Source organism: Pleurodeles waltl, chromosome 12, assembly GCF_031143425.1.
Source record: "Pleurodeles waltl isolate 20211129_DDA chromosome 12, aPleWal1.hap1.20221129, whole genome shotgun sequence".
NCBI classification, from domain to species: Eukaryota; Metazoa; Chordata; class Amphibia; order Caudata; family Salamandridae; genus Pleurodeles; species Pleurodeles waltl.
In genome coordinates this window covers 633,171,069-633,243,157 of record NC_090451.1, presented here as the reverse complement: position 1 = coordinate 633,243,157, position 72,089 = coordinate 633,171,069, and the positions used below count along the sequence as shown (strand labels likewise).

At 45.2% G+C, this 72,089-nt stretch overlaps 1 protein-coding gene across 1 annotated transcript; it reads left to right on the top strand.

Moving 5' to 3' along the window:
• The first annotated feature begins 31,338 nt into the window (after positions 1 to 31,338).
• LOC138268431 (ribosome-binding protein 1-like) lies at positions 31,339 to 56,923 on the top strand. The gene is made up of 3 exons (XM_069218055.1): positions 31,339 to 31,442; positions 37,723 to 37,881; positions 54,824 to 56,923. Exons 2-3 carry the CDS (start codon positions 37,744 to 37,746, stop codon positions 56,807 to 56,809), a joined length of 2,124 nt encoding a protein of 707 aa, XP_069074156.1. The 5' UTR covers positions 31,339 to 31,442; positions 37,723 to 37,743; the 3' UTR covers positions 56,810 to 56,923.
• The last annotated feature ends 15,166 nt before the right edge of the window (positions 56,924 to 72,089 follow it).

The window sequence follows — 72,089 nt, the reverse complement described above, 5'->3', positions numbered from 1 at the left end:
CTTCTTCTCGGTTCTTCTGTGTTCTTCTGTGTTCTTCTCTGTTCTTCTCTGTTCTTCTCTGTTCTTCTGCTCTTCCGATCTTCTGTGCTTCTGTTCTTCTGTTCTTCTGTTCTTCTGTTCTTCTGTCTTCTGCTCTTCCGGTCTTCTGTTCTTCTGTCTTCTGCTCTCCTGTCTTCGGCTCTTCTACCTCCTCCGTCTTCTTCCCCCGAGCCTGCCCTCCTGCTCCTTCCTCATCCCCCTCCCTCACTCGCCTCCCCCTCTCTCACCCCTAGCTAACCCGTTCGCTATCTACCTCCCTCACTCCTCCTATCTTCCTATCTCTCTAGCTCCCTATCTCACTATCTAACTCCCCCACTCTCCACCTCCTCCTACCTACCTATCTGTCTATCTATCTATTTCCCTATCTATCGACTTCTCTATCTATTTTCTCTATCTATTTCTCTATCTCTCCCCCCCTCCCGCCACCCCCTCTACTACCTATCTCCCTATCCTCTCACTCTACCTCTCTCCCTCACCCACCTCTACAACCCCCCCTCCCCTATCTTCACAACCCTACTCCGATCTCTCTCCCTAATCTCCAAACCTCCTAACACTCACCCTCCTCCACCCTAAACCCCCTCCCCCAGCTCCTCTCACTCTACCTGTCCCCCCCCCCTCCCTCGCGCTTTCCCGCCGCGACCTCCTGCACGCCCCCGCCCCCCAGCTCCCATTCGCCCCCAGCTGACCCCTCCCCCCCCCCCTCCTACCTCTTATGGCGCCCGTCCGCGCCTGGCCCGCGCCCAGCGCCACGACCCCTGGTCCCCAGCTCCCCCAAGCCCCGCTGATCCGCTACGACCCCACCACCCTCCACGCCCTCAACCCAGGGCGCTCCAAAACCTGCTTCCTAGCTCACCCCAAACGCACCCATGGACCCTTCGCCTGCAACTCCTGCAAACGCATCTTCCACCACGCAACTACCACGACCACAAGCCCACGCGCCATCAACCACCTCAAGTGCATCCTGATCAACGCTCGTTCCGTCCACAAGCACGCCGTTGAACTTTGGGACCTCCTGGACTCCACAGCCCCGGACGTCGCCTTCATCACGGAGACATGGATGAACGCCTCCTCTGCTCCAGACATCGCTACCCGCCATCCCCGAAGGCTACAAGATCTCCAGAAAAGACCGCACCAACCAAGTAGGAGGAGGTGTCGCCATCATCTTCAAAGACTCCATCAGCGTCACCACCTCCACCGAAGACCCCCCCCTCGCCGCTGAACACCTGCATTTTCAGATTCGCACCGACCCAAGGACCACCCTCAGAGGATCCCTCGTCTACCGTCCTCCCGGACCTCGCGCCTCTTTCAGCGACGCCATCGCCGACTTCATCTCCCCGCACGCCCTCGCCTCACCGGACTACATCCTCCTAGGCGACCTCAACTTCCATCTGGAACAAAACAACGACCCCAACACCACCACCCTGCTCGACAACCTCGCCAACCTCGGCCTCAAACAACTGGTGAACACCGCCACCCACATCGCCGGACACACGCTCGACCCTATCTTCTCCGCCAGCAAACACGTCTTCTTCAGCCACACCTCTGCCCTACACTGGACCGACCACAGCTGCGTCCACTTCACATTCCGACGCGAGACCTCCCACCTCCGCACTCAACCCATCCCTCATCGACAGTGGAACAAGATCCCTGAAGAGCAACTCTTCTCCGCTCTCGCCGCCAACCAACCCACCCTCACCACCGACCCCAACGACGCAGCTCTCAACCTCACAAACTGGATCTCCAACTGCGCTGACAACCTTGCTCCCCTCAAACGCACGCATCGACAGACCAACACCAAAAAACCTCTCTGGTTCTCTGACACTCTCAAAGAATCTAAGAAAACTTGTCGTGCCCTTGAGAAGGCCTGGCGCAAGGACCACACCGCTGACAACATGACCGCCCTCAAGAACGCTACACGCGAACACCACCACCTGATCCGCACTGCCAAAAGGAACTTTTTCACCGACAGACTAGACAAAAACAGCCACAACAGCAGAGAACTCTTCAGCATCGTCAAAGAGTTCTCCAACCCCAGCGCCAGCGCCAACGCCGTCACGCCCTCACAGGATTTGTGCGAATCCCTCGCCACTTTCTTCCATCGCAAGATCAGCGACCTCCACGACAGCTTCGGACACCAGACCCAACCATACACCACTGAACCCGCTTCCCCGGACATCACCCTCAACAACTGGACCCACATCAACACGGAAGAAACCAAATCCATCATGAACTCTATCCACTCCGGCGCCCCTTCGGACCCCTGCCCGCACTTCATCTTTAACAAAGCCGACGACATCATCGCCCCGCACCTCCAGACCGTCATCAACTCTTCTTTTTCTTCTGCTACCTTCCCCGAATGCTGGAAGCACGCTGAAGTCAACGCCCTACTAAAGAAACCTACGGCTGACCCAAGCGACCTGAAAAACTTCCGCCCCATCTCTCTTCTACCTTTCCCAGCCAAGGTAATAGAAAAGACCGTCAACAAACAGCTGACCACCTTCCTGGAAGACAACAACCTGCTCGACCCTTCACAAACCGGATTCCGAACCAACCACAGCACGGAAACCGCCCTCATCTCAGTCACAGACGACATCAGAACCCTGATGGACAACGGTGAAACAGTCGCCCTCATTCTCCTCGACCTCTCGGCTGCCTTTGACACCGTCTGTCACCGCACCCTAATCACCCGCCTACGCTCCACCGGGATCCAAGGCCAGGCCCTGGACTGGATCGCCTCCTTCCTCGCTAACCGCTCCCAAAGAGTTTACCTCCCTCCGTTTCGCTCAGAACCCACCAAGATCATCTGCGGCGTACCTCAAGGCTCATCGCTCAGCCCGACACTCTTCAATGTCTACATGAGCCCCCTCGCCGACATCGTACGCAAGCACGACATCATCATCACCTCCTACGCCGACGACACCCAACTTGTACTCTCCCTCACCAAGGACCCCGCCAGCGCCAAGACCAACCTACAAGAGGGTATGAAGGACGTCGCAGATTGGATGAGGCTCAGCCGCCTAAAGCTGAACTCTGAAAAAACGGAAGTCCTCATCCTCGGCAACACCCCGTCCGCCTGGGACGACTCCTGGTGGCCCACGGCCCTCGGCACCACACCGACCCCCGCAGACCACGCCCGCAACCTCGGCTTCATCTTGGACCCTCTTCTCACCATGACCAAGCAAGTCAACGCCGTGTCCTCCGCCTGCTTCCTCACTCTCCGCATGCTCCGCAAGATCTTCCGCTGGATCCCCGCCGACACCAGAAAAACCGTGACCCACGCCCTTGTCACGAGTCGCCTGGACTACGGCAACACCCTCTACGCCGGGACCACCGCCAAACTCCAAAACCGCCTGCAACGCATCCAAAACGCCTCGGCCCGCCTCATCCTCGACGTACCCCGCAACAGCCACATCTCCGCACACCTGAGACACCTGCATTGGCTCCCAGTCAGCAAAAGGATCACCTTCCGTCTTCTCACCCACGCACACAAAGCCCTCCACAACAAGGGACCGGAATACCTCAACAGACGCCTCAGCTTCTACGTCCCCACCCGCCCCCTCCGCTCCGCTGGCCTCGCACTTGCTGCCGTCCCTCGCACCCGCCGCTCCACGGCGGGTGGGAGATCTTTCTCCTTCCTGGCGGCCAAGACCTGGAACTCCCTCCCCACCAGCCTCAGGACCACCCAGGACCACTCCGCTTTCCGGAGACTCCTAAAGACTTGGCTGTTCGAGCAGCGATAACCCCCCCTTTCCCTCCTAGCGCCTTGAGACCCGCACGGGTGAGTAGCGCGCTTTATAAATGTTAATGATTTGATTTGATTTGATCGTATATGATATTTGCAATTTCCATTGGTGGTCCACTGGTGCTCATAGAAATACGTCTGCTTGTACAGAGCACATAAATAATAACTTCAGTTTTATATTTTGTACTTTATTCCACACTTCTGTATTTTTAAACCATTACAAAAAACAGGTTTCCATATAACCTAATGAATGGTACTTATACTAAAATCAGAAGGATTAAAGTCGGAGCCAGCCTTGCCAGGGTTCAAATCTGTTAGCTTCTTACATTTGTCAGTGGCAAGCTAAAACTTACTCAGCCATCAAGCCTGCTTTGACACACGTATTAGTTGCAATATTTTTGTGATTCGTTTTCTAGTTTGCTGGTCAGCCAAGAGTTTTAATCAATGAAAAATTGTTTTTCAACATTCAGATTGGGTTGGTGATTGGGGCCTGTTACGGTCTCTTACGTTCCTTGATAGGCCTGAGCCAGGACCCTAAATTTAGGCCTTTGGTACCACTTTGGGATGGATTCTAACATAATTGTTTTGCAAGGTATGGATGCCTAAAAATGGAAAATATGTGGTAGCAAGTCATCACTCTTTGCCTTTTGTCTGATATTATTGGATTAGCAACCATAGCCAAAAAATATAATCATCATAATATGTGGAAAAGTAAATCTAATTCCACCAGATTGGTTAAATTCAATATAATTAAAAAATAATTATGATTATTAATTGTAATAATAAAACAGTCTTTAAAATAATAACAATAAAACGTAATTGTATTCCTTATATATTGATATATATTATATGCATAATTTTCACTTACAATTTCAAATAATAATAGTTGTCAAATCTTACATAGGCAATGCATGTCATGAGTGAACATAAACAAAATGTTATCATTCACATTCGTTGTCATCATTTTCATCTTCTGAATATGTGTCTATTTCTCTGCGTCTGTTTGATTATCACAGGCGGGAAGTCTGCACATGTCAGTGCACTTGGGGTCATTTAGACAGCAGACACAGTGGCAGCTTGCAGTTCCGAATGCAGTTGGAAGACGGTAGATCTAACATAGCTTGAGGTGCTGGCTGCCCCTCCATCCAGTCCACTACTAGTTGCTCTGCTCCCTTATTTTCTTCCAGCTTCCACCCTCTCCTAATTGGACTAGGTGTCTGTGGATCATTCAGAAGACATCTCTTGCTTATAGTGGCTTGATAATTTGCACATTCTGCATGTTTCTTCAGACACTCCCAATGAAATGGAAGTTAATGACTGTCTATCTCACCCTTCTTTGTGCAGAATATGTGATATCTCAAGTCATTCTCGTTATGAACTGAAGATTTTTGTGCAAACAGCAAACACGAGAATTGCTCCAATTTGTCCATCAGTTCTTCAGAAAGATCCCTTTCATCCCTGAGCTGCAAAAATGTTTCCTGTGTATGTCTATGGCAAACAGGAGTTTGAATGCACTTACTTTTCCTTTTACCGCAATTCCACTTACTGTGTCACATCCGGTAAATGTATGGAGACGTATCATAGTTCAACAAACATTTCCACCAAGAGTTGAAGCTATTTTTCCAACGACAAGGACTCACATGTGTATTTTAGTACCACGTTTCTGAACCAATGTAGCCATGATTCTGTCATGGAATCCCAAACACATAATAAACACATTAGTGTCACTTGAGCTTCTCATCACTGCCTCATAACCCTTACTAATAGCGCATGCAGCAACAAATAACCATCTGCTTCTTTGTGTGTACTGTTCAGTTTGGGCACTTCGTGGCTCCCTTCAGATGTTATTTTGTAGCATTTATTTTCACAGTGTGTTTTATTTTCAAGTTTTCCAAAATACTATGGTTTCCTCCATTCGTCAACAAGAATTGCAATGAGAGTCATTTTATTCCCTACTTAGCTTAGGAATTTCCTCCACTGTCTGACAGTCTGGGAAGGTGAGATGCTCTGTAACTGGTCCCCAAGTTCTTACCCTCTGATTGTCCTTTTGCTGGTCTTAATAGACGTTTCATTGTATATATCAAGCACAACATCGATTATTTGACCATTATTTCCTTCCCGCAAAGCCATGGACAAGACAGAAGTAGCCGCCTCACCAAAGTTTGATTCCTCTCCTTTTACTCTATGAACAAGAACGATACCATCAATCAGCTTGGTTAGTTTCCAGGTATTTCCTTAGCAGGGGAAACATTTTTCTGCAACTATGTTGCTAAAATAGCTTTGTTGGTCTTTCGCCACAGTCCTTCTGGAGTTGCTAAAGCCCATGATATAGGTCCTATGGGATAAGAGAGAACATCCGCCATTTGAAGGTTCCAATTTTGTGCTGTCACAATGATTCTACCAGATAGAGCTTTGTCTGCTTTCATGATGATTGTTCTGACATTGCTGTTCACCACCTCCTTCTTGGACATGTTAGCGAAGGTTTATAGTTTGTTCATTTTCATTGGGTCATGAAATTTCTTAATATGTACATTATTCTCAAGTCACTCAAGTTTGAAGTCTGTGTAGCACTATTCCCCTATTTTATGCACCTTCATTATGTTGGATACTATGTCTTGAGATTCCTATTTTGCCGTTGACAGACTAATGAGATCATGTGGCCCAACAAATGTATTTATCCAGCTTTGAACCAGACTAACAGCTCTCGTAACAGTATCTTTGTCTTTTTCAATTCGTGACTTATGTAGGTCTGTGCAAGATCTGAACTGTTGTTGCAAACCATTTCCCTTCTCTGATCCAAAAAGGTGCTTCTGTGTTCAGCCGTCATATAATATCTTTTCACAGAATCCCGCCTTGAGGTTGAACTTTGTTGACTGTCACCTATAGCACTTGATCAACTGGAATTTGTCCAAATGGACACACATCTGACAGTTGAACTGAAAAGTATCCGTTGATGAAGTTGTGGTGTATCTCTGGATGTTTCACTACAAGTAATGTCATTTCGGCCTAGTATACAGGAAGATATCTAGCATAGTTCCATTTGTCATATGCAAAACGCCATAGGACTATAGAGATTATGGCTGTAAAATGTTAATGCCAAGTTCCTTCTTAAGCAGCACGCAGCAGAGCCAGCAAGACATTTTCAACAATATCCACATATTACATCCAAAATGCAGAGAGATCCCCATTGTCATGATGAAGATGTTCCAGAAATACATCCCAAAGCTGTTTTATTTCGGCAAATGCAGCATTCTGCAAGAGGTCATCTAATCTCTGTTGGCAAAGGTCTTTTGCAAAGTCATTAACATCCTCGATGAAGGAGTGTACTACTTGAATGTTCACTTTGTAATTCTTCTCTATCCAGGGGATGAATTCCAAACAAGCCTGTCTCAACATAGCTTCGTACACCCACTTGTGTGCTTGAACCGCACAGTTGTCCCTTTACCAGTAAGAGTCTCCTTCAGACTATCAATGTTATCCTCCATGCTAAGTTGGTGAAGCCATGAGGCTGAATGTCGGCTGGAAGAACAATTTTCTCATTGAAGGCAGCAGCAAGTTTCTGAAGACACAAGGCGGTATCATTTCCTTCCAGTTGTCAATATGAAATCCCATGACCAAGTCTGTTTAAAGTGCAAATGATTTCAACATTGCCTGTCAGCTTTTTTACAGTGCATTGGAGCAACAATTGCTTGGAGGATTTCTGCTTGCCATTTGTGACTGCATATATAATGTCCTGACTGAATGCTTGCATAAGTAAGGCAACCCTTTTGTATGGCTTTGTTTTTTCTGGATCTCCAGTCAGAAGTCCTAATGGGAACCGTTTAAGGTAATCAGGCACTGTAAATGTATTTTTATTAACCTCTGATGGATGATATGGCCACGGTGTTGATGTCAAGTTTGTTTTAATCATTGTTCTTTTGTGCGATGATGTGTGATCAATGATTTTGTTTATGTCTGTTTCCTTAACCTATAAAACATAATTATCTTTTCAAACTCTAGTTGTCTCTTACAATGTCCTGTAGCATGACACTATCAGTTTGGGCCAATAATTTTCCTTGGTTGTCTAGGAATATGTGGAGGCTGTCACCGAACTCGGACTCCAATTTTCTTCTAATATGCTTCTTAGTTGATTTGTCTATTCCCTGTATTCCTCTGCATGTCAAGAGGGTTTCAAGCCTTTCAGAGAGAGTCGTCACACATATTACCTCTTTGTTAGGAATAATTACAGTTCTAACATACTGAAGTAGATCATCATATGCTTCATCTCTCACAGTTTAGTAATGAACATTCGTTTGAATGCTAGATGCATGATCTTCTTCTTCGTTGGCGTTAACCCTTATATAGTTCCTATAGCAAGATGCATGATAATGGGCTTGTACAGCCACTATGTCCCTACTACAAACTGCTAAGATCTTTGAATCACAATTAATGATTGCACACTCTTGAAGCCTTCTGTCAACTTTAAGCTCCGTGGCATTGATTAATTTCTCACACATTGATGTCCCCTTGTAGCAATTTATCTTTCCACAAACTATACGTTCTTCAGCATAAACGTTTGACTTTAATGATGCTCTTCTGTTTAAACGTTTACTTGTGCACTCACTCATTCCAGCATCATCACTAACACTTGCTTCAGTTTTTCACTTAATAGTGTGTAAATCTCTCTTCATAGTAAAAAGACTACTGCACTTCCTGGGGTAAAATACTTGGGGAACCGTATTGCTTTCCACATTTCTCGCAATGTTTAACAGTGGAATGCGATTCCTTACTTGAGCTGCCTCTAACAAATTTTTTCATGATGATTAGTCCTGTGGACTTGTCAGCGTAACTCCATGTTGGACGTTTGACCATAAATGAATTATACACTGGGGATCAGAGGGGAAGGGTGTGCTTGTTTCAGTTTTCTTCATGATGCTGCATGGTCATTCACCACCAGCTCTGGAAAAAAAAAAAAAAAAAAAATGTATACATTTTACTTGGTGTAAATAATATAATCATACATACTATTATTATTATTATCAATTTATTTAACATTTTCTGTAATTGTAATTTTTAATAATAAAATTCACAATAATATACATTATGAAAAGCTTTCCATTCACATCAAGGTATTTGGGGAGTGGAGTGGTAGCTCACAGAAGGCAAAGAGTTATGACTTGCTATTACATATTTTCCATCTCTAGGCGTCCATATCTTGCCAATAAATCATATTAGAACTTATCTCCCCAAATGGTACTGATAATGTGGTTGGCTCAAGGCCTGTAAGGGAATTCCTGGATTTCTTCCCAATCGGAACACGGAGGACAGTTGTTCATGCTTTAATCACTTCAAGGTTGGACTATTCTAACAGTCTTTACATTGGAGTGTCAGACTATTTAACCCGGAAGCTACAGATTGTTCAAAATGCAGCTGCCGGACTTGTAATGGGTCTGTCAAGGAGAAACTCTGGCCCTCATTACGACCCTGGCGGATGGCGGTATTTTGGAGAAAGGTACTGCCAACAGGCTGTCAGTACCTTTCCCCAAAATATGACATTGGCGGTTTGGCCCAAGCCCAGCCGCCAATGTACCACTCCGTCCGCCAGGGCTGGACTTCAGTCTCCAGCCAGGCGGCCGTCACTGTCCCACCCGCAGGATTATGATGCCGCCTACCGGCATGGTTTTCAGGGCAATCTTACCACCACGAAAACCATGGCAGAAGGCACTATCAGTGCCAGGGAATTCCTTCCCTGACACTGATAAGGTTCTCCCCGCCCCCCTCTCAGAGTCCTCCCCCTTCCCCTTCCCCTCTCCCTCCCAACCCCCCAACATACACGCACATTCACGCACCAAAATACACACGCATACACACACTCATACCCACATACACCCACGCATGCATTCATTCACACACACATCAACACACACTGACATACATTCTAGCACACACGCATTCACACCACACAACATACATGCAGACTCACACCCATTCATGCACACACGTATTCCACATGCCACACACCCGCATGCACGCACCCAATCACATACACACACACCCCCACACTATACACCCCACCCCCTCCCCTGTCAGAGCACCCGACTTACCGGCTTGCAGGGGGTCCTCCGGCACGAGACGGGACACGGCGCTGCTGGCAGCAGCAGCATCCGCCAGCAGAACACCGCCAGGCCGTATCATGGATCATAATACGGTCTGCGGCGGTCTACTGACGTGGCGCTGCTGCTGGCAACAGTGCCACCTTACCGCCGTCCGCCCCCATGACCGTAGCCGGAATTCCGCCAGCCTTCTGTCAGAATTCCGGCAACTGTCATAATATGGCAGACGGTAGGTAGCCGCAGTGACAGTGTTTTGGCGGCTGTCGCCGCGGCGGTAGGCAGTCATTACCACCAATGTCTTAATGAGGGCCTCTGTCTCTGCTGTGCTGTATAAACTGCACTGACGGCCTATCAAAAAGGATTTTGCTCAATGCTCTAATCTTACTGCATTGTGGCCTCTATAGCCGAGGTCCTTCTTACTTGATAAAATGAATAGCTCAATATACCCCTTTCAGAGCTTTGAGGTCTGCATTGTCTCTACTTGTTCAGATTCCAAAATCCCATTTGGTCAGACCTGGTGGTTGCCACTTCTCTGTTCTGGCAGGCAGGGTTTAGAATAAACTCCTGCTTTATTTGTGCTTTTTTCACTGTGAGAGACATTTCAGGAGACAATTAAAAACACATCTCTTTGAGCTATACCTATAGAAATCAGCTGGCTGACCTTTCAGAGCAGTGCTGGGACACTCCTTGGAGTAGCTGGGCGCTTTATAAATAGCTTCATACATTCAATGGGAAGGGAATGCGGATCTGCAGGGGAGTAAACAGGGTTCTTAAATTGAAACATGACAGCAGGCTTGCCTGGCTGAGCCACACCTACAGAGATACTCACCTGGTAACTACTGCTGTATTCTCTTTGGAACATTTGATGGGATTCTCTGTAGTCACCTGATCATCACTCAGGTAGTGGCCACTGAATGTGGAGTGCAGGTAATCCTGGACTGACTACTGTCTCATTAGGTTAATGTTTTTCTGTTCTTTCCGGCAACACATAATTAGATAGACAGGAAGGATAGTGCATTCCATAGACCAGAGGTCCCCAACCCTTTGTAAGCAATGAGCAACATTTCTGATGAGCAGAATCTGACCCATAACAAAACTTATGATGATAAGTGACGTTGGTAAAACAACTGAGACATAAAGTCATGCTTTAATGAACATAATATACAAAATCAGTACATATTTAATGGCAAGAGTATTTTGTGGGAAATTTATAGTAGAGCCAAATTGTGCAATTGACAGCCCTACACAGACCACTCACTGGCTGTAATCAAAATCGTTAAGTGGGTGCAGGCTCTTCTCAATGAATTGTTTTAAAGAAAATGCCAAATTGTGAATTTTACAAGTCATTGGGCTAGAAAAACTGTTATAACTGCAACAGTCTTGAGACAATCCAAGTTGCAGGCATCACTGTATTGGAAATAAGCATTCTAACTATTTATGGAATCCCACTGATTTCTGATATAAACTAGAATAAATAGTAGTGATTTAAAGACATGTTTATAGATGTGACTTAAACGACCTTTTCTCAGCATAAAGACTTGAAATCTATTGGTAGTTTTAAGGTCTGGCCTACAAAGGAGTTGTTGGCTCTCCTCATGGACATTTGGAAAAATAGTGACAAATGCTGCATTTCAAAGAACGTTAGTATAAACTTGCTTAGATATATTAACACCCAGTATTTTACATGAAGGCATGAGGTTCTGTCTCAAGGAACTGTAGGGACATTCGGTGCCAAATAGTATATTTAAAACATTTTATTCCCCAGAATCAGTCAAACCTTGTTAGGATTGAGTGATTACTTAACATGGAGGCTGTTGAAGGCTCTTCAGTGAACACCAAGTAAGCAGAGGATTTGATGAATTCTAAATGTTTAACTTAGAAACATTGGTCAAAATGTGGTAAGATAGAAAGACAACGATACAAGGTTTTGAGATTGTTTTTAACATTTTTATAGAGAAATTCACAATTCAGTGATTCAAATTTAGATTTGTTTTGTTTTCTTTCCAGATTCTGTATCAGGGCTGTCAGAGACCACTGCATCTTTGTAATGTGCATGACATTGCTTTTGAACTGTTTAATATAATGTGCTCAACACTTCCACAACTTAACTAGATTCAGCTGACCTGGTGGTCTGAACTTTCATTTGCTAGACATTAAAGTTTTAATTCAGCTTCCGACCCTGCCAAGCAGTCAGGCCCACAGTAGCAAGATTTGCCCTGGGAGAATCAAGTCATGCCATTTAAAAAAATGCTTGTGGTTGCACCCTTTCCAGGACAGAAGTCACAATTACAAGGTCCAAAATGAAAGATAAAAATGGGAGGAAACATAGTATGCATGAAATTTCTCATTGCCTCATATAGCACATTGACTTTTTCATTAAGCCTCAATTAGCACAAGTATATTTATGCTTTGTCCACCTAACACTTCGCAGTTTTCAGTGACATCCTGGTAGCTCACTGCCATTTTACAAAGTGCTACACATATTATTTTGCATCTTTCTTTAATACTATAGCTCATTTTTCAACCTTCTAACAATGTCAACAATATACCTTTCTGCCAAATCTATAATGGTTAGTTAGCTCACTTTAGCCTAAAATAATTAAATTGCAAACCCACTTTATAGGTTTTCATAATATTCTACTGACACTTTTGCAATCTTAAATAGGGCTCCATCAAACACACTTTGTTGTTTTCCAGTAAAGCGTTTAGTATACACACTTCTGGAACTCAAATATGCTTTAGCTATCGCTATGCATTGTTTTCTTTCCAGATTCTGTATCAGGGCTGTCAGAGACCACTGCATCTTTGTAATGTGAATGACATTGACTTTGAACTGTTTAATGTAATGTGCTCAACACTGTCACAACTTAACTAGATTCAGCTGACCTGGTGGTCTGAACTTTCATTTGCTAGACATTAAAGTTTGTATTCAGCCTCCGACCCTGCCAAGCAGTCAGGCCCACAGTAGCAAGATTTGCCCTGGGAGAATCAAGTCATGCCATTTAAAAAAATGCTTGTGGTTGCACCCTTTCAAGGACAGAAGTCACAATTACAAGTTCCAAAAAGAAAGATAAGAATGGGAAGAAACATAGTATGCATGAAATTTCGCATTGCCTCATATAGCACATAGACATTTTCATTAAGTCTCAATTAGCACAAGTATATTTATGCTTTGTCCACCTAACACTTCGCAGTTTTCAGTGATATTCTGGTAGCTCACTGCCATTTTACAAAGTGCTACACATATTATTTTGCATCTTTCTTTAATTCTATAGCTCATTTTTCAACCTTCTAACAATGCCAACAATATACCTTTCTGCCAAATCCATAATGGCTAGTTAGCTCACTTTATCCTAAAATATTTAAATTGCAAACCCACTTTATATGTTTTCATAATATTCTACTGACACTTTTGCAATCTTAAATAGGGCTCCATCAAACACACTTTGTTTTTGGGCCCGGAGTTCACTGGGTTAAGGGACTTTACTTCTGTCAATCTCTTTCTAGTGTGGTTGGAGTCTCATTTGGATCATCAAACCAACTGCTTGGTCTTTTAGCAAAGGAAAAGGCACCAGTATTTTCAGTACAGGGATAGGTTCTGGCCCAACACCAGAAGGCTGCAGCAGAGGTATTTGGCCTCCATCTTATCAATGCACAGATGCTTTATTCGTCAGCAGCCACATCAGGCATCGCGCCCCTGACTCGTGGGAACTTAGTCAGGAAGCTAGCATCTGCCTTTCCAAGAATCAATCAGCCATAAAAGAGGTCCAGCCATAGTACCTGAGGAAAAAGTGTCAATAAAATAGCAGCACTGAGGACAACATATCAGGGAAGGATTCTCATTTTCCCCTGAAAAGAAGAGACATGGTCATTGGTTGCAACAGTGGCAAAAGATAAAAATTTAGATCATTTGCTAAGCAACATAATAGGGCCCAGTGAGCAGAATTTTACTCACAAGCTATCCGTTGAGACCCACCGATGAAATCTCATCACACACACAGATGAAAAGTTTCACATGGGGTGGTCAGAAGGTAATTTACAAGCGGAACGGAAACCCTAACCCCAAAGGGCACAAAAAGTATGTACCATAAATGATTACTAATTGCCACCAAACAGGAAGTCAACCACAGTAATACAGGGACAGTATACCCTGTGGAGGAAAGGAGAACATTTTCAGTGATTCTCAAACACACAGAGTATATCTTGGACTGTTTGACCACTGGAAGGTTTTCAGGATTTGGAAACCACTAGGAGAAAAACACTGCAAAACATGGTTAGGTTTTAGGGAGTGAGATAAAAGACATAGAATTGAAGAGGCGCTTCTCAGATCTTTGGACATTTGTCTCTAGAGTGACAAAGAGATAGGTTGTGAATGGAGATTTGATGTTGTGCTAAAAATCTAGATGCAAGCCGATATGATGAGGTCATTTGGTTGGATCGGCAGATTCGGTTTTTGGACCCCTTAAATTTATACTTATATGTGTGAGGCCATTGAAGGAACTCTAAGCAGATTATGCTCCTGGCTGTGCCTAGCGTTTATGAGAGGGTGACAAACCTGCCTGGCAGATTCTTAGAAATAAAACTTTGGGCCAGATTTAAAACAGGTCAGAAAAGTGGTCAAACATTTCTCATCCACTTATTGCGACCAGTCTTTGAGTTTGCCATGTGGCGTTCAAACTAATATATGGCATCTCAAAATCTCCAGTGGCAGGGGGTTGCCGAATGACATTTCTAATGAATATTAATTAGACAGATCCCAATTTACAAACTCCTATGACTGGCAACAAACAAAGAGATGATGGCCTGCAAGGTACAACAGCACACATTCCCTATGTTTGCTTTCCCAAACAGGAAACGTTTTATAAAACCAGCTCATGTTCATTAAATGAACTAGTGCGTCTTTAGGACAATGTCAGAGGAAGCAGCCAATGGTAGTTAATGCCTACTGCCCTAAGGTCACACAACACCATTCTCACAGTGGAAGATGTTCGGAAGGGATATATTCTCAATTGCAAATCAGTTACTATCTTTTCTGACATGTTGGTAACTGATCAATTGATCAATGGTTTGTGACCACAATTGCATCTGTAACCCTTTGATAAATGCCACTTCAAATTGCAAGTTGAGAGTTTCCTCCTTTCCAGCCCCTTGCTAATTTGAATTTGATACAAGTTGCTAAACTTATTTTGCAAGAAGAATAGGCTTTTCCAAGTCACAAAATGTGTTTAATACATATCTAAGAGCCATTTTGCAGTTGTCTATCCTCAAAATCCACTGACCAAATCATCACAGACTTCTGCGTGACAACTTGGAGGTGATGCTGATCTCAAGATGATGCCGTACACTTGTATCTAAGTGTTAACCATTAGTGAAAAAAGTAGAGAAGTGGACCCAAAACTGCATTGAAGTTGCGGTGCCTGAAGTAAACCAGACAAGCCATTAAAGGAACACTTTTCACTTGTCCTGAAATTTTCTCAGTCATAAAAAAAACACTGTGGTAGCTTTGTGGCTGAATGGACTAAAGCAATTCAGCTTACGGAGACTGAGCCCGTGTAATGGGACCTCAGGATTGATACCGATTTCAAGTCCTTTAAAGGACCTACCAAGATACCCCCAGTGATGGACTTTAACTTCTAGAACAAATGCGTCGACAGACATGCTTTACACAAATGGCAAAAATTTCCTGTCTTTTGAAATCGTTCGTAGTTCTTTTCCATTCCTCTAGACAATGGTGTACTGGATGACAAAACCTGTAGGCCTCCTTCTAGCTCTCACCATTCAGCTGGTTGCCAAAACACATTAAATCAAGGTGTAAAACAATCGGTTCAGCGTTTATTAATAATAATTTGCAGAACCACATGTCGTGATTGTTCCTGCTGCTTTGTGCACAAGGTATAATTTATCAAAATTATGTTTTTTGTATAGTAATTTTAGGTGCCACCAAGTTACTAAGCGCCAATATAGCTGTGGCACATTTCTATCCATAATGACAACAAACAATGGATCTGTGACAAATGTAGCAAGGCCTACACTTCACTTTATTGAACCATTCTACCAAACCTTCTATGAAATACAGGCCCTCATTATGACATTGGCAGTAAATCCACTTACCGCAATGGCGACTGCCGCCAATATACCGCCGGGGCGGCGGATATCCGCTAACCATATTATGACACACACCAATCCGTCAGTATTCAGCCACACACACAAATCCGCCAGCCCAAAGGTCAGTGATAAACTGTCGGTATCCAAACCCACACCGTTACGCCAACAGAACAATGCCCACAACATTATGACCCACGAATTACCACAGCGGACATTCAATGGCAGTAAACCATTGGCAGTACATACTGCCGCGCTCAAAATACACACACACAAACAAAACAGCCCCACATTGGACAATTCAAACTACGCACACCTGACGCCTATACACACATCACACCTACACACCCACACCACTATAAAACACACACCCACATTACCCACAACGCTTTACCATTACAAACTATCGCCACGTGATAGGCACTGCGACCACAGACAAGACCAGAGATACACACCACCATCACCTACACACCACCCACGTACCTCACAACACACACCCCAACACATTACCCTACACACCCTCACCAACACTACACTCATGGCACCACAACAACACCCCAGGTTCTCTGAGGAGGAGCTAAGGCTTACGGTGGAGGAAATGATCCGGGAAGAGCCAAAGCTATTTGGATCACAGGTGCAGCAGATATGCATTGCTAGGAAGATGGAGCTATGGCGGAGGATCGTGGACAGGGTCAACGCTGTGGGACAGCACCCCAGAACAAGGGATGACATCAGGAAAAGGTGGAACGATCTACGGGGGAAGGTACATTCCATTGCAGCAAGACACCAGCTCGCAGTACAGAGGACTGGCGGTGGACCCCCACCACCTCCCCCACAACTAACAACATGGGAGGAGCAAGTTTTGGCAATCATGCATCCTTAGGGCCTGGCTGGAGTAGGAGGAGGACTGGACTCTGGTAAGTCAGCACTCTATTACTAACAGCACCCTACCTGCATGCCATCCCATACCACCACCCTCACCCTCACTCCCATCACTCCACACACCCCACCATCACAACCCACTCATCCCAATGCCAAGCCCTGCATGCAACACCAATGCATGGACACCACTCACAGAACTGCATGGACACCTATCACTAAAGCATGCACACTAGAGGGAAACAGCTAGCCCACCAAATAACAACTCACACAAGGCAAAGCTGCCAGGGCAATAACAACCATAGAAGGCAACCCACCCATGCACGAGATGTCACACACAGAAACAATAACACCGCATTTACATCCGCACAGGTAACCCAGCTTATGTCACTAGCAAAGAGGTGCCAGCAACATCCAGTCCCCCCACAGAAGAGGCCCACAGTGATGACAGCAGCTCTGGTCGCCTGGATCTGGATGACCAACCTGGCCCATTAGAGACCTCCGGACAGTTGGTTACCCAGGCACAGTCACACACCATCACAGAGCCTCCCCCCTCAGGAAAAAACACCACAGCACCCACCCAGCGGGCCCATACCTCTGTCCCCAGGACACGTCAATCAGCAGTGTGTCTACCACTACAGGGACCCCAGGGCACACCACAAACCCAGGACAATCAGGGACCTGGGGCCAGTGGCAGTGGGCACACGGTTCAGGGGACAGAGGCACAGGACAACAGGGAAGCTGAGAGGACTGCTGTGCGACAGGGGGAGGACTGGCCCAGGAAACCGACCCTCCAAGAGGCACTCACTGCGATCCTGGGAGTATACCAACATTCCCAGGATACACTGGGCCAGATTCTGGACAAGATGCATGAGAACATGCGGCTGCAGGAGGGACAGTACCTGGGGATCAGGGAGGACTTGAAGGCCATTAACACCACCCTGGTCTCCATTGTAGGGGTGCTGGCAGACATGGCCAAGAGTATGTGGCAGGCAGTGCACATCAGCGGGCCTCTGACACTAACCACACTACTGAACAGCCCTCCACTTCTGCTGCCGCTAGTGGACAGTAAGCCCCGCCACAGGACCAACAGGCCACCAGCACCCCTCCCCCTGCAGAAGGAGAACCACCCCACAAACGTTCCCTGCGATCCAGGCAGAAGCCAGAGACTATTGCCAAGACCCCCGCCAGGAAATAAGACTCTCCTGATTGTCACCCTTGTGTCCCACTCTGTTACCCTGTCAACCTTGAACTGCCATTGCTCCCTTCCTATGCCCCTTGGACACTGCACCTGTGATACAAATAGACTGGACTCTAACCTGGACTTTCCTCCATCATCACCACAGCCCATTGCACTACCCACTCCTCTTCAGTGCACTGCAATAAACACACTTTGATAAAATACAAGTATGGTGCATGTCAAATGATTTAAAAATGTATTTGTTTAACAAGGTTCAAACATTGAAATTCAACTGTACAGTAATGTTTACATAGGAAAGACCTGTAGTTGGCTGCACTGAACACACCAGGAACAATAGTGGGGCACCAACATCTGCAAAAAGAGATGCCAAAGGGTACAGTGAGTGGGCACAGAAGTAGAAATTCACAGCCTGCCAGTGACAATGTCACACATCAAACTGTAAATGAAATGTGAAATAACACTGTCTTACCTTTGTCTCATTGGAAGTATTGACAAATTACTGCACTTCTGTTGTCCTCATCCTCTGCCTCCTCATCTTCACTGTCCACAGGGTTCATTGCTGCCACACGGCCATCTCCAGTCTCCTCCTCCTGCAGAAAAGGCACATGGCGGTGCAAGGCAAGCTTGTGCAACATACAGCATGCCACGATGATCTTGCAGACCTTCTTGGGTGAGTAGCACAGGGATCCACCAGTTAGATGAAGGCAATGAAACCTGGCCTTCAAGAGGCCGAAGGTCCTTTCTATTATCCTTCTTGTTTGCCCATGTGCCTCCTTTGTAACGTTCCTCTGGCCTTGTCCTGGGATTTCTCACAGTGGTCAGTAGCCATGAGAGGTTGGGGTAACAAGAGTCACCTGCAAATATCGAGGGGCAACTGTTAGCCATACACTCACCCTTAGGGCCCACAACATACCCATATACCAACATCCAGTGGATGGGAACCAGGGCTCACCTATTAGCCACCCCCTGTGCCTCTGGAGTTGTGCCATCACATTTGGGATGCTGCTATTCCTGAGGATAAAGGCATCATGCACAGACCCAGGATACTTTGCATTGACGTGGGAGATGTACTGGTCCGCCAGGCACACCATCTGGACATTCATGGAGTGAAAACTCTTACGATTTCTGAACACCTGTTCATTTTGCCGGAGGGGAGACAACTGCAATATGTGTTCCATCAATTGCCGCAATGAGGTTGGGGATATGTCCCATTGCATATAAGTCAGCTTTCACTGTGGCCAAATCCTCCACCTGGGGAAAAACGATGTAGCTGCACATTTGTTTAATCAGGGCAGCCAACACTCCGGTCCGCACTATTGAGAACATTGGCTGTGACATTCCTGCTGCCAAGTCCACTGTCACTTGGAAAGAACCAGTTGCCGGGAAATGGATCACATATAGGACTTGCACAAGAGTGGGGATCTCGGTGGGGTGACGGATAGCAGATATTAGGTCAGGCTCCAAATGGGCACACAGCTCCATGATTGTGGCCCTGTCAAGTCTAAGGGTGAGGATAATGTGCCTGTCCTCCATTGTTGCCAAGCCCACCAGGGGTCAGTACACCGGGGTGTCTCCATCTCCTATTCATCCGCAGCATGGGGCAAAAGAGTGAGCAGCTGGTCATTATCTGTACATTGCAACCACTACAGTTCAATGCATATTGTGATTGTTACATTATTTTGGTGGGATATGTCCAAAATGTGAATTTGTGTAGTGTGAGGCAGTTAGGATCCATGGCCTGCCCCCCTCCTAAAATGGCGTCTGCCTGTCCAGTATGGAGGGACAGGTGGAAATAAGGTAATTCCGCTGACCTTGTGCGCTGATGCTGGAGGCGGTCGAGAACCGCCGTGCAACTCCTCATTTGTTATCATTGGGCCCTATGGGATACAGTGGCCAATGGTGATGTACGCCGGTGGTGACGGTACGCACCGCCGCGGACGTGACTACCATTTTCTATCTGTTCACTCACTTACTACCTGACCTTCAACAGGAGAGGACCTACACTGCATGTGCTGCTGTGACCTGTGTCTGGAACCGACCATGGCTCGTGTTACTGGGGAAAGGGCCCCTGCCTTCACCTCAGCGGAGTTGGAGCGACTGGTGGATGGAGTCCTATCCCAGTACCGACTGCTGTATGGGCCTCCAGACCAACAGGTGGGTACACTGTGAGTACGATGCATGGGGCATGAATGCATGGAGTGCTGTGTGTGAAGGCCTCATGTGGGAGGGGGTTGGTGGATGGGCCCTGGGCAGCATGCAGCATGTATGGTGGACCATGTCTGTCGGGATGGGAAGGGGCAAGCTTGGCCCTAAGTGTAACCGTCAGGACGGTCGGACTAATACCTTTCCGTGTGTGTATTTCCTGCAGGTGGGCGCCCATCAAAAGAAGGGTATATGGCGTGCCATCGCCCAGGTCGTGCGGACCCTGGGTGTCTACGGCAGGCGGAGCACCCATTGTCGGAAATGGTGGGAGGACCTGAGACGCTGGGCACAGAAGATGGCGGAGGCCCAGCTGGGGATGGCCTCCCAAAGAGGAATGGGTGTGCGTCGAACCCTGAACTCCCTGAAAGCCCGCATACTGGGAGTGGCCTATCCGGAGCTAGATGGGCACTTGGGGGCATCACAGCAGCAACAAGGGGGTGAGTACAGTGCGCTTCATTACAACTTACGCATGGTGGGGTAGTATCCGGGTGGGGGGTGTGAGCCTTGTGGGTGCCCCTAGGCCAGGCCTGACATTGCAGAGTAGGTCCCCTGATGTGAAAGTCATCAAACCAGGCTAGTAGGTATCCACTACTGGGCAGGGGTCTGTGGGTCTCAGGTATGCTGCAATTGGCATTAGGTGTCCCTATCCATGGCCTGGTGACTAACATTGTGACTGGTAGTGCATTGCCTAGTGCGTAGGGCTGTTCCCTGTGTGTGTGTGTGTGTGTGTCGTGTACGCCAACAGTGGTGTTGGTGCCGCCACGGACCAAGTGTATCCTTTGTCTCTCCCCTCCTTTTTGATTTGTCACCATGTCCTTATGTGCATTAGCATCATCTGGCGGAGGAGCAGAGGCACCGGCGACGGAGGGAGCTGCATCCCACATGACCCAGGAGGCCGAGTCCACCGACGGTGAGGGCACAGTGTCTCATCCTCATGTTTTAACACCCTTCGCATGCTTCGCAAGTCCTTCAGATGGATCCCCGATTGAAACCAGAAGAACCGTCACCCACGCCCTCATCAGCAGCAGATTGCACTACGGTAATGCTCTCTACACGGGACCAACAGCCAAGCTCCAGAGAAGACTTCAGCACATCCAGAATGCCTCAGCACGACTCATCCTCAACCTCCCTCGCCACAAACACATCTCAGCCCACCTCAGAGACCTCCACTGGCTCCCCGTCAACAAAAGGATCATCTTCAAACTCCTGATCCACACTCACAAGGCTCTCCACGACGCCGGACCTGCCTACCTTAACGAGTGTCACAACTTCCTCACCCCAACATGCCAGCTTTGATCTGCCAACCTCACCCTCGCCACCGTCCCCCGTGTCCACTGTACCACAGCCGGCAGCAGATCCTTCTCCCACCTTGTCGCCAAAACCTGGAACTCCCTCCCCATCAACCTACGTCTGACCCAGAACCTCCAGACCTTCGGGAAGCACCTCAAGACCTGGCTCTTCGAGCAGTAGCACCACCCCCCACCCACCCCCCCAGCACCTTGAGACCCTACCAGGTGAGTAGCGCGCTTACAAAATTACTGATCGATTGATTGACCAGTGGGACGGAGGGTGAGGGGAGCACCACGGCGGAGACTGGAGGGGACAGTTCAGACACGGATACCTCCTCCGATGGAAGCTCCCTGGTGGTAGCGGACACCCCTGTGCCCACCCCAACTACAGGTACAGCCGCCATCCCCCGTACCAGCACCGCCCTCCCAGCAGCCCCTCAGCGAGTTTCCTGTGCCCACTCACCCAGCAGGGAGGGCATCTCCTTTGCCCCAGGCCCTGCACCTGTTAGCCCTGCTGCCCTGAGCGAGGAGGCTATTGACCTCCTGCAATCCATCTCTTTTGAGCAGTCAACCATTGTGAATGCCATCCAGGGTCTGGCAGCCCAAATGCAACCGACAAATGCATTCCTGGAGGGCATTCACACTGGCATGGCGGCCCAACATAGATCAGTCCAGGCTCTGGCCTCTTCTCTGATGGCAGCCATTGTCCCTGTTTCAAGCCTCCAACCGCCAACATCCTCTACCCTATCCCATTCCCCTCAACCCCAACCTATCCCAAGCACACAGGCAGACGAGCATGCACCCAGGACAACACAAAAGAGTGGAAATGGCAAACACAAGCACCACACTTCATCCCACAGGCACTCACACAAACACCACCCAGATGCAAACATACCAACATCCACTGCCTCCACTGTGGCCCCCTCTTCTTCGTCCTCCACCTCCCTTCAGTTGCGTCTACACTCACACCTGCATGCACTACATCCTCATCCACTACCCCCATTACCAGCACACCTAACAGCACACGCCCCTCACTGCCAGTCACCACCCCCACTTGTATGCACACATGCCCTGTGTCCTCTCCCACTGTGTCTGTGCCCCCACCTCCCAAAGTACACAAACGCAAGCACTCAAACAACCAACAGCCATCCACCTCACAACAGCATCCAGCCCATGCACCCAAACACAGCAGACTTAAACCTCCCACAACCACTCCCTCTTCCTCCACTCCCAAACCATGTCCCTCTTCCCGCCCCAATGTCGCTAAGAAGCTTTTCCTCGGCAACACTGACCTCTTCCCTAGCCCTCCCCCCCGTCCCTCACGTCAGGCCAGGGTGGTCACAACCTAGGTAAGCAACTCAGCCACTCAGTCCACTGGCACAGAAGTGTTCAGAGCTACACCAGGTGGGAGAGGGTCCCGGGCACCAGCCAGCCACACTGAAAGGGTGCCTGCACCAAGTAATGCAAGGAAGGGCAGGGAGGCACCCCCAGCTACTAAAAGGAAGGGCAAGGAGGCACCCCCAGCTGCTAAAAGGAAGGGCGAGGAGCAACCCCCGGCTGCTGACAGGAAGGGCAAGGAGTAGTCACCAGCTGCTGCCAAAAGGAACAAGGAGCCATCCCCAGCTGCCTGCAGGAAGGGCAAGCGACCTGCACCAGCAGGCAAAAAGGACAAGAGGCCTGGTGTTAGGACTCAGTCGGAGCCCCCACCACCAACCGTCCGAGGAGGCAGGGGAAGGGCTGGAGCCTCCCCCCACCACTGCTAGCACCGCCACCAGCAGCAGCAGCCCCAGTCGTGCGTCCATGAGCTGTTGTGCGGCCTGGCACCAGCAAATCCTGTGGGTCTGACACCCAGCTGAGAGACTGTGACCTTGCAGACCACAAGATCTGTATCACTGGGCACAATGCCCCCTCCAGAACCAGTGGAGAAGCCATCCACTCACCCCATCCTTCTCAGGATGAAGCTCACTGGGCAAAATGCCCCCTTCAGAACCAGTGGAGAAGCCATCCACTCACCCCAACCTTCCCAGGATGAAGCTCACTGGGCACACTGCCCCCTCCAGAACCAGTGGAAGTAGTCATCCACTTGAGAGACTGTGGCCTTGCACTCCCCAGGAACAAGCAGTGGGCAAATCACCCACATGAGAGACTGTGGCCTTGCACTCCCCAGGACCAAGCAGTGGGCAAATCACCCACTTGAGAGACTGTGGCATTGCACTCCCCACGACCAAGCAGTGGGCAAAATTTACCCACTTGAGAGACTGTGGCCTTGCACTCCCCAGGACCAAGCACAGGGCATGTTGCCCCCTCCAGGACCACTGGTGTTGTACCATCTTCCAGCTGAGGTGCTATCCCATTCCCCGTCCCCCTGAGGTGCCTGTCTATTTTCAACCTGATGCCCCTGCAGTGTTCTCTCCATGTTGTTGCAAGAGTAAGGTGGGTCCTTGGACTATGTGATGTGGCCCTGTGGCCCACGGACATTGAGAACTGGGCAGTGTCCCTACATGTGTAAATATGTATATCCTTTTTTATTTGGATGCATGTATTTATACTATTTTATTTTATTACACTCACCTTAATCTATTGGTGTTGTCCTTGCATTATTCCTGAGGGGTACGGGGTACATATGTTATGTTGCTACATCTGCTTGTGTGTGGGGGGGGTGTTGCATGTGTGTGTGTGAGTCACTCTCTTTTTCCTCCCCCCATCCCCTGTGTGCTAGGCGGAAGTACTCACTGTGATCGTCTTCGCCGGCGTTGGCGTTCGTTATGGAGCAGAAGGTAGACGAGCATGGGGAACACATGCAGCTCGGGCTCCATGGCAGCGTGGCTCTTCCCTGAGTTTCCAGAGGTGAGTCGTTTCCCTTCTGTGTTCTGTTTCCACCAGGCTTTTGATGTTGTTGGTACCGCCCCGGAAAAGGTGGCAGATAGGTGTGTCATATTACTGTTGGCGGAACACTGTCTTCCGCCTGGCTGTTGGCGGTTACCGCTGTGGTTCCTGTTGGTTTCGCCCTGGTGGTCGGTGTGTTAAAGTGGCTGTCTGTCTGAGCGGTTTCCGCCGTGGTCATAATTCCATATTTATTACCGCTGGCCTGTTGGCAGTATTACCATCGCTTTATCACCGACCACCAGGGTTGTAATGAGGGCCATAATATTCTAACATACAACCATTTTGTGATTTAGAAGACATCTGTATCCTGGGGGTATTGAGATGATTTGGCCTGGAAGGTAGTTATCATTTTGAGTCTTGTTTACCTTGCACTTTATTGGAGATTAAGAACATCATCTAAACTCAAGAAAGTGTCTGGTTAAGTCAAAGCCTATTTCACACATTTAGGTAGTCCAAAGTACCAACATTTCAAAGTTAGGACAGGGTGGACGGCAAGAAGCAATAGATCCCACAGTGATTCACCTCTCAACTTTGTGAAATGGCTACTCCAAGCTCTTGCACATCACACCCAGATCTTTCTTTCTGTGTTCATGTTTTTTCTACTAAGCTTCTTTCCACGGGTCTGTGCAAACGGTGTCTGTTGAGTTGCGTCTTTAACAGTGCTCCTACCCGAAGCTGCCCCTGGTCTCTTTAGATCATCCAAAACTGATGTCTGCATGAAGTGTATCACTACATGCTGCACTCCCCCCGCTTTCAAAATTAATCAGGGGTGCCTGCGGCTATGGTATCTCTCATATATATCTAAGCTTTAGTCGGAAAGACAGCCCACAGGAGCAGCAGGGCCTTACGATTTGCTGCTGTGTGCAGCCCTGTCGGTTGTCTGCTAATCTAAGATCACAACACGACCCCTCGTGCAGTTTGGTCAGAATGATGGAAAACATGCAGTATAAAAATGTGTTCACCAGATTTCCGCAGACTGACCTCTTTAACAAATTTTGCCACATTTTCCCTGGTGAAATATGCACGTGTAAAAAGATTTCAAAAGTGCACTAACTTTCACAACTTGTGTTTAGTTTAAAATTACTGGGCCACTCACAAAAAGGACAGCTGTATTTTCGGAAACATGGCCTGGACATGCACCAGGAAATCGTCTCCATATCTTCTAATTTTACAAGACTACGAGATGTTTAAAGATAATTTTACACAATCTGCTACTCAGCCACACAATCAAGACACTATTGGCTACATGTACGAAGCATTTTTGAGGTTGCAAACAACCAGTCACGTGCGATCGAAAAAATGCTTTTCGGCATGTACAAAGCCCAAACTGCGATTTTGTAACTTATCGAATCGCAATTTGCGTTTTGCAATTCAGTATTTCTAAGGGCCGTGTTAAGGGCGTCCCTTCCTAATACCGAATCGGAAAGGTATGTATGAATGTTTTGTGTCTATAATGTGGTTGCAAAACATTCACAATTTACCGCCAATTGAAAGTTGGTGGAAACCCATTTGCAAATGGGAAGGGGTCCCCAGGGGACCCCTTCCCCTTTGAGAATGGTTCGGAAAATATTTTTTAAGACCAGGCAATAGTCCCACGGACCACTGCCTACTCTTAAAAAATTAAACTTTAAAGTTTTTTTTATTTCTTTCTAAAAGCATCCCGTATTCCTTTCAGGAAAACAGGCTGCGTTAAAAAAAATATTGCTTTATTTAAAAGCAATTACAGACATAGTGGAGGATAACGGGATAATGTTGTCATTCTCCCTTAAGAGTATACATTGAGCCAAACCCCAGCATGCTCTGTGTATAAAAACCATCTGAACAGGCAGCCTCTGAAATATTTTCAGCTGATGCAGGGCAGACTGGGTCCCTCCTACCTCTGGGCCCCGGTGCTAGTGCAACGGCTGCCTAAATCATAGGTATGCCCCTGTTTGCCATCTGCACAAGCAGTAGGAGTGACAGTGTTTCCTCTTTGCAGTGCTTAATTTATTATACCGGGGGTCTTCTCCAGGACTCATTTCTTTTGGGAATCATAACTTTTCTTCCCCCCATTATCAGACTTTGAGACATATTAAGAGAGAAAAGGGAAGAAAAGGTAGAAAGAAGCAGGAAGAGAAAGACAGGAAATCAGGCAAAGGGAGAAAGAAGAGATGAAACAGAACAGGGTCAGACTGCCCGTATCAGGCATCGGGTGTTTTCCCTGTAGGCTGGAAGGGTAGGGGTCGGTTTATCAGCAGTGGGGGCCTGTCCTGCAGCACTGCTGCAATATCAGTCCCCAGTAACAAAAGAACAAAAGTGGCAGTGCTTCGTTCCTGACTCCCCCCCTTCCCTTCCCCCAACCAGGGGCTTGTCATACAAAATTGCTAGGACTGATTTGGGTCCCAGTCCGGCCCTGAAATAGAACTTGCATGAGTGGACTAAAGAGACAAGAAATGCAGGTGGTGGAAAAAAGAGATATGAGATGGACTCAAATCTAGGCAGTCTTGATAACCCTAATATTCAGCAGCACTGGCAGTGGGCAGGCTTCTAAAAAAAAGCTTTGGGTTCCTGCAGCTATGTTTTGACACAAAGAAAGCACTGCAATTTTGGTCACTAGAACACGTCAGAGAACCCTGACCACCATTCAGGCATACACCACGGTAGCAGCTGATTCCACTGGCTTGCCCTTTGTCTCTCCATGCATTGCCCTTATAACTGGACCACTGGAATTATGCAACAGGGGCAGGCTAAATTATGTGTCACGGTTCAGAAAATTATGTGGCAAGAAAAGGCAACTTATGCAGCATAATGCAGTACATTTTCTGGTAGTACTATTTCATTATTTTGTCATTTCATTTTACAAATGTAAACACTGTCTGGCTGTCTGGGCATTGGTTGCATCTCATTAGTACCAGTTTGACACCCAACTACAGCAAAAAGCAACAGAAGGGTGATGAGTAAACCTTTGCAAAGGCTTTCCACTGTGCGGCAAGACTTATTGCTGTGTTTTAGTAACTTTTGAACTGTTTGAGTAAGAAACATTGTTTTTAAATCTGCAGATTATGCAACAGATAATGGATTATGTGGCAAATGTGGCAAATCCACAATTTTGGGAAAAACGCCACAGAAGCACAATCACATAATTCCACTGGCTCTTCTTATAATCCAGGTTTCATTAGTCGTAAAACCGTATGCAGGCACAGAAATGATATGGCTTTGAGAGGTTTATTTATTTGTTTATGTTTTCCCTAGCCCTTCAGCATTAAATAGGGTGGTGTTCAGGGGTGGACCCTTTCCTATGGCAGAGGAGCGTCGCCCCACTGACGAAACACAGACGAATATAGGGCTAATAAAAGTATCTTATTAATCCCTTTATTTTTCCGCCTTCGTAGGGAGGGCGAATGATCTGTGCGCTTTTAAGTGTGCATGTCAGTTTGCCCAGCCGTCCGAGGCCGGCCAAACTGACATGGTCACTTAGAAATGCTCCACCCAGCTCTAAAATACAGCTGAGTGGAGACCTAGCACAGTGCCCCACTCCCTCCCCGAGCAGCATTTCTGCCCGCTCAGGCCAATCGCTGCACTTCTTTCATGCTGTGTGGGTCAGTATGAAAGAAGCGCTGTGTTTGGTTGGGGGAGAGAAGACGAGGCAGCTGGAGTGGAGCATCACGGAGGGGCAGGTACATTTCTTTTTTTTATATTTAACTGCCCCCTCAACCACAGCCCCTGCTCCGCGCACTGCCCCCCCCCTCCTTGTAGCAGCTGTGACTGGTGGTGTTAAAGAGCTAAAGGTGGAATGGGTGTGGAGTAGTGTAATTTTGGCTGCACCACTAAATGTTATGAAATTAACATGACAATGTAATCAACATCTTGTATTCTGTGTGCCTTAAACTTATTAATGTTAAGTGAAGCATTCATTTACACGTGAGTTCTAATGTTTATCTTTAACATGAAAATTGTAGTTCTTATTCATATTTATGCTTGTATTTTGAAATGCTGCATTTAATTAAAAAGCACATTATATAGGTACTCAGGAATTCATTGTTCATGGTTTGCATTTTATCTGACATTATGCGTGCAGTTATAATCGAGTATTTCAACGTGCATATTAACTGTGATTTACTAAGTTAGCATGAGCAGGCCTTCATTTTAACATGTGCAATGTATTTTCTGTGCTTTGCATGTGTTTTTTTCCTTATGCATAGTGCACATTCTTGATTTCTTAGCTAATGAAAGGAGTATTGTGTATTAGCTATAGGAAGGCCTGAGAAAGGAGAGCTGGGGACAGACTGGATGATTTAATGAACAGAAGAAGCCTCCTATTAGTTGTCTATCTGAGGAGAAGAAACTCAAGGTTACCCTGGTCATTAGTGTTCTGTATGATGGGAGAATCACTCCATGTTGTGAGGCATTCCATGAGAAGGAGAAATAATTGGGTTTCTGAGGATGTGTTCAGAAGATGAAGATGCTCCTGGAACTTTCCACTTTAAGTTAGTGCTCACTTTGTTATAATTGCAGCAGACTCTTAGACTTGGAGAGATACTACCCTCTCAGACCCCTTTGCCCTTACAGTGCATACCTTCATGCTAACACTGAGGCCCTTATTTTTGAAGAATTCTACAGGAGTCTGACACCTACCTTGCTCTATCCTCAAACCCTTGAGATCCTATCCTAATAAGCTTAGACCTAACTAGATATCTGCAATTCTGTTCTTGCTGAGGAGGGGCAATCCAAATTTCTTTGATGAATATCAATTCCTAGGTCTTAGTTTCTGTATGGCTGTGACTGTAATTTCTATATGCCTTATGATAAGGAGAATAAACTTATTCTGGCGGTTCAGTTTGCCGGTCCTGATTCTGTACATTCATAATCTGATTTTGATATGAACATGTATTGGAGTGATTACTAATTTGTAATGAAGTTACTAAACTTCAATATTGATTCCTGGTCCTCCTTATGTGGCCAAAATGGCTTCACGAAATCTAAATTGTACATTTGTTACCAACTCCCCTGCCTCCCAGGACACTCAAAGATTAATCAGATGGAGATTACCAACCACTTCCCTAAGAGTCCTTTCAGAGGAAAACTTTGCAATGTTACGGGGGGTTTAAGGGCCAATCTCACTTCCGCTACAACTTGCATTTTAGTGAAATAGCATCAATACAGGGGACCAACACAAGTGTGATCTTGAGGGTAACATTCAATGTAGCTAAAATTGTGCATAATTGCAAGTGCCATTCTGTGTAACACAGGGCACAGCACACCAAGGGGTTATCTAACACAGGTTGAGTGGTCGCTCGCATGGTGCTGCACAACTTTGTGCTGTACTTACTGGCTTTTATAACGGTATGTAAATCAGCACAACGCTTTACATTGCTTTGAACCATGAGTGACCTCACAAAACCTTAGTCAGTATTTCCCTAACTGTTTACATGAACTGTAGATGCAATTTCAGATAATTAATACCTTAAAGAAAATAGTACAGATGTTCTGACAGACTCTAGTGCATGCCCTCGGAGATAGTGCTTGGTGCAAATACCTTTTTCCACTATATTATGAAACAGCGTAACTTGTGCATTTGAAAAGCACACATCCACCTAGGGCTTGGGTCTCTTAGCATGGAAACAATAGAAGTTCATTCTTATCCAACTCAATGACACTCACTTATCAAGCTTGAAAGGATCATGGGTAAGTAGACACGCCGGGATTAAAACCTGTGACCATGATGTCAAACACTGATCCCCTGAATGGATGCATTCTTCTGAGCCACCTACAAAGAACTCACAAGTGATTGAAACCTCCCCTCATTAAATGTTTTTACACGTTTCTGTTTCATTCCTTCCATCCTGCTCTAAGTATTTAAAAGAAAGTGTCTGGTGTAATGCCACCCTCCTCCACCACTCTGTAAAATCCCACATCTCACCCAAAAATATTTTTAAAAATGTATCCTGTTGCCTCTCCTCCTCACCATCCACTGACTCTCAATCCACAGCAAAAAGCCCACGCTGCGTTCACACAGGTCAAGGTGCTGCCTGAATTCCTCTGTGTGCCACTTGGCTGCTCTGACCTTCGTAACGCAACGGAGATGTCAGTGGCTATGCCAGAGATCTGCTCTTTTGGAAGTTTCGAGGCACATCAGAGGTGGCAGGTGGTGGACAGTCATCCACCATTCAAAATCTTAGTTTGGGTGTCTGCAAACCATGGTGAGAAATGAGAAAAACAGCGAAGCAAAAGCTTTGTTGTGACATCACAACAACGAAAGCACTTTTGTTTCTTGACTGTTGTGATATAATAACAGTGAATACCCACATTTTGAATTGTGTGTTTCTGGTGATAGTTTAATCCACAACAAGAGGCTACAAAGACAAGAGAGAAAAGAGAAGAGTGATTTGAAGGTCTCCTGGATCATCAGTGTTTTCCAGCCTGTGACTTCTTTAAGTATCAAACATGTTGAACAGCACTTACGCAAAAAGGAGCATGCAGGTAATAGACCAACACTTGTAAGGCATTAATCACAAGGCTACCTACCAAAAGGCAAACAAATAAACAAAGTGCTTTTCAAGGAGCGGAGAAGGTAGTAAGACAGTGGGAAAAGGAAAGCAGGGGTCAGTTAGCACTAGGGTGTATAGGCAGCTAAACAGGCAAGGATATCTGGGAAGCTATAGCATATAGCTTCCTTACTCATGGTGGTGACAGAGCGGTCTCTTTGGTTTTTGTCATGACACTCCGTTTTGTAGGTACGAAGGTCTGGGAAAGCTTTTTGAGACTGCATTGTTGTACGTGGTCCTTGGGGCTGCTCCACTTTTGCACCAGTTAGGTGCGGGTGGTGCCACAGTTTAGCATCGCTTGCTATGACAAACGAGGCGGTGGTGGCCTGCAGAACTGGTCTGGGTTGGGCTACAACACTGCATCATCCAACACAGGGTGTCTCCTACATGCATTCTGGAGCATGGAATTCCTATAAAAAAGCATCCTTTCCCGGCACTACGTCGTTGTTGGGATATACATTTTCTGCCACTCTTCTGGTGCACTGGGTAAGTCTTCACTCTTATTTTTAGCTTTTACTTACTGTTTTGTCATTTATTTCATTGCCTATTTGTATGGCTGTGGGTCGACCCAGGTTTTGATTCAAAACGTTTTATAGTGTGATGTTCTAGGAAGGAGAAAGAAGGGAAAATAGCTGTGACAGAATCAGACTAATATAGGGAGGATGGATTTTAAGTAGTGAAAGAGAAGGAAGCCAAACGCCTATCAGAACAGGAACGTCTTCAATCATGTAAAGGTAACGATAGCACTTTATGTTTTTCAGAATAACGACCGGGAAGCTTTCAGAGGCTGAACTAAAGTTTCTTCATACAATGTGCACAGGACTATCAGGTTCAGCATTACCGTTTTAGGCAATTACAACTTCTCAAATAACACATAACCCCTCCTTCTGGGCTTACAATGAACATATCTGGGTTAAATAGTTTTAAAACAATGATGCAGAAACTCTCAGCTTTAGAATCACAGGCCTCAGGTCATTTTACAGAGAGCACTGGCACCTACAGAATAAGAGAGGGGGTTATTAATAACGTCCCATTGATCCTTTTAGATAAAAAACTTGGATGGCCTTTCCTTTTTGCCTAGCAATGTCAGTACCACTCACTGTCTCATTGGTGCTATATTCGTCCCAATATGCTGATCGAGGTAGTGAATGGTTTGTGGGTAAATACTAAAAAGCGCCTCTAGCAACGTTAGGCTGAGGAGGGATTAGCAGAACTGTGAATTGTTTTTTCATGAAATGTCACGAACATTACATGAAATTATGAGAAATGTTTTGAAATGCACTTATCAGTAACCTATTTGAAAACTTAACTGAAGAACACAGGAAAGTTTACGTCTAGTTGTTCTTGGGAAATGTTAAAGTTTCAGATTTCGGATTTCATTACTTTTCGAAGATTTAGTGGGTGTAAAACAAATGCATACAGTTATGCTCAATTCACTTTCAAACAGACACAGCATCATTTCATTGGGCTGATAAAGGCACGGAGGGTCAGATTCACAAACATTTCCTCAGGAGCAAATGTAGGATATACCAATTAGCATAATAAAAAAAAGTTTGGCATGGTACGATCAGTTCTTTGCATGAGTGGTGTCAAACATCTTTACACTTTACAGTGCTTCCGTTTTTACATGAAATAGGGAAGAGGGTGGCGTTCGTAGCAGCATATGTCCGAGCATTTGAAGAATGACTACAATTTCAGATTGATGATAACATTTGGGCAAACACTTACAGTCATGTGGACATAACTACCACGTTTCTAGATATGTTAAGCACTTTTACAGAGCAGATAAGTCAGTGCATTAGAATGATGAGAATGAATGGGTTGTGGAATTATAAAACCATAGGATCAGCATGGAGAAAATACAATAGGCATTAGCAGGTTTTTTTTAGGGGGGGGGGGGGTTAGTGGGAGGAATTATGTCTTGTGTGGGTTCTTTAAAAGTTCAAGCTTGTCATCTGTGTTTGAATGTCCTAGACAGAGACTTGGGTTTGTCAGATCTTTCAATCTTGATGCCTAACTGGGAGCCGGCAGGCATACTCATGAAAGGAAATTCCTTTCTTCACAATAACATAAGGCAGTGGTACCACATAGTAGCTGAATAAAAGATGGACCAGAATGTAGTTTTTACAGATGAAAAAATGTATTTGATAGGGATGGGGAGACTGTTACAAATATGAATGCATTGTGATCTATTTGCCAAATAGGTTCGAACGAGTCAAAAAACGCATCACCGGAACTCATTTTCCCCTTAAGGACAATGTTATGATCCACAGAGATCCAGACCTCTAGGAGGAGGCGGAAGGAACTGGTTTTGTCAAAGATGCATGGGTTATAATTTTAAGGGCAGGGGATTCAGTGCTGCATTCAAAGTGGAAACCAGATTGCGGAGTTGCTAAAATGGGTTTTACTGGTGTAGTTTTGCAATGCATCTTTCTAGAATTTTAATAAGGAAACAATGTGTGTTGCTAGACCGGTAGTCGTCCAGAACTTTTGGGTTAGGAGTGGACGGACATATGCCATCTTCAGAGAGTCAGGGCAGAGCCTGACTTTAGGCAGGATCTAATAAATTGCATCCGAATGGAAGAGAGGGAACACTGCCAGTGCCTTTCACTATATTAATCTTAATTTGCAGTGGAGTAAACAAGAAAATGTCCGAGCATCTTTGAGATTCAAATCTGCAAGCGAGATGCATTCCGAAATTTTCTTCAGTGTACATGAGGGGTCTTGCTGTATTGCTGACAGTGATGAAATTCTATTGTGTGTGGCACATCCTGCACTGCTGTTTCTTACAGTCTTTCTGTTTGTGTCACGAGGAAACATTAAATTATGTGGTCTGCATGCAGTTTTTCTATGTGGGGAGGAGTTCAAGAAAGCTGAGCCGTACCAGTCTCGTTTGCAGCGAATTCTGCACCATTGCTGTCTACACTCCGCAGGTTGCCAGCACCACTCCGGTGTTGTAGGTTGTTGTCTGAAACTGCTGCTCCTCCTATCCTCACCCACTGCCTTGCAGTTGTTGCTGCCATCTATTGGCCTGGCCTCATTACGTCGCCGAGATTACACTCCTTGTCCTTTGATGTTGACCTACCGAATCTGAAAACAGTTTGGGCATCTGAAACATATCGCGGGTGTGGCGCTCGCGCTGCACGGGAGTTCCCTCCCGGTGTGGCAACACTTGCAACAATTGCCAAGTACTCATTGCGCACTAATGGAGAAAGGAGTGGAGTTTATCTTCAGATTTTTAAAAAATCAGTAGTGGTGGACAAGGTTGCGTACTCTCAAACAGGGTACCTCTGTACATTAACAAGACCCTGCTGCGCGAACGGTTCGCATTTAGTAAATCGGATTTACCATGACGATTTCTACAAGTTTTTCTGAGCTGTGGTTCTAAAATGTGTGATTCCACCAAGGGCCGTAAAAGCCCTAGGAATCATCAAGCCGCTTGTAACGCGGACCACTAGTGGTGTGAGAAGCTGCAATGGCATGCCACTTCAAGGTGTGAATTATTTTTTAGACGTTCTCGATCGTCAGAAATTAAAAGTAAGGTTGCAGTGTTTTGTAACAAAACATCTGCTGGAAAATAAATCATTCAATTAAGGGTTTTGAGCATCCTCCCTTACCCAATCCCATATGAACAAAATTATTTAGCAGAAACTTTTTTTGCAAGGATTTTAATATGCAGATAGAACTTTCAACAGCGACAAACTGTACATCACAGAGGAGCGAAGTCTCTCACCTTTGCAAAATTTTGCAAAGCGTCACCAGGCAAAATATAACCTTTCACACCAGAAAGTATAGACGCATGGTGGAAGCAAACTCATAATCTGGACAATTCAGTAGCTATCTGTTCTTCGTTGCCTTCAAGCTCAAGTACCATAGGAGGCTAAGGCAGGCCAGCAGCAGCACCCTAGATAATGCCAATTCACACCCATGACTTGGGTGTACTCAGATGGAACATGTGAACCATTCAGAGATATAATCAAGCACACAAGGACCAAGGCCCAGTTAGAATACTTGTTCTGAAGAAAAGCTTTCCAGAAGACCAAATGGTTCCTGAAAGCATGCCCCATAAACTAACACTGCTTTCTTGGATTGTTTCACGTCCATCTGTCACAGAATGTCCTCTTGCTAGTGTTTTATTCTCATCCTGTTGGTGATTCATTGGTGTTTTCATTTACTGTATTTCTTTGCAACCTAATAGTTTGATCACAATCAGCTGAATGGCTTATATCCACCATCTCTGAAATCGGTACATTGAGTTTCTCAGATTTGGTTCTCAGTGAGGGAGCCGTATACACCTTTATCAGCGGCTGGTTAGGAATGTAAGCTTTTGAGGTGGTGGCTGCTTTCCAGGACATCCTCAGCTGATCATCATGTTTTCTGTTGTCACTCTCATTTAAAAATTGAACCATTTTGAACAATTCTGAATATAACAATTTCTGTATGGTAATGTTGTGCCAAAACACTTTCAAACTTGCTCTAAACTACATACAAACACAAAAAGCCATTCAATATTGCCACTCATGAGCTGGTAAAATTGTTCTCTTTATAATTGGAATGACATTGTAAGCACCTTCTGAGACATCTGTGCATTTGCCTCTCACTATCCCTGTTTGGCAGGGAGAAGATGGCTGTAGTAGAGTACAGACAACTTTACATTGCCTGGAGCAGCTACTGATCATCGTGGTCCACCAGTGTCCTCCCACAGTACAGATGCTGTCATGGTCCCGGAACCAGTCCGCCTTCAAGACATTGATTCTGCACTCAGCCTCCTTTAAGTGTGCACTAAGTTTGCACTAGGTTCCCACAGGCATAATCTCACCACTTTGCCCACACATGCAGAGTTGCTTGTTTGCAGCAACCACTCAAACACTTAAATGTGACATCAGTCTGAGTCCATCTTCAATTCTGGATTGCACATATATGAGCTCGTCCCCCCACATTACTTCTCCTTGAGTACCTTATTTTTAATGGCTCAATGGGATCCTCTACAATGCATTCAAAGCTATAGATGTCCTGGGAAACAAGGAAAATTGTTGTACTGCCAGAGCTGTGCCTTTTCTATATGCAAAGATGTTTGCGCTAAGAAGAGAAGGGATCTGCATGCGTAGGCTGTCTCTGTTCATTGTCTAAGGAACACTTGCATTGGCACTGCCTCTGCTACTACTATTTTGTGGTAGAAATGCATCAATGGCACTGAATGTGCTGCATCTGTTCTGTATCTAGGTGGAAGCGTGCACTGCTGCTGGTGTGTGTGGGTTTGCACTGTGTGTGGATGCTTGAATTGCTGCTGCAGGAGCACTAAATGCATTGAAGCTTACAATGGTGCTGTCCAGGCTGGGCCTGCACTGTCTGCGTGAAGAGTCTTACATGGCGGTCACTTCTCTTTTGCGTATTCTGAATCCAGACACGTACCCATGAGCAGTTCAGTTAAATCTGTGTCCAATCACTGCAGGACTGTCTGGGACGGGACCCCCTTGAAGCAGCATAAAAGGGGAGGAAAGCAACTTCTTAGCTGCCCAGTGTGAGGACGAGGATTCTGCGGGTCAGCCCTCAATTCATTTTCGAGTACTAACCCTTAATTAACTTGCATGTTTTACTGGCTCGATTTCGCAGTCGTTGTAAGTTTATATTGAATAAAATGATTTCTGCTGCTGGCCAGCATTCATAATTTGAGCAAAAGACATAATCGTTTTTTTTTTCAAATTGACACTGCTACCATGAAAAAAAGGAAAGCGATTGCAATATTCCCAGGATGTTGGCCAGAGTGGGCTAGGACAGCATTATTGCCTCTCTTAATTACCCCTTCTGAATTATTCACCAGTGTAGGACAAGCTGGACAGGCTGTCATTCGAAGTTTCAGATTTGGATTTAGATTCTGAAGCCCTGGTAAATAGGAGAGCTCGATTTGCGCCACGGCAGGTAACTAACATAACTAGTCAGGTTTTTCATGGAGGTGTGCAACATTCATATTTCCTTTTGCATGCATGAAATCGCGAACACTTTACACAAAATTAGGCGGAATGGATGTCCAACAGTTTGTGTTATAATTTGCACATCACGTATCCATTTTTGATGGAAGAATGCATTTTGCGCTAAAAATTATTGCAAAAAACACAAATGCCGCAAACCGGAACCACTCAATTTCTGGTTGTTTGTTTTGTTCCCGTGCCATCGCTAAATATTTTTACCTCAACGTTTTTTAATCATGCGATCGGGGATAATGGCGTAAATTTCGGGAGTTTAGCCTATGAAGCCTAACAGGTAATTAAGGAAATTACATGAGATTATACTAGTGTAACAAACATTTCACTTTTTATTTTATTCTGGTACTTGCAGTCTAACTTCCATTATAAGTGCTGGAGTACAATTACTAGAATGCAAAAATAAAACAACACTGAACAATCTACTCAAACCTGAAGTCGAACATCTCCGGGTTAGCGGGTCTCTGCATCACGGTTCAGCGCAATGAACGCATTGGTATTGTCAAATTGCTGCATACGTCGGTATGGAACTATAAGGACTATGCCGGAGCAAGGGCAGAATGATAGGGGCAGCACGAGCAGCTGAACTGGGGCGAACTGGCAGTAGGCTGCACTGCACCTCAGTGGAGGACTCTTCTGACAAGAGGGTTCCGCACGTGAAAGGAAGAGTTCACTTTGGGCTGGAGGGAATGGTTTTTCATAAGTAAAAACACTTGGGCTATGACTCGATTTTGAGTTTCTAAACATGACTTTGCACTGAATGGGGGTTTCATTTCTTTTCGCAGTACCAGTGAAACTGAGACAAGATGCCATCGCTGATCCACGCCGTCAATGAAATGATCATGGTCTTCCTTAAGTACTCGGGGAAGGAATGTGACCGAGACAAGCTGAACAAGGACGAGCTCAGCTCGCTCATACAGACTGAATTTGCTGATGTCATTAAGGTAACTTGGAGCAGTACATTTGAAAATTAAATGTTCTTTTGGCCACAAACGCCCGGTTGTTTTCGGTTTTAAGCATTATCATAATTACAGATGAGAAACTGTAGCATAGGGAGTTCAAGTGAGGTGTTAGAGATCAAGCAACCAAGGGAATGCCAGGGCTTGAACCTTTTACTCTCCACATCAAACAGCTTAGTCTCTCTCAAATGCTTGGCTCCTGCCCATAGTGTCACAAACAACGCTGTCCATGCAAAAATTACTCTACTCTTGGATTGTAGTCTCATTTGCAACCACCAGGAGCTCTAGATGCTATCTGGTCTGCCTTCTAATGAGGCACTACAACGGACAATACAGGGACACTACAAGCACGGAGCATCACCAACACCATAATTTCAAGTATTTCTCACAGTTAGGAGGCACTCTCAGAACTCAAAGATATTTACCACTATAAGTCATAGCCTGTTGCTTAAATTGTATTATATTTGTTAGAAATAGGGCCCACCCCCTCTAGTCAGGGCAAGGGAGTTACACTTCCAAGATAAACCCTGCTCACGCCCTTGGTAGCTTGGCACAGCAGTCAGGCTTATCTCAGAAGCAATGTGTAAAGCATTCGCACATAACACACAATAATAAGTGAAAACACTACAAAAGGACACCACACCAGTTTTAGAAAAAGAGCTGATATTTATCTGTGCAAAACAAGACCAAAGTGATAAAAATCCAACATACAGTGTTAAAGATATTAATTTTGGAAGATTTGTTAAAAAATACAGTTCCTCGAAGTCAATAGCTCCACCTGGGGCTATCAATGTGTCATGATCAACAAAACCAACAGCTCAGGCCAGCCGCTGAGTTGTGGGCCACCTATGGTGTCAGGAAGACCCGCAAAACAGTACCTTTGGAATTGCAGGATGTCATGATCCTTGCCGTGAGCTCCGGAGAGCGGCATTGCAGAGTCGGTTCCGAAATCGGTGCGGGAGTCGTCGGGCCCTTGAAGTGAGACGCGTGCAAATTGAACTCTGTTCTGATGAAGTCAGGAGCACTGGCGTGCATGGCGTCGCAGCTGCGGTGCGAAGTGGGACGATGCAACATGCGGTGCCCACAGGTCACGGTGCAGGCAGCGACTCGGTGTCGGCATCCAGCGGCGTCGATGAGACCAGGGCTGCGGTATGAAGCGGGGTGGTGTGACATGCGGTGTCACCAGGTCATGGTGCAGGCTGTGTCGTTGTCGTTGCTGAAGCGCTGTCATCAGTAGGCACAAGCCAGCGGTGCGAGATGGGACGGTGCTTCGTGATCCTCATGAACGTGTCCACAGGCCACGGTGCAGGCAGGATGCCTGGCGACGACACTGGAGTCGATGATGCTGGCGTCGGTGGACCAGGGCTGCGGTGTGGGACGGGACGGTGCTTCGTGTACCTCCCAAGCGGTGTCCAAAGGCCATGATGCAGGCAGAGGCACCGGTGTCAGCAGGAGCATCGGCGTAGGGGACGCCCAGGCTGCGGTGTGAGTAGGCAATGCCGGAGTGCGGGACCCACAGGTCGTGGTGCGAGCAGCGGCTCGGTGAAGTCATCTAATGACAGTGTTGATGAGACCAGGGTCGCGGTGCGTTGGCCGCGTCGTGGTGGTTTCTCTTCTTGAGCAACACAAAACACACAGTTCACAGTGCTGCAGGTCGAGGAAACTGAAGTCTTTGGTGTCCCTGAGACTTCCAACAGGAGGTAAGCTCTACTCCAAGCCCTTGGAGAACTTTCTCAAGCAGGAGACACAGCAAAGTTCACCCTGTGCACTCTTTTAAGGCAGAAACAGCAACTGCAGGCCAATCCAGCAAAGCAACACAGAAAAGGGACAGTATTCCTGCTCCAGCTCTTCAGCTCTTCTCCTTGGTAGAGGTTCTTGATTCCAGAAAGATTCTAAAAGTCTGGGGTTTGGGGTTTTCTTCTTATACCCCATTCTACCTTTGAAGATGGCAAGCTTCAAAGCAAAGTCTCAAGTGTTTGACAGATCCTTCCTTGCCCAGGGCAGGCCCCAGACACACACCAGGGGGTCGGAGACTGAAGTGTGTGAGGGCAGGCACAGTCATTTCAGGTGTGAATAACCACTCCTCTCCTCTGTTCCAGCACAGATGGCTCATCAGGATATGCAGGCTACACCCCATCCCCCTTTGTATCACTGTCTAGAGGAGAGGTGTGAACAGACCAACTGTCAAACTGACCCAGACGGGGAATCCACAAACAGGCAGAGTCACAGACTGGTTTAAGCAAGAAAATGCCTACTTTCTAAAAGTGGCATTTTCAAACAGACAATTTAAAAACCAACTTCACTAGAAGATGTATTTTTAAATTGTGAGTTCAGAGACTCTAAACTCCACATTTTGATCTGCTCTCAAAGGTGATTTGCGCTTCAAAGATATTTAAAGGCAGCCCCCATGTTAACCTATGAGAGGGATAGGCCTTGCACAGTGAAACCAAATTTGGCAGTATTTCACTGTTAGGAAATATAAAACGCACTAGTATATGCCCTACCTTAAACATACACTGCACCCTGCCCCTGGGGCTACCTAGGGCCTACCTTAAGGGTGCCTGACATGTAGTAAAAGGGACGGTTCCCACTAGCCAAGTCGAATTGGCAGTTTAAAACTGCACACACAGACACTGCAGAGGTAGGTCTGAGCCATGTTTACAGGGCTACTAATGTTGGTGGCACAACCAGTGATCCAGGCCCACTAGTAGCATTTGATTTACAGTCAATTGGCACCTCTGGTGCACTTTACCAGGGACTTACCAGTAAATCAAATATGCCAACTATGGATAAACCAATCAACAGTACAATTTAAACAGAGAGCATATGCACTTTAGCACTGTTTAGCAGTGGTAAAGTGCCCAGAATCCTAAAGACAACAAAAACTGGTCAGAAAAATTAGGAGGAAGGAGGCAAAAAGATTGGGGATGACCCTGAAAAAAGGGCCAGGTGCAATAATATTTTTATGAGAAACATACATCAGCAGGATTAACCACATTTGTTCAACATCAAATGAGATAAACAACTATTGCAACATTAAATTTAAAAGTCCAAGAGCACATCTATGCATGTAAGCGAACTTAATTTATAAGTTATTTTTCAAAGCTTTAAACTATTATTAAATTAATACTTTTCCAAATATTTATTAAGTCTCCTACTGTTACTGTGGGCCTCATCTTTAGACTTAACCATAGTACCCATCAAATGTTTCACTACGCATTTGTTCCTGCTTATCTACAGTATTCAACCTCTTTCTGTCGCTAGTCCCTTCCAAGCTTCCACCTAAAGATCATCTATCATTCAGCCTTTTAACTTTTCCCCGACTCTTGGACGTTGATAAGTATACAATCACTCTATATTCTCTTAGTGCTCTGTGAATCTCCCATCCCTGTCCTGTCTCTCTGCCATCCTGAGGTCACTCATCCAATCATACATCTTCTACAAAGTCTTGTTTCCAAAGACTTCCAATTTTATCAGTATCGTAATCCCTTCCTCAGTATTTACTCCCTCCTTAACCATCACACCTTTCTACAGTCAATCTGCCCTGCCCAAGTCTGTTGTCGTTCCTATGGTTGCCTGCTCTCTCTCTAAGTCTCGAATTTCTTCCACATTTCTGAACCCTCAATACATATTCTATTTACTCATCCTCTTCTCCTTCCCTAAGATTTGCATCTCTCCCAGGTCTATCTTCTTTACTATATTCCCCAATATCTTCCCGGCCCCCCCACCCCTCTAAGTTTCACATTTCTCCCCAGTGTCTCTTAAGTGTAGCATTAATCCGCATATTCCCTACACTCTTGAAGACTCCCATCCTTCCTCAATCTATTCACCATCCTTTGGTCTCCCATTCTACCTCGGTCTGATATTCTTTCCCATTCTTTTCTTCTCTCTAAGTTGTTAAACACAATAGGTATTTCTCACTCTACAAGTCATCCTCCTAATTTCCTATGCCAAATTCGATTTCCTTGTCTTTCAAAATTGTTCATTCTCTTAGGACTTCTTCTGGGTGCCATTATGCAGTCGAACCTCAGGGAGCTTGCTTTTTTATGGATGCTCTATAACCACGTCATTAAAAGATCTGCATGTTATAATAGAGTATTATCTGGCAGTAACCAACTTTTCATCCATTTTGAGTTGCAAAAAACTGATAATTGCATTTTTTCCCTGCACGAACTTCACAAGGGTTTGGATAGAAAAAAGAGCAGTATTTTGTATTAGCTGCGTCCCTAAACATGACATGGAAAACAATATCCTGGGTTTGTAGCTCAGTTTTTACCTAGTGAAACGTGTGCAGTGACAAACAACTTAATTGTGGAATATGCACAACATGTTTGTGAGATTCTAAATTATTTGTTTTAGGGAAATCAAGATTCCTTCTAAGTTAAAAACAGAAAACCTTGATTTAACCCACGGTATCTATTGAGCAAACTGCTAAATTTTATGCAGAGAAATGTGCATTATTTTATTAAACAACACCAAAACAATATTAAAACCAAGAAAGTAGTAAAATTCTTACACTAATCAAGTAAAATGTAAGAGGGTAATAAACGAAAAAACGAAAAATTGACAAAATAAGATTAAGACATTTAGATATATGATTTGTTAAAAAGTTTAAGTCAAAAAGTGACAAAGAAACACAAAGTCCCAACATAAGTCAATGGTTGGTGTTGACCAGACCCTAGATGCAGTTTCAGGGCAACAACACTGGACGGTGGCCAGTAAGCCTATCGTAATGCAACAGTCAAAAGATTTATCTTTGGAACTTAGTTGTTTTTATGGAATCCAACTTGTCTATTGGAGCAAGACAAGATTTTGCAGCAGGTGAAAGTCCCTTGACGTTGCATACGTCAAGTCAACACTTCCATTAAAGCCTTCAGGTTTGTAACCAAAAGTTCCATGCAGAACCGTAGCTGCCAAACCCACTTTGCCACTGAAATTACTTTCCTGCTCTTTCCCAGTTCCACGTTTTAACTTCAGACTAATTCAATTAAAAAAAATTATTTAGCACAACAAGGCTGCATGTCAGCCAAGGCACCAACAAGCGAGCTTAAACACTGACTCCATCACATATTCTAACAAAGTTCAGTTGAGTCCACTGCTAACCTTTAAGCTTGTTCTTTCCACAGAGGAGCCTCTGTTTTCACCCTTTTCTGAGAAGAGGAGATAAAAAGAGAGAGCCAAGCCCTTGAGAGCACAGTAAAGGAACATGAGGGAGCAATTTTTGCTTAGTACTGCTTGATGTCGGCTATCAGTTAGCAAGAGATGCCCTTTTCGGGTTCTCCTGGTCTCTGACAAGGTCAGTTGTGTTCTTAGGGATGATTGTAGTAGTTAATATCGAATGCCAAATATTGACAGAACAGAATATCATTACAGCAATAAAGAGGGACAAAATATTGAAGGAGAAATGCACAGATGGAGGTAGGATTTACTATTCTTAACTCTGTATATATATATATATATATATTATATATATATATAAAACACACCATGGTACATATATAGAACTGTGTATAGAAAACGTATGGAGCCTTACCTCTCAAAATATTGCCCTCAATATTGTTGAATTTGTCCAAGAAAAGGATTCGTGTGACAACTTTAATGAGGGACAAACTCTTGTTTGCAAACACATTGATATTATCAGCCTGATCAGACTGACAGCCTGCAGTCATCCTTGAAGTCTCCCACAGCTTTCATTATAGTGAATAATGTTAGTACATCAGGCACAAATCCATGTGCGAAAGGTAACCCCCTGGTGCCAAATGTGCTTTTCTATGGTGGAACCCAGTGGTAAAAAAAATTGTTAGAATTAAAACAAGTTTGAAACTAGCACAATTAAATGTAGACAGAGAGAAAAAACGAGAGAGAGAGAGAGAGAGAGAGAGAGAGAGAGAGAGAGCGCAAGAGAACCTGATAATTGTGTTCTGATCTTTCCTAAAAGATACCATTATTTGCTGATGAGGAAACATAGGTACAATGAGATTAAGTGGCTTGGGCAAACCCATACAATTTGGGCAAGTGGTAAAACTGGGATGCGAACCCAGATCTACGTGTAACATACCTGAATGTTTGATTGTACCTTATTGTTATTTTTGTGAGTGTACTGCACAACATTAATTGCACATCATTAACAGTCATATGTATAAAGGCTATGTGAAGCCGTCCCGGAAACACACTTTAAAAGAGAAATTATTTCAAAGCATTTGTTCCAGGACCATTACCGGTTATAACCCTGGCTGTAGACCATCTTTAAACACAGGCTTGAGAAAATCTTCTCATATTACTGAGGCTGAACTTTAAAAAAATAGTCAAGTTTGGCCAAATTTCACAAAGGCACCTGAAAGGCATGGCAAATAGAAACGCACAAGTGAGCACGCACATGCGTGCACAGTGCACACTAACAAAAACACACAACACACACAGTTTGAAATAATTGCAACATGAAAAGCTGTAGTACCAAAAAAAATCATTTAAGCACTCTAGTTCTTTTGAAGTTTTTTGGTAAATCCAGAATAACCCACTCATAAGTAATTCAATAACTGCCAAGGCCTAGCTTGGGAGGGGGGCGCTCCACCCTCCCAAGAATTTTTTTTTATGGTAAATAGTTGGGCACAGATGCTTTCAGTAGGGTATGGTGAGATGCCTGCTGGATTTCACCAAGAATTTGTACATACATTCAGAACAAACGCACATACAACTCTTTACCTCTCAGTTTTTAAAAATATATGTCATTTTACGAAATATTATGTTTCCCTCAATTAGTGTAACTACCAATCCACATTCCTCTCGCTTTCTACCCTCTGCCCCTTAGGCTCCTTCCATGCACACTGCTTTTCGTATAATGTGCTTAAACATGACATGCCAGTCTGATTGTCGGAAAATCTGAAGCTCACCCCCCCCACTCTTACTGACCAAGTTACGTCCCTGATAACGGCTTATTTTGATGTGAATTAAAATAACACATTGTCATTCTTTGCTCTACATTCACTGTTTTCTGCCCCATCATCCAATGCAAAATGTTCTGATTTATGCCACTCAACTTGTTTCAACTATCTTAAGACACTGGTGCGGCTCTAAAATGAAGCATCTCTAAAATGGAATCCTCTTTTCTCTCAGTTCTGTTTTCACAGTTATGTTGTATTTGTAGTTTTTTTAATACGGGCTTTGTATTTGCATGGTGCTTAATACCACACGAGGCACAGAAGCACTTTATGGCGAGCAACACGCTACTCCAGAAACCAAAGGTTAGCGGTCAATATGGTGTGAGTTTAGCCTTGTGTTCTCAGAAGGAACCTTTACAGGAATTACACCAGACTGTTTGTGGCGTAAGCAGATGAAATTAGATACCGCAGACATAGGGGGCATGCAATGTGTTACCTCATGTGAATGACTGGTGGAGATGAATCAATAGTATAGAAGAAACTTCCAAACGGGAATTAGATGGCAATCTAATGGGATGTATGAGGGTTTGTTTGGGAGCATAAATGGTGAGATGAATATATAGGGAAGAAGGAGCTTAGAAGATTGACAGATTGCAGGCAAATGATTACAGGTTTGCAAGACAGAAGACGTTACAGACTTTCAGTCGAGATGGGGCAATTCAAACAGGTATCTACAGGAAACAAGCATTTGCAATGCAATTGGTCTTACATTTGCTTGAGTTAGAGCATTTGGCGTTGCAAATGCCTAACTGGACTTTTCTTGCCACATGAATTGGTCAACCCTACCGCATAATTTGGTCCGCTCTGCCAAATAATTCCAGAGGCTCTGCATATAACTAAAGCACTTCCATTTATCTTCTTCATCTATTTGCAGCAAAAAATGAAAATATTGCCATTATTTATAATATTTTTTTATATTATTATTTTGGGGCCCTCCCCAATCTAGTGTGGGGACCCAGAGATGGCCTAGACAGAGAAGGACATCATGCAGTGAGTTATGGGCAAAAATGTTTTGTAAAAGGAATGCCCCACAAAGCATTATGGGTGAGTTTCTGAATGCAGCGAATATTGTAATATCTTGATTGTAATGCTCAGAACAGCCCCTAGAAGACACCTAAATCAAAATAGCATTTGTAAGACACATGATTATGTAACCATATTGTAAGCCCCTAGAGGGCATAATGACATGAAAACAGAATGGCAAAAAGTAATGCAGTGTAGCTATATCTGTAGCCCCTAGAGGACACAGTTCTTTACATATTTTCAGACCTAGCAGGCTTACTGCAATACTATCATAAACAAGGCCCTTAAAACACAAACTACTTCCAGCTGTAAAACAAAAGTTCCAGCCATGAGAGCGCTTTAAAAGACACTGAATGATGGAAGAGGTTACTATTTTGGGGTTCCCCCCCAACCTAGTGTGGGAACCAGAGATAACCTAGACAGAAAAAGTGTGTCATGCTGAACGGTTTGGTGGTGGTCCCACTGTCCTAGGACCACCATAGGCTGAGTCATGGGCAAAAATGTTTTGAAAAAGTAATGTCCCGCAAAGAATTATCAGCGAGTTTTCCGAGTACAGTGAATATTTAGTATCGGCTCTCACACTGTGCAGGGAGAGCTGCGTTGAGCATTTCTGTGTTTTTCTGTTTTAAATGCTCCAGTTTGTATATTTTTCAACTGCAAAACTTGTAAGTAAGTGGTAGTCATGTAAAGCGCTCCTCAGATCGAGTTTGCGCTATATTAAACTTCATATCCTCATGCAAAGCGCACCTCCATTCAAGATCGCGCTATATGAAACTTAAAAAAAAAAAAAACATAAAAAAGACCCTCCCCCTCCAGCTTGCAGCCTTTATACGCAGACACCACAAAGAAACAGCGGCATGACCAAAACAAGGAAGAGGAAGAAACATACGTCATACAGCGCAAAGTGACGAGGCAAAAGAAAAAGTAGTGTGCCACACTAAAGTGTGGAAGGGCCGATTGTGCAATAATCCATGTAACAGAGTCAGTGTCCAAGGCGGTAACAAAGCAGCCTCAAGGAGGAACAATTGTAAAGCATTTTCCCATGAAATCAAGGGAATTTTAAAAGGCAGGCTAAGGAACGAATGAAAGTGATGAACGTGAGATGGGCGTGTTGCAAGCCTACAACTATACATATCAACGTGTCAAGAGGCAGCGCATCCTTACTGCCTAGGTTTGACCTAAAAATAAGAAAGACAGTAGGTATCTTTGTGCAGGACTCAAAAAAAGAAATTCAATTTTGAATAGGAGTTGGAAAAGCAGAGCATGGCATGCAGAGTACTGTTTATATTCAATGGTCATAAATGAAAGCTCTTTTTGTTTTTTGCAGGGATTAGCAATGTAGCAGGAGGAAGCTTGCTGGATTTCATGGATTCCCGAACAGGCAAAAATACAAAAAGCATAATATTTGTAGGTTTGGGAGCACTTTTATTTTCTATGTAATTATACAGGCACTAGGTGAGGGAATGATAGGTCGGAAGGTAGGTCTGGTTGAGGTTGCATAAAAAAGTGACAAGTTGGTGAGAGCCTCGGACTGTGGATAGAGCAGGCTTTATGTTTTTAGTGTGTCCCAATTTGTAGAAGATGGTGCATTAGGGAATCTATAATGGTCAGTTTGTGTATGGTTATCTCCTAAACATTCTTCTAAATTTCAGGGGGATATGAGTGGATTTTATTTTTCCTAGGAATTAATTCAATTTTTGGCTACATGTACAAAGAAAGTAGTGATGCTGATTGCTTCGTTTTTGAGGGTGAATGATTAATTGTGGTGCTGGAGTGAAACATACATTCCTAGGGAGTGTTAGTAAATCTTAATCTGAAGGAATTCAGGGCCTTTATTGTGTGTTTCTTTGTGAGTGAATCATAATGGTTTAAAGAATTTCCTGTGACAAGTAAACAGTGAAAAGCCTTGAAGGCAGGGACGGGGCGGGGTGAGTTTTAAAGCCTCTCAAATTATCTCATGGCTGACAGGGGAAGAAATGTTACAAACCATTTGTGTAGTCAACTTTGGAATCCAGTGATACAGATCATATGCGTAGTCAACTTCTGAGTGGATAAGTGCTGTTGTTACTTAATCTTTTTGTGGAAATCCGAAATGGGGAAAAATGCAAAATAGTGTTTTCATAGTGTAGAATGCTGATTTTGTTAGTTTGCTTGGCTTCAAACCTCTTATGGTAGTTTTGGCAGTGGTCCTAGAACATTTTTGGCAGTGGTTCTAGATCAGCTGGCATGGGTTAAAGGATCATAACATTTCGATTTGATGAAGTGAGTATTTCAGTTTTTGATGCATTTCGTTTAAAAACACTTACACATCCTCCAATGGTCTATGGCTTTGAGACGATTTTGGAGTTTTCAGTTTTGTATATCGTTGGGCTTTTCAAGTTTGAGAATTATTTGTGTGTCATCCACACACTTGTAGCAGATAACGTCAAAACAGTTGATTAGTTCTGGTAATGGTTTCTTGCGCACTTTAAAGAAGAGAGAAGAAATGACTGAACCTTGTGGTACTCCTATTTTTATTTTGTATAGTGCCAAGGAAACGTGGTGCATATGTATCATGTTTGTCCTGTCATCAAAGTTAGACGAGATATAAGCTATAGTTATCAATCAATACTGATTTCCTTGAGACTGAGATTTAAGGTTGGATTGTGAAATATGGCAAAAGCTGCAGAGAGATCCAGGAGAAGAGGTCTAGCTACACTTGTTTTTTTATTTTTATTATGTCATCCTATATAAAGAATAGAGCAGATGTTTTGCTTTTCACCAGGTGGAATCCTGTTTGGTATTCTAAGAGCAAGTGGTTGTGTTCTACTCATTGGAAGATCTCTTGAGATTCTTCTCTTTAAAAAGGGTCCAGTATAAATGGGTCTATAATTATTAGGGCCTTCTTGGTCCAGGTTATTCTTCTAAATCAATAGCTGTATATATGCTCTATTTACGTCTTGTGGAAAGATTCCTCTAGATAGAGAATGACTGATTACATTCAATGCTGGCATAGCCACTGATAATGATAGCAGAATTTTGTTGAATATTTGTGGTGGGCATGGGTCAGAAGGGCAGGCAGCTGAGCCAGTATCTTATACATGATCCGGAAATTTTGAGAATATATAGAATTCCTTGAATGGGCATTAGGCATTGTATATACTCCTTAGTGTATTGGCTTCACTAATTTGATGTATGATTTATGCGTTGCTATCCGTATGTAGATACATTTTATCAGGAAGGTTCTTTAATTTTTTCCTAGGTGGGTTGAAACATTGAGATGTATCTTTTTATCTTTGTTACCTCTTCATTTATCAAAGGGCTTTCTTTTTGGAACGCTTTGATATTTTTATGGCGTTTATTTTGTCAATGACTAGTTATCCAGTCATACAGCTTCTTAAATCAGTTTATTGCCTCCAGTTGTGGACACATGGTTAGATGAATATCAAAGTCATTCATATTCAGCTTATTCCAGATTTTACAGCTAAATGTGGTGAAGAAGTTGATAGTCTTAAAAGGATATCTCGATTGAGAAGGAGATGAGGTAATGATTATTCCAGCTGACTTGTACATTTCCCTGTGTTTATATTCAAGATAGTTAGCGGGGCTGGAAAAAGGAAGACATGTCAATGGAAATTCATGTAAATGGGCACACAAGACGGCTAACTCACTTTCTGCAGTTAATGTCACGTCTGGGTTAATGGTGGCAGAGCCCTATATAAACTAGTCATCACTTACAGTATTTGCTTAGCAACATCTCACAGGGTGCACTGGCTCCCCGTATACATAACAGTATGCAGTCATGTCTAGTCCTCATCCTTATTGTTTTCTTACTTTTCAGTTCCCTCAGTTCCCTGTTAGTTCTCCTCTAGGCCCCATTTGGATTGCCTCCTTTAGTTGGTGTGTGTTGCCTTCTTGTTTGTTGTTTCGTTTTGTCTGGTGTGTCTTGTGTTGTTGGTGGCAGAGTCCTGGGCTAAAGACTAGTTTCTAGGGCAGTCCAAGGCTAATCACAGCAGCACCTGCTGCTGAAGCCGGTAAGCCCTGTTAATGTATTTGTATGTTATATGGCACATTTTCAATACGACTGATCACATATACTTATTATTATTCCCTCTTTTCCTGCCAGAATCTTTTTGATCTGTCACCATACTGAGGTAGCGTGTGCCATTCCTCTACTAAAAAGATTATGCAACAGGGAGCAAACTCCAGTCTGGTGCTATTGTCTCACTCCCTTTTCCTGTTTTCTTCCAAATTCATATCACTTGCAGCAAGTATACCTTTTCTTGCTTGTACATATATACTGCAATGGTAAGGGCTTTCAGCAAGTCCCACCGTCAAATTTTGACAGTTTGCCAGGCCCAAAATAGACCAGTCTGAAATCCCCATTCAAGCTATGGCACAGACTATAAAATGTATTCACAGTGACTGGCTTAATTAACTCACACCAGAATTTTCAAACCCTATAAACCCTTCACAGCAAACTGATAACAATGCTGCAAATAATAAAGCACTAGAAAGTAGTAGTGGAGATATAGCTACTGAAAGAAGTCTTTAGACACAGATCAGTTTTTTTTTTTAAATCACCGGAGAAATTTGATGGGATCCACACAAATGTTAGGTTTTTACAGTTCAGTACCATTTGTATTTCTTGCCTAAATCAAGATCATGCTAGCTATATTAATAGATGACAATAACTGGTAGCGGAAGCCAAATGGACAGATAGATTTGCCATCACCCCTGAGTCAGGGATTGCAAAAATAGTTAAAGGACACTTTTGCCCTCATTAGGACCTTGGCAGCAAATACTGCCTACCGCCACGGTGACGGCCACCAACATACCGTGGCTCCCGACTGTCCATGGCATTATGACTGTAAACGGAATTCCGCCAGAAGGCTGATGGAATTCCGGCGACGGTCATGGCGGTGAACGGCAGCGCTGCTGCCAGCAGCAGCCCCAATGCCAGCAAAACACCGCCTACTGTATCATGTTCCATGATACGCCCTGGCAGTATTTTACTGGTGGATGCTGCTGCTGGCAGCAGCGCCGCGTCCAGTCTCCTGCCAGAGGACCACCTGCAAGCAGGTAAGTTGGGTTCTACGACAGGAGAGGGGGGTGTTTTGTGCATGTGTGGGTGTGTGTGTGACTGTTTGTGAATGTGTGCATGCGTGTGTAATGCATGTGTGCATGAGTGGGTGTGAGTGTACGTGCATGTTGTGTTGTGAGATTGCGTGTGTGCCTGGATGTATGTTTGTGAGTGTTGCTGTGAGTGTGTATGAATGTATGAAAGCATGGGTGAATGTGTGTATGCATGTGTGTATGGGCGTGTATGTGTGTAACTGTGCGGGGGGGGTCGGGAGAGGCGGGGGGAGGGTGGTGGAGGACTCTAGGGGGGCGGGGGAGACCCCTATCAGTGCCAGGGAAGGAATTCCCTGGCACTGATAGTGCCTACTGCCATGGTTTCAGTGGCGGTACAGAAACCATTGAAACCATGGTGGTGGGTGGGGTCATAATGCCATGGGCGGCCTAGTGACAGCCACCGGGCTGGAGACTGAAGTCTCAAGCCTGGCGGTCGTTACTGCCGTGGTGGTCGGTGGGTTGACTTGGTGGTTTGGATTTGGCCAAACCGCCAATGTCATAATAGTGGAGGTAGGTAGCGGTAATACCTCCACTATACTACCGACCGCCGGGGTCGTAATGACCCCTCCAGTTTTTATTGGTGAATCAGCCTACTATATCTGCAGTGTTAAATGACTTAACGTTGCAGACAAAAGCAGAAAGGCACCATGCTGAGAGAAGGAAAAGAACCGGCAACTATGGAGTTCTAAAACAATAGTGAAATAGCATTGTCGCCTGAAGAACCTATGCAGATTGGAGAGAACAGAATACACTTCCCTTGAAAAAGAACAACAAATAACAGACAGGACTTTGACTTTACTATTGGAAGGAGTAACATTTTGTTAGAGTTTGTCACCAGCTGCTGAGAAGCAAATTGGCTTGATGAGTTCATTGATTACTGAAGTGTTAGTCAACCAGAGAGCTCACTGTTTCTGGCAAGTGCTCATCGCCACATCAAGAACCTGCCACAGGTCATGCGTTAGTAGAAGCAGGTACCTGTGCATGCTTTAAGGATAGTAAGCTCTAGACAGGGGTCTAAATTCTTACTCAAGAGAAGCCTATGAAGAAAAAAATCCAAGGTATTCATGGAACCACTTTAACTTCAGAAGCAATGTGTAAGAAAACCTTACCACTACTAACCACTGTACAAACAGGGACTGATGAAACAATATATTTTAAATTGATCAATGCACCTTTTTCCCTATCGTATTAGTTTTTACTTGTCTGAAACGGCACATTCCTGAGATTAACCGGTGCAGAAAGGAAATAACCTCTCATTATTTTATGTTAAACCTTGTTCCCAGCCACCCATGCATGAAAAACAGTCTTTTACATTTGGCGGTCAGAGACTCTGAAAGGTTAAAGACTGAAGAGAATGCAATTCTCGACACTGTGAGGAATTTATGGATGCATTCATTTAGAAAGGAGCTGATTCCTGCCCCTTTCATAGGAGATATAATTTCCGAACACATCTGATTCCTGGATAACCCACACCACGTGGTTGAATCTTCCCACTGACCATCGAAGAAGTTGAGATTTCGCACCAATTATTGCATAAAAATCTTGGTAACTGGTTTACACAGCATTCTTCCTCACTGGCTGGAACCCAGATGTTCATAATCAAAGGTGAATACAGACTGTATATTGATTACAGAGAATTCAATGCCATCACAATCCGTAATCTATACCCTTTCCTTCTTATTTTTTCCCTCAGTCACATAAAACCAACTAAGACCTTCACAAATATGGATCTCAAAGGCGTTTATAATCTGGTGCAGATACCGGATAGGTATGAGTGTAAAATGGCCTTCAACACATTGATATTCCAAAACATCTTGGACATATTTATGGTTGTGAACCTGGCTGACATCCTAATCAACTCTAATACTCCAGGGCTGAAGATGCCACCTAATCCAACAGCTGGTTGGGCTTTTTTTTTTTCAAGGAAAATGTTCTTTGTTAGTAAAATAGTTGATGAATATTAACAGAGTTGTATATCAATTAAAAGAGGATAAGTCACCTATCAAATAAATTGAAAGCATACTCTGTGGTTGATGGGGTGTAGGAAGCAGTTGTAAAATTCCTGCTGCTTGCATATGAGGTTTTGGCTTGTGTGTGCACTACATACTGTTACATATATTTATTGACAAATATCTTTTCCCTGATCAAGTTGAATTTGTAGTTAATAAATTCGTTCATTTTTCGTTTGCCGGGTGACTTGCCTGAGGGAAAAGTGTCTGAATACCATACACGAAGAAATGCAAGGGTCTGGTATAGAAAGGTAACACTGCAAGACAGTCAGTCTGCTTTGCGCAACGACCGCTTTCCAATCCTACCCTCACTTTGAACTGGGTCTGATGTACTAACTACTCACTGAACTATAGGCCCACTTGTAGGCATTCGCAAAAACGCTGACTATTTATGAGGTAGGTGTCTCTCTGTGGCACCCACCCCGCGAAATGCAGCAAATGCATAGACAGTGGTCTGCGGGAGGCAGAAACTGATTTCAAACATAAAAGGCATCCTTCAGGGATTGGGAGCGGGAAAAGCTTCTGCCAGTCCCCTGAACCTATGTCTCCTCCCCCACAATGGCAGCCGACATTTACAAGATGGAAGACGTCACTCTGGATTTCTGGACCGCTTCCACTTTGCCAGAGCCTTACCATCACAGTTTAACAGTGTGCAATCACAATAGCGATCGCAAGGCATTGAATACATAGAAAATCATGTGAGGCTGAAACCACTGCACACACCCTCCTATGAGCTTTATTGTGGGCCAATACATGTACCCTGTGAGTTGGAAAGAAATTTTTTGACTCACAATGTAGCTTTTGAACGTTGAGACATGCATTCTGCAATCGCAAAACAAGTGATTTTGTGAATTCCACACTATGCAACTGAGAAATTATTTGTACATCAGGCCCTAATTTCTGAAAATCTTTGGGAACTTGCAAGCATGGCTTCAAGTTCTGTGAACCGCACAAGCAGTTGTAAATCACCACAATATTGAGCCATATGCTTGTGCAGTGGGATATGTACCTTCTAGCTATTTGCTTTGTCAATCAGTTCCGTTTTTTTCCTCATTTTCGTCAATATTTTGTCATGTGTTTTGTCTCTGCTTAATGTACAAGTCACAGTTATAAACACTGATTTCAACCTGCACCTTTTTCCATTGCTTTTTGCATCTTCTGTACTGTCTTGATACGAAACTCTTTGCTCATAAATTAGGTATTTTATCCTACTAGGTGGTCTCCTCTTACCCCGTCCATACCAGATCATATATAATGATAGTTAAGCATGTGTTTGGCATTATCAGTTTCACATATACTGAAAGAAATAACTCCAAGGCCTGGATCTGGCGACTCTGTGGACTAATGCATCTACTCCAGAATATGCGTTTGACCTCATGGACACAAATTCAAATCTTTGCGCTACCACTCAGCCCTTCGTCCTTCCAAGGTTAACAAAATGAATACCACTGAGTAGGGTAACAATAAACACCTGTTAACTGTTCCACTATACAAATCGACATGTTATGTTATTGGCCTCTGTTTTATTATAGAGGGAAGTGAAAATTCACCAGTTTCTGGAGGAACTTCTTAATATGGAGTAGAATCTACCGGCTTAATTGTCTCCCCCACAGGGATATAACCGTGTAATAAGTTTGGCCGAGGCATTCTAGTCCATATTTAGAGTTTCGGCCAAAAACTGGGGCATTTTTAGTTTCTTGCAAACTCTAAACGAGGTCCCAACTTCTAGAATTTCCAGTTGGTGTGTTATTGGGATGTCCTTCATAAAAATCACCAATATAGCTTTTTTTTCGATCTTACAATGGATGCTAACATGATGATTTTCTCTGTACTGTCTTGCAGAATCCCAAAGACCCTGAGACTACTGCAACAATGCTGAAAATCCTGGATGAAAACAACGATGGACAAGTGGATTTCAATGAGTTTATGGATCTAATCTGCACAGTTTCTAAAGCCTATTACAAGACATTCCATCCAGCACAAGAAACTTGCAGTTCACAACCTGGGCAAATGGAAGAGCCACGTCAGCAAGAGAAGGACAAACAGGAACCATATCATCAAGATAAGGGTAAACAAAAGTCACATCCTCCTATTGAAGACAGACAAGACCAATCTCAACAAAAACAGGACAAGAAAGGCAGTTCATATGAAGATCAAGGCAGGGCATCTGGTTCACAGCAAAATAAGGACAAGTACTCTCTTCAAGATCAGGGAAAGAAAGGTGGCTCCTACGAAGATCAGAAGAACAAATATGGATTTCAGCAAGACCAAGACACGAGATCCGGCTCGCAGCAAAATCAGGGTAGGAGAGTTGGCTCCTACGAATATCGGGACAAGGAATACAGCTCCCAGCAAGACCAGGGTCAGAAATATGGGTCACAGGAAGATCAGGGTAGGAATGGTGGCCTCGACAAAGTTCAGGACAAGAAATACGGCTCTCAGCAAGACCAGGACACGAGATATGGCTCACAGCAAGATCAGGGTAAGAAAGTTGGAGCCTATGAAGATCGGGACATGAAATACAGCGCCCAGCAAGACCAGGGTCAAACATATGGCTCACAACAAGATCAGGGTAAGAAAGGTGGCTCCAGCAAAGATCAGGACACGAAATATGGTTCTCAGCAAGACCAGGAATCTAGATCTGTCTCACAGCAAAATCAGGGTAGGAGAGTTGGCGCATATGAAAATCAGGGCAAGGAATACAGCTCCCAGCAAGACCAGGGTCAGAAATATGGTTCTCAGCAAGACCAGGACACGAGATATGGCTCACAGCAAGACCAGGGTAGGACAGTTGGGACCTATGAAGATCAGGACAAGGAATACAGCACTCAGCAAGACCGGAGTCAGAACGATGGCTCAGAGCAAAATCAGGGTCGGAGAGTTGGTGCCTATGAAGATCAAGACAAGCAATCGAGCACCCAGCAAGACCGGAGTCAGAAATATGGCTCACAGCAAAATCAGGGTAGGAAAGGTGGCTCCGACAAAGATCAGGAGAAGAACTATGGTTCTCAGCAAGACCTGGATACAGGATATAGGTCGCAGAAAGATTTGGGTGAGAAAGTTGGAGCTTACGAAGATCGGGACATGAAATACACTGCTCAGCAAAACCAGGGTCAGAAATATGACTCACAACGAGACCAGGGTATGAAATGTGGCTCTGATAAAGATCAGGACACTAAATATAAGCCTCAGCAAGACCAGGATTACTCTCAGGGCGAACAAGATTATGCCCTGCAGGACCAGAACAAGCAAAACCAATCTTATCAAGATCAGAGACAACAAGGTGGATATCAACATGACCAAGATGTACGTAAGTCATCTACACAATGTCAAGAAAAGAAAGCCCCATCACCCTATGTCAAGCATAATCAAGAGTCATCTCCCCAGTATCAGAATGAAGACACCTCTCCTTCACAAAATAAGATCAAGCAAGAACCATCTACTCAGTACCATGAAAAATACCTCCCCACTTCGCAAGATCAGGTCAAGCAAGAGCCAGCCTCACCATACCAGGATAAACATGCACCTCCACTACAAGGCAAGCAACAGCAATCTGCACAATATCAGCAGAATATAGTTACCCCACAGAAAGAGCAGGACAAGCAAGAGCCATCCCCACAATATCAGGCTAAACCAGACCCATCTGTGCAAAGCGTTGAGAAGCAAGAAGCAGAGCCCCAAGAACTGCACCAACAATGCTCACCGCCCGAAGAGCAGCAACCAATGCAGCCACAACATCCACAACATCAAGGGCAGCACCGCCAACACCACTATCAGTACCAGTACCAATGGTCACCAAATCAGCGCAGATTTCCTGGGCCAATGTGAAATCAATGCACAATGCTTTCCAGAAAAAACATAATCCCAGAAATTAAAGTTTCCGATTTGGTTGCATATGTTCCAGACTCTGCTTAGCAAATATTAAAGCAATGGTAAAACTAATTCTTTGTTTGTTGCTTTTATGTCCATCTGTCATTATAAAGCGGCCTACCTAAACAGTTGTCATTAACTTCTTTTTGTAGTTTAGTATTATTTAATGTACACAACCTTACATCAACATTCACGCACCATAGCCCAAATTTGGAATTTATTACCAACTAAAACTACACATTTTTCACAGTGGTTTAAACTCAGAAACATACTTCTTAGGAGCTGATTATTTAATCTCTATGCTCTGATCTATTCCTTGATCAGGACATATGGGGTATCAATGGGACTCAAGGCTATTTCGAGCAACAGTAGAAAATACACAAGCATAATACGCAAAAATGAGTATACCATAAATCAGGGAATTATAAAACAAGGCGACTAAGTACAGTTTTAGGCTGTTTTGTTAACACAAGAAAGGATGTGGTCAGATACTGAAGGGCCTACGTGCTCCAAATAGATCAATATTAGTGGATGAAATATTAACTTAGAGATTTAGGGCCACATGTAGGTAGGTTCAGATTTGTGACCTGCAAATTGCGAGCCAGATCGACTCGCAATTGGCGAGTTGCAAATCTGAATGTACTATGGTGTCCCTGACACCATCTGCAATTCGCAAGGGGGTCGCAAATGCCCACCTCATGAATAATCATGAGGTGGGTCGTAATTTGCAACCCCCTTGCGAATGGCGGCCCTCACAGGGAAGGTGGCCTGCTGCAGACAGCAGACCACCATGCCTGTGACTGCTTTTCAATAAAGCAGTTTTTTTTTTTTGTAATGCAGCCCGTTTTCCTTAAAGGAAAACGAGATGCATTAAAAAAAAAAAAAATGAAACATTTTTGTTTCATTTTTTCAGAGTAGAAAGTGATCCGTAGGACCACTGCCTGCTCTGAATTTTTTTTACAGTGACATTCACAACGGGGAAGGGGTCCCATGGGGACCCCTTCCCTTTTGCGAATGTGTTAGCCCCCATTTGAAATGGGTGCAAACTGCGATTGGTTTTTCGCTGTTTGCGACGTGCAAAAAGCTACCTTCATGTGGCCCTTAGTCCTCTTTTTTTTAAATTTCCTTTATTAGTTTTTCAGTAAAAGGGTACAGACAATCATCAACCCAACCTTGTCAGCAATAGCAGTTAGAAAGCAGATGACAATAACATTGCATTAGATGGTGATCATAAGATATGGCATGTCAACATATACAGGCTAGAACAATCCCTACCCATGCTCAGTTGTACTTGGAATTCTGAAAAGTAAACAACAGTCATCACCTTTCATTAATAATTTGTGTCATTGCAGCATCTTTAGAGGGTATACATGTTGATAGCCCCACCTACCATGGTGGGGGAGAGTCAACTGTGGGGGGAAAACAACTTTACTAGTGTCTAGTCTGGCGTGATGAGAGATGGTGAGAGTACCACCTGTTCACAAGGGGATCTGCGCCGCAGGAGCAACACAGAGGGGGAAGGAAGATAGTGATGGTCCCTGCTATGTGCCGGGCTTGAGGTATCATTGTTTTGCGGTTATGGGGAGAATCACGTCTTAGGTTGAGGTTCATAAGGAAGATTCTCTTCAAGGCCCTTGATAGGATGATGACAGTGTTCAGGGCGGGGGCAGTGTTGCAGCTACAGGAGATATGTTATGGGTTCCTGCCTCAGCAGTCGATTGTGAAGCTTGTATTTCTGCTAATTTAAGCAGGTAGATGTCCCATAATGTGGCCACTCAACTCCTGCCCTGGGATCTATGATCGCGTGTGTAGGAAAGTACCATCTTGCCTGGCAAGTTACCCCCATTTTTATTGTATGTATGTTTGTTTTTTGCCTATGTGTCATTGGGATCCTGCTAGTCAGGACCCCAGTGCTCATAAAGTATGCCCTGTATGTGTTCCCTCTGTGGTGCCTAACTGTATCACTGAGGCTCTGCTAACCAGAACCTCTGTGTTTATGCTCTCTCTGCTTTTAAAATTGTCACTGCAGGCTAGTGACTAATTTTACCAATTCTCATTGGTACACTGGAACACCCTTATAATTCCCTTGTAGATGGTTCCTAGGTACCCAGGGTGTTGGGGTTCCAGGAGATCCCTATGGGCTGCAGCATTTCTTTTGCCACCCATAGGGAGCTCAGACAATTCTTACACAGGACTGCCACTGCAGCCTGAGTGAAATAACGTCCACGTTATTTCACAGCCATTATTCAATGCACATAAGTAACTTATAAGTCACCTATATGTCTAACCCTCACTTGGTGAAGGTTAGGTGCAAAGTTACTTAGTGTGTGGGCACCCTGGCACTAGCCAAGGTGCCCCCACATTGTTCAGGGCAAATTCCTCAGGCATTGTGAGTGCAGGGACACCATTACACGCGTGCACTACATATAGGTCAATACCTATATGTAGCGTCACCATGGTAACTCCGAACATGGCCATGTAACATGTCTAGGATCATGGAATTGTCCCCCCAATACCATTTTGGTATTGGGGGGACAATTCCATGCATCCCCGGGTCTCTGGCACAGAACCCGGGTACTGCCAAACTTGCTTTCCGGGGTCTCCACTGCAGCTACTGCTGCTGCCAACCCCTCAGACAGGTTTCTGCCCCCCTGGGCCCTGGGCAGCCAGGTCCCAGGAAGGCAGAACAAAGAATTTCCTCTGAGAGAGGGTGTTACACCCTCTCCCTTTGGAAATAGGTGTGAAGGGCTGGGGAGGAGTAGCCTCCCCCAGCCTCTGGAAATGCTTTGATGGGCACAGATGGTGCCCTCTCTGCATAAGCCAGTCTACACCGGTTCAGGGAACCCCCAGCCCTGCTCTGGCGTGAAACTGGACAAAGGAAAGGGGAGTGACCACTCCCCTGACCAGCACCTCCCAGGGGAGGTGCCCAGAGCTCCTCCAGTGTGTCCCGGACCTCTGCCATCTTGGATACAGAGGTGTGAGGGCACAATGGACAGCTATGAGAGGCCAGTGCCAGCAGGTGACATCAGAGACCCCTCCTGATAGGTGTTTACCTTTCTCAGTAGCCAATCCTCCTCTGTGGGCTATTTAGGGTCTCTCCTGTGGGCTATTCCTCAGATAACGAATGCAAGAGCTCACCAGAGTTCCTCTGCACTTCCGTCTTCGACTTCTGACAGGGATCGACCGCTGACTGCTCCAGGACGCCTGCATAACCGCAACAAAGTAGCAAGAAGACTACCAGCAACATTGTAGCGCCTCATCCTGCCGGCTTTCTCGACTGTTTCCTGGTGGTGCATGCTCTGAGGGCAGTCTGCCTTCACCCTGCACTGGAAGCCAAGAAGAAATCTCCTGTGGGTCAACGGAATCTTCCCCCTGCCAAAGCAGGCACCAAACTTCTGCATCACCGGTCCTCTGGGTCCCCTCTCATCCTGACGAGCGTGGTCCCTGGAACACAGAAGCTGGGTCCAAGTGTCTCCCACAGTCCAGTGGCCCGTGTGTCCAAATTTGGTGGAGGTAAGTCCTTGCCTCCCCACACCAGACAGTAATCCTGTGTACTGCGTGAACTGCAGCCGCTTGGGCTTCTGTGCACTTTTCCAAGACTTCCTTCATGAACAGCCTAGCCCAGGTCCCCAGCACTCCGTCCTGCATTGCCCAACTCGATGAGTTGGACTCCGACATCGTGGGACCCTCCTTTGTGACTCTGAGTCGACCGCTGTCCTCAGATCTTCTAGGTACCTGTTCAGGTACTTCTGTGGGTGCTGCCTGCTTCTGCTGGGGCTCTTTGAGTTGCTGAGCGGCCCCTCTGTCTCCTCCTCCAAGGGGCGACCTCCTGGTCCTTTATGGGCCCCAGCTGCACCCAAAATCCTCAACCGCGACTCTTGCAGCCAGCAAGGCTTGTTTGCGGTCTTTCTGCGTGGAAACAACTCTGCATCCTCCAGCACGCCGTGGGACATCTTCTGAGCAAAGGAGAAGTTCCTGGCACCTTCCGCAGAATCTTTGGCTTCTTCCACCCAGAGGCCTCCCTTTTGCACCTTCATCCGGGGTTTAGTGGGCTCCTGCCCCCCCCTGGACACTTGCGTGACTCTTGGACTTGGTCCCCTTCCTTTACAGGTCCTCAGGTCCAGGAATCCGTCTTCAGTGTTTTGCTGGCAGTTGTTGTCCTTGCAGAATCCCCTATCTCGACTTTACTGTCTTTCTGGGGTAGTAGGGTAACTTTACTCCTACTTTTCAGGGTCTTAGGGTGGGGTATCTTGGACACCCTTAGTGTTTTCTGACATTCCCAGCGATCCTCTACAACCTACACTAGGCCTGGGGTCCATTAGTGGTTCGCATTCCACTTTTGGAGTATATGGTTTGTGTTGCCCCTAGGCCTATTTATACCTATTGCATCCTATTGTGATTCTACATTGTTTGCACTACTTTTCTAACTGTTACTTACCTGTTTTTGGTTTGTGTACATATAATTTGTGTATATTACTTACCTCCTAAGGGAGTATATCCTCTGAGATACTTTTGGCATATTGTCCCTAAAATAAAGTACCTTTATTTTTAGTATTGTGTTTCTTATAATATAGTGCTAAGTGATATAAGTGGTATAGTAGGAGCTTTGCATGTCTCCTAGTTCAGCCTAAGCTGCTCTGCTATAGCTACCTCTATCAGCCTAAACTGCTAGAACACCTCTATTCTACTAATAAGGGATAACTGGACCTGGCACAAGGTGTAAGTACCACAAGGTACCCACTATAAGCCAGGCCAGCCTCCTACAGCGTGCTAGTGCATTAGTCTCTGCCGTGGCCCACCGTGAGGTTGTATGTAACCAATTATCAATATTAGAGGGTTGTGCTGCCTTCCATGACATGGTGATAAGCCTCTCAAACCGTATTAACGCTAAGTCTACAAATTTTAAATAATGTTTAGTCTCCTTAGTTCTTTTAGTGATCCCTAGAAGGCAAAGGAGTGGGTCTGGTGTGAGCGGTGTATCTATAATTTCTGATACACGTATATTCTGCTTTCCTACATATCGCATATCGGAGCTTACAGAACCTCTCTGGAATGCACTTCTGAGTTCAAAGAAGACCTTTATTGTTGTTAATTCTTCCCACCCACAAGTTCTTGAAAGACAAATTAGTAGATTTCAAGCACACGTTCAAAAGAGTAAAAGTAGTTGCAGCAATGAAAGCAAAATATATCACAGTACTTCTCAGTTGCAATGTACACAGCCAATATATGTATGATTATAGTAGCAAAGCATAAAAGTCAAAATTAATCACCGTATGAGCAAGTAGGACCTATCTTCAGCTTCATCTTTCTGGGGTCTGCAAGTTGGTGACTCCGGTCAACTGCGAGAAAGAGATTATCTACCCACACGGGAGACTGGCAACTGACGTCTAGCTCCAGCCTGAAGTCAAGCAGATTCGAATCTAACTCACTGTAGCCCAGAGTCATCCTTACAAAAGCGTGCCCCCTCCTCTCAGACACGGCAAAACTACGCAAGCCTTTGGAGACTGGCCAGATCTCCTAGACTTCTCCTATTCCCAAGGCTGAGCAGAAAGGAAAACACCAAATGTACTCTCTCTTATCAGGTCTAGTCTGGTGTGAAGAAAACAGCTTGGTTCATCTTGTGGAAAAACACAGCTTGGAAGAATACAGACATCTGCGATGTTTCAACTGCAATGTCTAACTCCACGTTAAAGCCAATAGGCAGCTAACCTAAATATCAAATGTAATGTCTAATGTCATGTGAAAGCCAATAGGCAGCTAACCTATCATGTCAAAGCCAATAGGCAGCTGAGCTGAATACAAAATGTAATGTCTAATATCATGTCAAAGCCAATAGGCAGCTAAACTGAATACAGCATGTCAAAGCCAATAGGCAGAATGCAGAATGTAATGGCTAATGCAATGTCAAAGCCAATAGGCGGCTAAACTGAATACAGAAAGTAATGGCTAATGCCATGTCAAAGCCAATAGGCAGCTGAACTGAATACAAAATGTAATGGCTAATGCCATGTCAAAGCCAATAGGCGGCTAAGCTGAACAAAACATACAATATGCTACTGGTGAACACTGAGCAACTAATATGCGCAGTGGTGAAACACAAAGTCATTGGTCAAACACAATTAATAGCATCACAAGGTAGTAGGACTCAGGACCACACACAGCGTAATGTAGGACACTCTCATGTCACTTGTAAAAGTGGTGTTATCGTGCCCACATCTCGGGCAATGGGAAGAGGTTCCCGGGAATATTTTATGTAGGCGATGTGGTGTTAGGTATGCTTGGTGTAAATAGTTGAATTGTGTATACTTCAATCTACTGTTGTGTGAGACATACTTCACCCGCTCTAATGTCATTTGCCATTGCTCGCTAGTTAAGTTCTTGCCTAAGCAATCTTCCCATCTGGCTTTATTTCGTGGGTGATGCACAGTTTGAGGTTCTGGCGGTGCTAAATACAGCGCCGAGATTGCCTTGCGGTTTTGTCCCTGAGACAACATACAGTGTAGCCCGCTGTGGGCTGGAGGTTCAGCTTGTCCCATCTGCCATATTTTTTCTCTCACTGCAGTCACTTCATTGTGGGCAAGGAATTGTCCTGGGCCCAGGCCATGTGTTTCCGTAAGGTCTCTGAAAGGTAACAATAAGCCATTACTGTACAGATCCCCTAAACATCGTACCTCGCTGTCTTCCTAAGAGGCAAAATTGTACAGTCTCTCAAGGCATTCAAATTTATGGAAATTTCCCACAGTGCGAGTTGCAAGGAGTACGGCATCAACGTCTTCGATGGTTGGATATAACGCTTCCACACTAACCGTGCTGTCCGCATTAGCAGGTCTGGAGCAGAACGTTGCGACCCAGAGTCTAGTAGCCATTCAAGCACCCCTTCCTCGCCCAGCAGGGCCTGTACTATGTCCCTTTCCATTGTCTGATCACCGGCTATCCTTCGCATGGGTCATTGCAGCTGCAAAGTAGTGTTCCATGTCAGGGACCGCCATTCCTCCATCCCCCATTGGTTCCTGGAGCACATTGAAGGGAAACCTCTTTCGACCCTGACCCATATAAGCACCGTTAGTAAGCTTCTCAAGGTTTGAAAAAAGGATCTCATGGGGATTACCGGTAGTGCTACGAAAAAATATAAAAGTCGGGGCAGCACCAGCATCTTAGCTATGGACACTCTATCCATGGGAGACAGGGTAGTCGTGTCCAGAAGGGTAAGAAGTGGCATATGGATGTCAGAGCTCTGCCATGATTTCCCTCAAGCAGATCGGCATCTGTATGATATATATGCACCCACAGGTACCAGAAGGTACCCTGTGTCCAAGGAAGTCGCTCGCCACCCAGGTGTGTAGATTGTGGGTTGTCCGTAGCACACAGTGAGAAAACACAGGATTTCACCAAGATGACCCTTAAGCTTGATGCATCAGCAAACTCATCCAACACGTCGAAAAGAGTCGGGAACACGCCTGCTGCATCTCTCAGGTATATCAGAACATCGTCTATGTACAATGATATTATGTGCCACTGTCGTCCCACCTGGATTCCCCAATAAAGTCTCCTGTTCAGGCGACATATTGCCAGGGGTTTCATTGGTAGTGCAAACAGCACTGGTGAGAGGGAACAGCCCTGGCATGTTCCTCTTTGGATAGGAAAGGAGCAAGAGATATGGGTTCCAATGTGCACCCGTGCCTGTAGGGCGGTGTATAATAATTCAACCCAGCGCAAAAAATTGGGACCAAGCCCAAAGCTCCAGAGGACCTGCATTAAATTTGGCCAACCCAAGGTGTCAAATGCCTTTTCGATGTCTAGAGAGACAGCCACTGGGTGGCCCGCCTCCCTCTACACTGGGTCCATAATATGGTATAATCGTCTAATATTATGATGCGTGGCCCTGCATGGTACAAACCCACATTGGTCAGGGTGTACCAGGTGTTGAGTAAACGGTATCAATCTATTTGCAAGGATTTTACTCAGAATTTTATAGTCAATGTTTAACATTGACAATGGGCAGCATGAGCTCACTTTAAGGGATCCCTGCCTGGTTTAGGTAGCACCACTATAAGTGCCTCACGAAGTGAGCCTGGTAGTTCCCCTTGTTGGAGGGCAACTTCATACATGTCCAATAGTCATGGTTCAAGGATATCCCTGAAGGTGGCATAATATTCTACTGGGAACCCATCCGTGCCTGGTGTCTTCCCCCTAGCCATTTGTTGGATTGCTAAATGGATCTCATCTATTTCTAGGGTTTTTTCCAACTTACTCACTTGGAGTCGCGTTAAATGGGGCAAGGTCAGATCCTGCAAAAACAATTGGGTTTGATAGGGAGCGGAGCAAGCTTGTGAAGAGTAGAGTTGCTCATAATAAAGGACAAATGTTTCATTGATCGCCTTTTGCGTGTATACCACCTGGCCTCTGCAGTCGCGGATCGTTCCTAGAATAGTGCGGAGCGTCTCAGACCGCAATAGCCACGTCAATGTGCAACCAGGCTTATCGCCTTCCATGTGCTGTTGAACTAAACGTGACTTATAATTTATAGTGGAAAGGCGCTGGAGCTCCTCATGGTATTGGTACTGTTTAGCTGTCAGGAGAGGGCACGCAAGAGTGGTGTGGATTGCCTCCTTTTCAAGCTTACAAATGCTATCTTTTAATTCTGTCACCATGTGTAGGAGGGAAGACCTCACTCCCCACGAAGTAGCTATGCAGTGGCTACGTAAAAGCACCTTCATTGCATCCCATTCCACCCTTGAGTCATCCAGTGAACCTGAATTATCAGCGAAGTAATTTGTGATACCATTTCTTAGTGCGTCCCTGTATGCAGCATCATGCAGGGCCTCCACTCTCATTCTCCACGTGAGGATGGGCAGCCTGACCCTACCCCACTGAAATGTAATTTTAAGGGGGTTATGATTTGATAGTGGCCTGCCCAAATACTCAAAAGTCTCACACTGTAGGCCAACCCTCCAAAGGGCAGAAAAAATAGTCTAGTTGGGTATGTATCTGGTGTCCCAGTGCGTAATAGGAGTATTCCCTGTTGCTGGTATGGTGGAGGCTCCAGATATCATGTAAATTTAAAGAGGAAGACCACTGCCAGAATTGTTTAGTGATCTGTATACCTGGGATGTTCAGGAGGGGGGGGGCTGACCAATCTAATTCGGTATCATGTATGCAATTGAAGTCCCCTCCTCATAGTCCTGGTGCTCCGGAGTTCTGCAGGAGGGCTGGAGAGAGCATATTCAGGAAGGCACCTTGTGCTGTATTGGGGGCATATATTGATGCAATCATAACAGAACGCCCATTGAGTGTGCCTTCTAGAAGGACATAACGGCCTTCCGTATGTATATGTACGTCTGTTTAACAATGGGCACCTGTGGGGTTATCCAAATAAGAGCTCCTCTAGCATAGGCAGAGTATCCTATACCATACATTTACACCCTCTACCTTCAGCTAAGTTTAAGCAATTCGCCGTGTGTCAAATATGTCTCCTGTAGGCACGCAAAATGGACATGCCTACGCCTGAGATAGGTATACACCCTATGTCTCTTAGCTGGGGTTCCCATCCCCGAATATTCCATGTTAATGCAGCGTAATCAGAAACCATACGAGCGGTGTGACAGTCTGGAACCTGTTCGCCCGCACATGACTCCCACTTGTGCTGACTCTGGCCCTGTTACTCCGAAGCTTCCTGGTCATTCTGCCCGTGATTGGTCGGTAGTTCCGCAGTGGCGGGACGCTAGAAGGTCAAATGTGCTGCTGTCAGCACTTTCAGCGTTCGGAGGTCGGAAGGAGGGAGACGAGGAACGGAGCCCACCTGTGAACCAGCACCGGCGGTACCGTCCGTGTATCGGAGGAGAAACCGGAAGACGATTACCAGACGACCCTGTTCCAGGCGACCGGCAGGACGAAACGCAGCATCCCGCCACGCTCCAGGAGAAGCGTGGCCATTCAGGTGCGTGGGACTACGTCCCTGAGTGAGTGCAAATAAGAGAGAGAAAGGAGTGGAGTGAGAAGGGAAGGGGAAGGACAAATAAAGGGTAACACGGGGAATAGGGAGGGGGACAGACAAACACAGAGGAAACAGAAAGGCACGAGCACTGGGGAAAAAGGAAGGGGAAAGAGGGAAGCAAACGAGGATCAGAGAGAACCACAAAAACTTACCGACAGGCACCATAGACCACCGTCACCTTTAAAGAGCCAGCCAAAACCCGAGGACAGAAACGGTTGAGTGCTAAAAGAAAATATATAAAGACAGAAAGATTAGGAATCAGACCATTAAGAAACAGAAGGAAAAGTACGTGCTAATCTGAGCTAATGAGAGTAATGTAACCTTGCCAAGAACAGAAAGACAGGGATCACAAAGACATTGTAAAGGAAAAGAGATACCAGTAACACGATCACTTACAGATATTATTCTCTTCTCTCCACATGCGCTTCCCGGGGAACGACCTGTGAACAAGAGAGACAGAAAGAGACGAGTAAAGACCAAACCTCAAGAACATCCCACCACCTAAAGCCCAGCATCGCAAGACTGAAACAAACCTACCTGTATTCCGCCATACTCAATATCTTCAATAAAATTCCTTCGTTTTAAGTCTTTAACGCAGTCTGGAGTGGTTCCTCCACACCCACATGGTTACAAGTGGTGTCAGAAGTGGGATTTGTGGAGACACCGCCACCATGGAGGAAAAGGCAACAATGGCAGACGTAATCGCTCAGTTGGCAGAAGGGCAAAGGAATCTCCAGTTAATGTGGGAACAGCAAATGAAAGAAGCCAAAGAGGAACGAGAGGCGCTGCAAACAGCCCTTAAGACTCAGGCAACGATTATGGCCAATAATCAACTCGTATATGAGACCGCCTTGGGTAAACTTACTGATACCATCGCTCATACAAAAGTACACCCCACAGTACCGAGTAGTGTGTTGCAACGATACCAGGAAGACCCCGACTCTTTTTTCACAAACTTTGAAAGGGTGGCCAGCACTGCTAACAGGCCCGAGGATAAATGGGGTCTGTATATCGCCCCCCCCTACTCGCCGGCCATTTACAAGCAACATATCAAGCTGTTAACCCGAGTGGTACTCTACCATACAAAGACCTTAAGAAAGCCATTTTAGAAAGAGTAGGTTTGGATAGTGAGAGTTATCGCACCAGGTTTAGACAAATGAAATGGCAGCATCAGGAGAACCCCCGTACCTTGTATTATTGAGTCCAACATGCAGCCGGGAGGTGGTTACATCCCACAGAGAACACAAGAGAAGACATGTTTGACATCATAGTCTTGGAACAGTACTTAGATGCTCTACCACCTACCACCCAGAACTGGGTACGACAACATCCTGGACTCACAAATGAAACAGCCATAGAGCTTGCCTGTGCTTATCATAGAGGCTCGGACTTTCGGGCTACAGTTAGTCGGACCCCACCACCTCCGGCCCGTCCGGCCATACCTAGAATGCAGCTGCCGCGGCCTGTAGGGAATTCCGGAACTGACCGATCACAACCAGCTGGTCCGGGTCCCTCTGGATACACAAGCCATGGTCCCCAGTGCTATCACTGTTCAGAGTGGGGCCATATTGCCCGGCATTGCCCTAAAAAAAAAGATACAGAGGAACCTATGGAGATAGGCCTGACCAAGGGAAGAGTATTCTGGGCTGGAGGGAAGAAACCCAAATATACCCTCCCTCGCCTCATCAATGAAGTAGAAAGGATGGCTCTAATCGATTCTGAATATAGCCAGAGCGTGATCAGGGACGATTTAGTATTGCCAGGGCAGGTAGATACAGAGGCTCAGGTCCTCATTACCTGTGTACATGGGGATCAACAGTTTTACCCCCTTGCGACAATACAGTTGAAATGGAGAGAACAGAGTGAGACCCTCCGGGTAGGGGTGCTCCCCAGCCTCGATGAGGATATAATCCTCGGGACAGATTATGAGGATTTTTCCTCCTTGTTGGAGAAAGCCGGACAAGAGCACCTTCTGAGAAATTGGTGGATGGAAGCACCTAGTGTAATGGACTCAGAAGAACCCAAACAGGTATGACTTGCCCTCAGCAGGAGACAAAAAAGAGAACAACGACGCTCCTATAAGCAAAACTGTCCATCCCAAAACGGTTCCATTGGCATTGGGAAGGTTTGTACAATCACCGGAGATTTCCGACAGAATCAAAATGAGGATCCTATCTTAAAATATGCATGGCAGCAGGCCGAGTCCGGGACAGCACAAGGGGTAGGTCCCCGATTCTTGATTTGTAATAATCTCTTATATAGAAATCCCACGCCCACAAGAGGAAATGACCTACAATTAGTAGTACCTAGAAGTCACCGTCAACAAGTGTTGCAACTGGCACATGGGGATAATGGGGAAGGGAACTTAGGAAGGGAGAAAACGGAAGAAGCGGTCCTTAGACGATTTTATTGGCCAGGGGTTTATGGCGAGATACGTAAGCATTGTTCCGATTGTCCCAAATGCCAGTTGTACAACCCCTCTCCACAAAAACCCGTTCCCCTGCAGCCTCTTCCCATTATTGATATTCCTTTTACCCGGGTTGGAATGGACCTTATCGGTCCCCTTACCCCTTCCACTCGGGGTAGACAGTATGTGTTAGTCTTGGTGGACTATGCTACACGATATCACAAGGCCATACCCCTTCCCAGTATACACACTAAAGCTATATCTCAGGCTATGATAGAGTTCTTTTCCAGGGTGGGTTTCCCGAAAGAGATATTGACGGACCAAGGGACTCCTTTTATGTCCAGATTAATGGCAGAAGTATGTCGACTGCTGGGGGTGAAACAGATCCGTACCTCAGTTTATCATCCGCAAACAGATGGGCTAGTAGAAAGATACAACAAAACCATTAAATCCTTACTCAGAAAAAGTATATCTGAAGCTGGGAAAGACTGGGAAAAGAAACTACCATTGGTTTTATATGCTATCCGTACACATGTACAAGCGTCCCTAGGCCATAGTCCTTTTGAAATGTTATTCGGCCGACAGCCACGCACTCTGTTAGATATGTTAGCAGAACAGTGGGAGGACACAGAAGAGGAAGTAAAAGACCTCTTAACCTACACCAGGGATTTAAGAGACAATCTCCATACAGTATGGGAAGAAGCCCATACGGCCTTACAGGAAGCACAGGATAAGCAGAAACAAAGATATGATACCCGAAGTACTGTTCGCACCTTATCAGTAGGAGACAAAGCTCTAGTCTTACTCGCTAGCACTGACAATAAGTTGTTGGCCAAATGGCAGGGACCGTTTGAAGTGATAGCGCAGATCAACCCCACCACCTATAAGCTGGCCATTTCACAAGGGAGTGGTAGGGAGCAGATATATCACATCAATCTACTGAAGAAATGGCTAGAACCCACAGAAGACAACTCTGTTCACTTTATCAACTCCGAGATTACTGACGACATCCCATATCCCAAGATAACTCCCCAGGATTGGTCCAACCAGGTACACCCATGGATCAATCCTGATCTAACTAAAGGGTATCACAACCATCTAACCCGTTTAGTACAGCAGAATCAAGATGTCTTTTCTAACTATCCGGGTAGAACCACCTTAGTCCAACACCCCATCCGCTTGAAACAATATACTGTCTCACGACAGCGGCCATCCCGCATCCCTGAAGCAAAGCAAAAGATAATTGAAGGAGAAGTCCAAACTATGTTGGCAGCGGGTATCATAGAGCCGTCAACCAGCCCTTGGTGCTCCCCAGTCGTATTGGTACCCAAGCCAGATGGCAGTACACGGTTTTGTGTAGATTATAGGGGTGTCAACAACTTAACATATTTTGATGCTTATCCCATGCCTAGAATCGACGAACTGATTGAGAGATTAGGCCAAGCCAAATACCTATCCACCCTAGATCTCACGAAGGGTTATTGGCAGATACCCTTAAGAAAGGAAGATAAAGAAAAAACAGCATTTGCTACCCCTTCGGAATTATATCACTTTACTGTCCTCCCTTTTGGTCTCCATGGGGCCTCCACCACCTTCCAAAGGCTCATGGACGAAATCCTACGACCTTTTCAGCAATATGCTGCTGCCTATCTCGATGACATTGTTATATATAGCAAGACCTGGGAGGAGCACATGACACATCTAGGTACCATATTGCATGCTCTACGAAAGGCCCACTTAACCGCCAATCCAGACAAATGTAAACTCCGACAAACTATTATCAAGTACCTTGGCTATATCGTGGGGAATGGTAGGATTAGCCCACAAGTAGAAAAAGTAGAGGCCATCTCTAAAATGGAATTTCCCAAGATAAAAAAAGACATTAGAGCTTTCCTGGGTTTGATTGGCTATTATCGGCGCTTTATTCCTCATTTCTCCACAATTGCGGAACCACTTACTAATATGCTGAAAAATTCTTGTCCCAACACCCTTGGACCCCCCTCTGTGTCTGCAGTACGTAGGTTTGATCAGCTAAAGACCGCTCTCCCGTCTGAACCTGTGCTGTGTTGTCCTGATTTTGATAAACCTTTTGTGTTATTGACTGATGCCTCCGACGTGGGGCTTGGGGCAGTGTTATCCCAACAGCAGGATGATGATTCCCTCCACCCAGTGTTGTACATCAGCAGGAAGCTTCTACCGCGGGAATGTCATTATCCAGCTATAGAGAAGGAGTGTTTGGTGATTAAATGGGCGATTGAATCTCTCAGATATTACCTGTCGGGCAGAACGTTTACCCTGATTACTGATCACGCTCCTCTGACCTGGCTTGCCCATCATAAGGACACTAATGCCTGTGTTCTCCGCTGGTTCCTTTCCTTACAGCCATTCTCCTTTCGGATCCAGCATCTGCCGGACAAAACGCAGCATCCCACCACGCTCCAGGAGAAGCGTGGCCATTCAGGTGCGTGGGACTACGTCCCTGAGTCAGTGCAAATAAGAGAGAGAAAGGAGTGGAGTGAGAAGGGAAGGGAAGGGGAAGGACAAATAAAGGGTAACACGGGGAGTAGGGAGGGGGACAGACAAACACAGAGGAAACAGAAAGGCACGAGCACTGGGGAAAAAGGAAGGGGAAAGAGGGAAGCGAACGAGGATCAGGGAGAACCACAAAAACTTACCGACAGGCACCATAGACCACCGTCACCTTTAAAGAGCCAGCCAAAACCCGAGGACAGAAACGGTTGAGTGCTAAAAGAAAATATATAAAGACAGAAAGATTAGGAATCAGACCATTAAGAAACAGAAGGAAAAGTACGTGCTAATCTGAGCTAGTGAGAGTA

What these genes read in the sequence shown, in the direction of transcription:
- LOC138268431 (XM_069218055.1), top strand. Translation starts at nt 37,744, where the DNA reads ATGCCATCGCTGATCCACGCCGTCAATGAAATGATCATGGTCTTCCTT. An exon ending in AATTTGCTGATGTCATTAAG is followed by an intron (nt 37,882 to 54,823) that starts GTAACTTGGAGC and finishes ACTGTCTTGCAG; the next exon opens with AATCCCAAAGACCCTGAGAC.